The sequence below is a fragment of the Lycium ferocissimum genome, chromosome 4 (assembly GCF_029784015.1).
Source record: "Lycium ferocissimum isolate CSIRO_LF1 chromosome 4, AGI_CSIRO_Lferr_CH_V1, whole genome shotgun sequence".
Classification (NCBI taxonomy): domain Eukaryota; kingdom Viridiplantae; phylum Streptophyta; class Magnoliopsida; order Solanales; family Solanaceae; genus Lycium; species Lycium ferocissimum.
Genome location: NC_081345.1, coordinates 43,650,631 through 43,721,970, shown reverse-complemented (window position 1 = coordinate 43,721,970; position 71,340 = coordinate 43,650,631). Strand labels below are relative to the sequence as shown.

Sequence of the window (71,340 nt, the reverse complement as noted above, 5' to 3'; positions counted from 1 at the left end):
GACTTTCCCCTCCCAAACATTCACATACTTATTGATAACCTGCGTACGAAGCATGAGCCGCAAATATTCGTTGATTAACGCTTCTCTGCTATCACCAAATTCTGATGGATGAAGAAGACGCTGAGAAAATGACATTTGTCACACCTTGGGGGGTATACTATTATCGAGTGATGCCTTTTGGACTCAAGAATGCAGGTGCCACCTATATGAGAGCCGTGACTACTATTTTTCATGACATGATCCATAAGGAGATTGAAGTCTATGTGGATGATATCATCATCAAGTCACGAAAAAGTTCGGATCACCCGACGGATTTGAAAGTTCTTTGACGAGGTTGAGGCGATATAATTTGAAATTAAATCCTGCAAAGTGTGCATTTGGTGTTCCTGCTGGGAAGCTGTTAGGTTTTATTGTGAACAGGAGGGGCATCGAATTGGACCCCTCAAAGATAAAGGCTATTCAAGAGTTGCCCGCCCCTAAGAGTCGAAAGGACGTGATGAGTTTCCTCGGTCGTCTCAACTACATTAGCCGGTTCATAGCACAATCAACAGTAATATGTGAGCCGATAATCAAGCTATTGAGGAAAGATGCTGCTACTAAATGGACGGAAGATTGCCAATGAGCTTTTGATAAAATAAAGGAGTATTTGTCTAATCCGCCTGTTTTGGTGCCTCCGAAAATAGGAAGACCTTTGTTATTATATTTGTCTGTGTCAGAAAATGCATTTGGATGCGTGCTGGGACAACATGATGAAATAGGAAAGAAGGAGCAAGCAATATACTATCTGAGCAAGAAGTTCACACCATATGAGGCCCGTTATACTTTGTTGGAACGCACTCGCTTTGTTCTTTGACTTGGTTGCACAAAAGTTGAGACATTGCACATCTGCATATACTACTTATCTTATCTCAAGGATGGATCCACTCAAGTATATCTTTCAGAAGCCCATGCCTACTGGGAAGTTGGCCAAATGGCAAATCTTGCTAAGTGAGTTCGATATTGTATATGTTACCCAAAAGGCTATCAAAGGGCGAGGGCAATAGCGAGTATCATCTTCTTGAACATCCGTAGATGAAGAATACATGCCTCTTAAAACTTATTTCCACGATGAAGAGGTGTTGTTTGTCGGAGAAGATATCTCAGAAGAATACCCAGGGTGGAGAATGTTCTTTGATGGGGCGGCAAACTCCAAAGGAGTCGGCATTGGAGCGGTCTTAGTTTCGGAGACGGCTGCATTATCAATTTCGACAAAGCTCGGGTTTCGTGCACCAACAACGTACGAGAATATGAGGCTTGTATTCTTGGGCTCGAATGGGCATTGATATGAGCATACAAGAATTATTGGTTATAGGTGATTCGACTTATTGGTTCATCAAGTCTGGCGAATGGACCACTAAGAACGTGAAGATCTGCGCCGTACCTCGCATTGTGTGAAAGATTTGTGTAAGAAATTTATCAAGGTGGAATTCAAACATGTTTCGAGGGCTCAAAATGAGTTCGCGGATGCTTTGGCGACCTTGTCCTCTATGATTCAGCACCCGGACAAGAATTACATAGATCCTATCAAGGTGAATGTGCACGATCAGCAAGCCTATTGTTTCCATGTAGATGAAGAACCTGATGGAGAACCTTGGTACTATGACATTAAGAAGTATCTCAAGGCAGGAGACTATCCGCAGAAGCATAACCAAGGTTCGAAGAGGACACTTCAAGATTAGCAAACCACTTTTTCTTAAATGGAGAAATCCTTTATAGGAGGACTCCATTTGGATTGCTAAGGTGTGTTGATGCCAAAAAGGCGGTCAAGTTGATTGAAGAGTACATGGCGGCCGTACATGGGCCTCGCATGAATGGTTTTACTGCAGCTGAAAATTCTCGCTTTATATTTCGGATGACTATGGAAATAGACTGCATTCGCTTTGTGAAAAAATGTCACCAATGTCAGATTCATGGTGATTTGATTCACGACCCACCAAATGAATTAAATGTGACGAGTTCTCCTTGGTCATTTGCAGCTTGGGGCATGGATGTTATTGGTCCTATCGAGCCAGCCACGTCAAATGGACACAGGTTCATTTTGGTAGCCATCGACTATTTCACGAAATGGGTAGAAGCATCTTCGCACAAGTCAGTGACGAAGAAGGTGGTGGTAGACTTTGTGCACAATAACATAATTTATCGATTCGGAATTCCTGAGTCAATCATAACCGATAATGGAGCTAATCTTAATAGCGGTTTGATGCGGGAAATTTGCGAAACATTCAAGATTACTCACCGCAATTCCACCCCTTATCGACCTCAGATGAACGGAGCAGTTGAAGCAGCCAACAAAAACATCAAGAGGATATTGCGGAAGATGATTGATAATTACAGGCAATGGCACGAAAAGCTACCATTGGCCCTTCTTGGTTATCGCACCACTGTTAGGACTTCAACTGGGGCAACGCCTTATCTTTTGGTCTATGGAGCGGAGGCTGTGTTACCTGCAGAGGTAGAGATACCATCCTTGAGAATCATCCAAGAAGCTGAATTAAGTGATGCCAAATGGATACAAAATCGTTATGAACAATTGATGCTCATTGACGAAAAGAGAATGAACGCAGTTTGTCATGGACAGCTTTATCAGAATAGAATGGCCAAAGCTTTCAATAAGAAGGTAAGACTAAGGCAGTTAAAACCGGGGCAATTGGTATTGAAGCGCATATTTGTTGACACCCAATTTTGTCCCTCCTTTATTCTAATTTATTTCTTCAGGGCTTCTAAATTTATTGACGAGTTAAGTATTTTATTTTCACTACTATTTATACTACTATTAATATCATTATTAATCATAATTTATCATAATATATATATTATACCAGTTACTAAATTAGAAGCCTAAGAAAGAATTAAGACTGAAGGAGAAAAGGCCACAATTTTCGGACCAATAAAAACAGGCCCAATACAAACACATTATTCATCAATTCAACCCCTACATTTTCAGACCAGCCCAATTCGGACCAACATATTAAATTCAAACAGCCCAATATCCACAATACCCGATCCAGCCCAACTACCCGGCCCAACCTCTATAATTCCACCCCTAAGCTTAATGAAACAAACGAACCCTAATCTCTTTCTCTCTTTCCTCAACCCACTTCGATCGTCCTCTCTCTCTCTCTCTCTTCATCCCCTTCCATTTTCGAGCAAAAACGCGATCCTCTTTCATCATCGCAGTCTTGTCTTCCACTATTTCCATACAAAAAACGACCCTATATCTGATTTGCCTACGTTTGCTCTGTCGTTGACAGAGAAAGACCTTTCATTTTTTCGCTTCAAAACACAATAGCTTCACAAAGAACAGAAAAATCGATCCATTTCGGGCAAACATCTGAAGCAAATCACGTGAAAGGCTTTCAACGTTCGGATTGGCAGGTTTCTTTTGACTCAATTTGAATTTTCGATTTCAAAAAAATCCCGCTCGTTCGAGCCAAGCAAACCCTAGTCTTTTCCACCTATATATATGTGACATATATCTTCAGGAAAAAGGGGGGTTCAACATTGGGGGCAGGGACGGACTGGGGGGAACAGAAATTGAAAAAAAGGGGTTCCTTTCGATAGCCGTAGCATCACTCTAAAAATACCTTCAATATTGCTTTATTTTGATTTTACATTCGAGATTCGGGTTGTTTTAATCGGGTCGGGTTCATCGTGTTCAGACGTAGATTCGACGACGCCGACGCCTCACTTCACTGCACCCACAAAAGGTAATACCCGACCTTGTCCTTCCTTATTCTCTGTCGACATTAGTTAAGTGGTAGAAAAATCACGTTTTGGGTTCTGTGATCTGTTTGCGTAATGCACGTTGGGATTTTGGAGGAGTGTGTTTAAGTTGTTTCTTTTGGTTTAAATCCATTCGATTTCATACATGCTCAGTATCTGATCTTACTTGGTTGGTTTAGTTTAATACATGAATCAGTCCATTTAAGTCATAAGTCTCTATCAACATAGGAATTGAATGTCTCGGTTCACTGAATTAGTATATGAATGTATACCTGCTATGTATATAAGCGGTATATTATGGTATATCATGAAATATGTTCGTTGTATCGCTGTTGTTGACTGAACACAGTTTACACTCTCCCTGTTCGACTAAAGCATGAATCAAACTTAGTCTATCATATTGTAATAGGTAACCGATAGGAATCAGGATCTCGATATAGATCGTATTTTTCATGTTAGCTGGGTTGTGGTTATTCTCTTTCTCAGTTGGTGAAGTTTAAGTTATTTTGGATTGAAGAGTTATTTGGGGAAACCTACTAGTTTAACCTTTCTTGCTGCGAGCACCGTTTGTTTGTCATGAACCTGTCCAACCTGCGCCTGTCTGAGTATGCTATATCCATGCTGAGTGTCTCATAATCTGCAATTATGTGTAATTGTTTGTTTCTGCTCATACGCATTAGCTATAAATTAGGGATTTAAGTATAGGGATCTAAATATAGTATAAAATGGATAAAACCTGGTCCAAGGGATGATGTTTTGCCTTAATGAGCATGTTGCTAAACCTGCCAGTATGCCTTGCTTATAGGGTTTATTTGCTTAAATGATCCTATTGTACCTGTTTAACTGAGGCTGCGCATGCTATGGATATCTTGAATTTGTTTCGTATATCACCGTCTTTGTCCTAAGCCATTTGGGCGTTGTCTCTTTTTCTTACACATGTCGTCGTTGTTTTTGGGAATTTGACTTAGAGAAACACGGTTTTAGCTGCTGTTTAACAGTAGCAGCCCTCTCGTTTGGTCTAAAATCTGCTGAATCTTGTTTTTCATAGTGTCTTCAATCTGTCGTTTGGTCGGAAATCTGTTGAGTTCTGTCAAATGGCATTTAGTGGGGTTTTACTTATGTTCGCACGTATTGTCAATACATATATGTGGTAGTTGAAGACTCATATCAGTCCTAATTGCTTTAGTTTATCTTTTCGTGTTTGACAATCAGATTGCCCCTCTAATATCGTTTTCCCTGTTTTTTTTTATTTCCTTTATTCACATTGTAAACTTGATGAGCACTAACTTGGAATTATTTGTTTGGCAAGATATCTATTTTTTTTTCTTCTTCTATAGTTTGTTAAGAATTAAATCCTCTCGTCTACTCTTCCCCTTCTCCTCTTTGGATATGGTCTTGAAACCCGCGGTTTGAAGGTCTTGTTTTGTTCTTGCTTTGAATAGATTCAGTCCAAAATGAGTCTGCTTTGGGTTCTAAACTATGTTCCTAGAGATCAAAGACATATAGCTTGAGTTGTTAAAACTGACCACGACTTTGGTGTGTCCCTTTAGTAATCCTGTAATCCAAGTTGTTGATTCACTATCAGGTTTTACTATATAAAGGCCTCAGAATATGTTTCTTTAAAGGGATATAAAATTTAAACTCAATTCTGTCCCCTTTTGTTGGTCTCTGTTCTTCTTAAAAAGGAATGAAATTTCAATTTGTTGAGTTTGCTGTTTTTCTTTCCTCTAAACTTTTGTTAAGGCAGCGAGGTTGTATACTTCAAATATACGCAGTATATACACAACTCGCTAATTTGTCTTGGTTTTATGTTCTACATGTTTAACCTTATTCATTGATTAGATACTAATCTTTTCCTTTCATTTTCTTTGCATGACCCCCGCACACGAGTCCGAGGGACTCGTTCCTCTTTCGCATTTGGTGTTGGGCTAAAGCCCAACATAATATTCTCGAGTTCCCCAGCCCTCCGTCCGCAACAAGAAAACAAATTTGGGCCAAAGCCCAATAGCAAAATAGACTGCAGCAGCAGCCCAAGACAAAATGGGCCTAACCCATTCACTCTTTACTCTCTTCCTTATTTTTTATTGTGTATCTTATTTGCTTTGTATGACTAACATTTTATTGTGTCTTATTAGATTAGATGAACCTTAGCGAATTAGTGGATTTTAGTTAATAATGGGTAGTTAAGTTAAAGGGAAATTAATAATTAATACCACCATTTTCATTCTCTTCTATTTATGATTAAAACTATTTATAGTATTTACAATATTTGTTTTCATTAGAATAATTGATTTTTCAAAGTAGCATTACTACATAGGTTGAGCTAAGGAATCATAATTTGTTGTTATTATCTTAAAAATTAAAATGTCATCAATATGCAAATATGAATTCAAATGTACTTTAAACATTTTAGATTAATCTGTTCATCTATTTCTTTTAGCCAAACATAGCCAAATAAAGTTAATAAAAGAAAAGAAACTCATGCCCTTTTCATCATATTAAAATAAGTCTAGGATTTTCTATATCACAACATTCATATAATATAATTTTCAGTTCGCACTTGCTAAAACCTTCTCTTTTTAAAAAATTATTATTCATAAGTAAATTATTGTATTTTCTACAAGTATTATTCATATAGCATTATTTTCCTTCAGAATTTTAACAACCTTTATAAATTTTATTTTAAATAGTATTTAGAGACGTCTTTTATGCAAGTTACTATTTTTGTAAACCCTATTTTCGTTAAACAACATTTTATTACATTTTCTGTCAAAACTTTAGCAATATTTACAAGTTATTTTCTTAAATTTTAAATATTATATTCACGTTTTAACCTTAATTAATTAACCTAAGTTTGGCCGGATAACCGTAAGTTAACGGATCCTAAAGGATGCCTAACCCCTTCCCTTTAGGATAATATAGAACCCTTACCTAGAATCACTGGTTAAGCAGACTATTAACGGAGGTTAGTTTTACCTTAAGTTAATAATTAGGTGCCCTAATTCACCTTAAAATTAATTAGGTGGCGACTCCTTAAAATCAATCAATAGGAATCACCAATATGTTATACTCTAATTTTGACCCGGTTAAAATGGGGTATAACAATATTCCCATGCCAAGAGGAAGCTAAGGGAAAATTTGCACCCAACTGGCAAGGACCTTATATGGTTCATCGGGTATTAACTGGAGGAGCACTGATTTTAGCAGAAATGGAGGGCGAAGTGTGGCCGAAAGCTATCAATGCAGATGCCGTCAAGAGATACTACGTCTAGAAGCTTTTCATTTATTTTGCATGTAATGTTTTGTAATGTCTTTCCATGTAATGAAACTACATTTCCTCGGCGGGATATGTAGGAGACCCATATCGGGTTCGCTCTCTTTAAGATAGAAATTTAAAGAAAAATTGTCATTTGCTTGTATTTTGAACTACGCCTGACCTGATTCCCGTGGTGGGATACGTAGGCGGCCTACATAGGCCTCGGTCACATTATTAGAAAATTTCAATTTTGCTTTATATGTCTTGAACTACGCTTGGCCTGATTCCCTTGGCGGGATACGTAGGCAGCCTATATAAGGCTCGGTCTCGTCGTGTTAGAAGTTCCATATCCTCCTATGCCAGAAACTGGGACAATTTTTAAGGGCGTCATCGCAAAACGACATCGAGAGACATGGAAAATATATGGTCATCAGACAAAGGAAAGACTTTGGAGAAAGGACGTTCGTTTTGTTTCGCAGCGTGTCATGGTTCAAAGTTCGGCAGAAATTGTTTATCGCTATATACATATTTACTATAAATTTACGCGTATTTCCTTCCATAATAATATGATTTTCTTTATCAAATGTTTTTACTAGTCGGTCAAGACTTAGAAATAGGCGGGGGTTACAAGTCCATACAAAGTTGGAAGCACGAAGCATCAAGAGCTGGATCTTCAAAGTCAACACGAGTCAACCTCCCCCCAAAACTTACAAATTTTCTTTGAGCGCAGGTTCTTAAAATTACGGAAGTTGGAAATCCACAATGCTTACAGCCTTGCAAGGACTACGCGTCGAACGGTTTGAGTTTTCTTATAATATTTAGAAGGAATTACGCCCTTCAACTGCTAATAATTATCGAAGTTTACGATAAATTAATGTTTAAGTTTTACAAAGATTTTCAAATATATTAATGCATAAATATTTCTTAATGCTTTCATTTGCTCCGCATAAATGTTTTTAAATGCACTGCACATGCACACGCACTGCACCAATGCTTTCATTTGCTCCGCGTAAATACTTTCAAATGCCTCGTGACCAAGCATTGCAAATATTTTCATTTGCTCGCACAAATGCTTTTAAATGCGCGCATGCACACGGGTGCTTGCACCAATGCTTTCATTTGCTCCGCGTAAATGCTTTCAAATGCCCTGCACCCGCACTGCACAAATATTTTCATTTGCTCCGCACAAATGCTTTTAAATGCACTGCACATGCACACCGCTCCCGCACTGCACAAATATTTTCATTTGCTCCGCACAAATGCTTTTAAATGCACTGCACATGCACACCGCGCCCGCACTGCACAAATATTTTCATTTGCTCCGCATAAATGCTTTAAATGCACTGCACATGCACATTGCACCCGCACCACACAAGTACTTTCATCCGTTCCGCATAAATACTTTAAATACACCGCATAAATATTTTTAACTGCTTCGCGTAAATGCTTTCAAACGCACATACACCGCACAAATGCTTAAAGTTCACTGCATAAATGCTTTGCACCATGAGTCATACTGGTTTAAAAACCTCATTTTCATCAGTCATTGGGTTTTAAAGGGAAACCTCATTATGCAGGCTTAACAAGCCTCATTTTCATAAATCATTTAGCTTAAATAGCCTCATCTCCATATCTGGTTTAGGGCCACACTTTCATTAATCATCGCCAAAAGGCATCATTTTCATGGATCATTGGCCCAGAACCTCATTTGCATCAGCCTCAGCAAGGCTATCATTTTAATCCTTTGCTTTCCGTTTACGGATTTATTTTACATCGCTTTGTTTTCGATATTTATTTTACTTGACTATTTTTTTTATCTAGTTTAAAGTTTCGTAGAGCTTTAGCGCAACGTGGAACTATTTCTTCGACGTGAATCGGGGCAATATGTTGGGAAGGAAATCAGACTTCCCGACAAGGGTCGAAGATCTACCTCGAACACTCGTCTCCAATTAGTCCGCCTGCATTCCAGTGTATCCAATTTTCAGAATTTTCAAGTCTCTACCATAATACCCAGTGTCTCCATGATTCGACACTGGGACAATATTTTGCAAAGATTCGCACCAATCGGGATTCGTCTTTCATAGGTATCGTAGTTATCCCAGAACTACACATGGCCTGATTCTCGTGTAGCCCGAGATATGTAGGCGACTCGGAGACCGGAGTTCGGCCATAATTCCCCAAAATTTCTTTACCCTTAGTTCCCCGAAATCCTCTAGCCGGGATAAAATAGGCTACCGAGTCAACCTCTTTGCCCGAAAATTCTTTCATCATCACCGGGCAAAGAGGGACAAGTTGTTGACACCCCATTTTGTCCCGTCTTCCCCAAAATACTTATTCACATTTCACATTTTCAACAATCTAAGAAATAATTTTTTTTTTTTTTACTATAATTATTAGCTTCTATTAATACCGGCGTCTTATTATTTTGTTGCCGTCACTAGTTGTTATTATTTTGTTACCACAATTATTATCATTATTATTATTATTATTATTATTATTATTATTATTATTATTATTATTATTATTATTTTATTACCGGCATTATCATAATTTGCATTATAATCATTTCAGCATTTTTACAGCATTATGCACACGCATCGCATTTGTTTCCGCAAAATCAAATAATAGCATTTATTTACTGTTGACTTTTAAAATATTATTACACGGCTATTACGAGTTAATATAATTTTATTTTTTATCTGAGCACTAATAAATACATACTTTCGTATGTTGGCACACGGAGGTCATTTATGCAAATTTAGAAGCCCAAAATAGCACAAGAAGGAAATATATTTTAGCCCATCCATTTCCAATCAATTTATGAATATTTTCGGACCAGCCCATATCATTTTAATTCACCACTCAGCCCCATTTTAATACCCAGCCCAATTTTTAATACCCCAGCCCACGCCCATTACCCGGCCGACCCGGCCCACGCCACTATCTTTTCTAAACCTAATGAATTATACTCCTTAGCGCCGCACCTACCCCTTCCCTCTCTCTTCCTTCTCTCTCTCGCCTCACCCCTCTCTCTCTACTCTCCTCTTTCCCGTGTCTCTCTTCCTCCCCACTTCGGCAAAATCCCTTTCCCTTTAGCCATGGACAAAAATTGTCCCTTCCCCTCCTCGCCAATTTTTTCAACCGTGTAAAAAATCATCCGATTTTGTCTTTTTCCTTCTCCTCCTCGTCTCGCATTCGATATATTTAGTAAATCGCGATTTCTTTCGATTCTAAAAAGCTTTATGATTTTGGGAAAGAATTAATGATTCATCGGTTCGACGGTAAAAGAGGATAAGAGGTTCGTCATTATCCTCCGTTGTATCTTTTGGATCTTGAAATCGATTTAATGAAGTTTTGGCCGTTTTGAAACCCTTAAAAATCATCTCCTTAAATAATCCTCGAGTCGTTGATTCTCGAGTACGGATTTTTAATGGAGTTTTGTCCTTGAATCCTAAAATACAATTTGAAAAGGTCAAAAAATCCCTCCTAATTTTTCTCTTAACCGCAAAACCCTAGCAAAACCCTTGAAATTCCCCATAAATAATCGTTTTAATTATTCAAAAAGGGAGCTTTTTTTTTTTTTTTAAAGAAAAATATCGGCTCTTAATTCCCAAAAAAGAATTAAACACTAAATCCTTTTTTTTGTTCTTTTGAATGGCCTAAAATACCAACTTCCCGAAAATAGCGTCTTTCGAAGCATATCGAAACCCGCCCCACTTCGAAAAGACCTTGAATCGGTAAATCTTCCTTTATATAGTTTCTATTTTAGTCTTAATTGTTAAAGCATCATGCCTTTTGATTTTCTCGATATAATCACAAAATACTACACCATAATTAATGAGCATTAGTTGATTTTAGTGTTTGAGTCTGGACATACGCCGATTTAAACATGATTAATAAGCATTAGTTATTGTATATAATGGAGATGAATGTTAGTAGTTCGGCATGAGGAGGTATTTTAGCTCTCCTTTTTTTTTTTAGAGTTATTTGGTATTTGTTTGAGTTTAATATGCTGTTCATATAATGCCTAGCTTATTCCCGGTTAGTTGTTATATTAAGATTTGAATTGGTTGTTGGTCCACCTATTAGATTAACTACTTTAAAATGTCATGTCATGTGTTAATTTAGTTAGTCTATGTGTTTAAGCTTGTCCCATGTCAAGTTTTGTATTTGTTTAAATAAGGTTTAAGTTTAGCTGTGTCTTAATGCGGAAAATATGCATAAATGTATTAGCCTTAGTTCAATATTGATTTTAGTTAAAGATGCCCTTCTTTGACCGAGTTAGTTAATTTGGCAACAGAAAGTAGTAAAGAGTCTCTAAGGTTAACTTTATTCATGTTTTATAAAAAAAAAAAGATTTCGTTCTTGATCCATCCGCTAAGCATGTTGACATGGTTGAGTCCCTCTTGTGTACTAAGCATGTCATGTGTTAATTTAGTTAGTTTATGTGTTTAAGTCATCACTCATGTTTATAATAAGTCATCACTCATGTTTAGTTAATAAATAATCAGTCTTCATTTCAGTAACTGGCTAATCATGTTTGGCTTTAATTAATCATGTCTGTTCGATGCGAATGTTTGGTCTGCTATATATATGCCGTCTTTAATCTAAACCGAAGTTGGTTAGTTAAGCTTAAGCTAGCTTAGGGGGTTCTATATAAATCAAGTACATCTCTATGTTCATTTAAACTGACTTGTAGGCTTAAATGATTGGTAATGCATGTTCAAATGGTTTACAGCTTACTTATTGAGCACTCTTCATTCGAATAAAATCACATGTATAGCTAAGAGTTTCATTTAACAAAATTGAGTATGTTTCATGAGCATAGCATATGCATATAGCTTATGTCCATTATACTGCATCAAAATCATATATTCCTGTATGAACTACTAGTTTGATCATTCTTATCATATCATGATATCATTAAAATTCTGTTTGGCCTATTAGAGGTGTCATGTGATTGTTGAATGGCTGCATAAAGTCAAGTGATCGTTCGGTTTAAAATAATTGATAAATACTTGTTTAAACAAGTTTAAGGGGGACTGTATATGCAAGCCCCGCGTCCTGTCTATATGAAACATATCTCAAATGAACTCTATGTGTCTTAAGGTGCATTATTGACTGATTGATGCTGGAATACTAGTTGCATGTCAAGAATGTTAAGTAATCTTGTCTAGTTTATACCCATCAATTCATTTGTATTTGTTTGGAACCTGTTAATATATTAAATGAAGGCAGTCCACTGTGTTAATTAAAAGTTATCAAGTTGCTATGCTTAGTAAATATTTTATGAAATATTAGTCTGTTGTCTGCCTGTCCCTAAATTGTCTCGTGAAGAATTTAATAGCGTAGGGTCAGATTTGTAGAAGCTATTTGTGTTTTCTGTTTGCTAGATCTGTGTAATTCTCATATTGCAAGCGTGTCCTGTTTGATTAAGTATATATTTATATATATCAATAGTATGCTTTTACCGAAGCACGTTTGCGGGAGGTTAGATTGGTCATTATGGATTAAGCTTGAACCCTCCCCGGTGTTAGCCATGCCTGGGATTCATGAAATCCCTTGGAACTTGTGCAACATCGGGAAGATGGGGGCGAAAGCTTTCCAATATTAACCTTCTATATATCCCTATGAATGTGTATACATGAGGTATACTTGAATATATAATATATATACATAATCTATTGAATTGTCTTAAGCTTACATTTTATATGTTTGACTTCCATTGATCGTATACTAATTCTTTTCCTTTTATTTTTTTGCATGACCATCGCATACGAGTCCGAGGGACTCGTTTTTCTTCCGCATTCGGAGTTGGGCTAAAAACCCAACATAACCTGCTCAAATCGTCTCTGATCCAGATCCTAGTCCACAGCAAAATAAAATTTCTGGGCCAAGGCCCAATGGCAGAAATAATCCACAGCAGCCCAAAAATGGGCTAAGCCCATTTATTTACATCTCTTGTGCCCCTCTTTTATTTCATTGCATTTAATTTGTGTTGTTTTGACTAACACTTTATTTCATTTTGTCCTCTTAGCTTAGATGAATCATAGGAAATTTAGTGGGGCTTAGTCTTAATAATGGGTAGTAAACCAATGATTAATATCATAGATTTCATTCTCGTTTTACATTAAAATTATTTATAATACTCATAATATTTCACCTTTCGATTAGAATAATTGATTTACAAAATAGTATAGTGATATATTTAAGCTAAAAGGGTCATGATTTATATTTATTATCCTAAAATTTCGAAATATCATTAATAGGTAAATAATAACTTAAATATATTTTCTAAAACGTTGTTTCCAAGATTCATCCCACTATACTTATTTTTTCAACCAAGCACAATTAGCAAAAGATAATAAGAGATAAAGAAACTCGTTAGCTATTTGGTACTTCATTTATACTTCTAAAATGCAAAATCAATTAATATTTCATCGTTTAGTTTGCTTCAAATATTTATCAAAATATTGCACAAACCCGCATCTTCTCCTACTTATATGCAAATTATCATATTTTGCCAACTTTATTATTATAGTTTCATTAGCAGCGTTTATAAGTTTATTTTTAAAATAACACTTTAAAATTTCCTCTATACAAATTATTACTCTTATTTTTAAATGGCACTATTATATTTTCACTTAGACCCTTCTTTTACAAGTCTTGTTTTAAATAGCATCCTTATTTTGAAGCCTTAGCGTATTTCTACAGCGTTATTATATTTTCCTTTAAAATCTTGGTAATATTATAAGTTCGTTTCTTAAAATTTAAACACCTTATTTAGCTTTAATTAATTAACGTAAGTTTGACCGGTAAACCGTAGTTAACGGATCCTAGAGGATGCCTAACCCCTTCCCTTTAGGATAACTAGAACCCTTACCTAGAATTAAAATTAAGCAGACCATTAACAGAGGTTTAGGTGGACTTTACCTTAGTTAATAAAATAGGTGCCCTAATTCACCTTAAAATCAATTAGGTGGCGACTCCTTAAACTAAGCAAAATAGGAATCACCAATATGTTGTACCTAGTTTAACCGGACCTAAATGGGGTATAACAGCTTGGCGACTCCGCTGGGGACATTAGGTTCTAAACCACAACAGACTTAGGTTAATTAATAATTTGTTGGATGTTTTGTTTGTTTTTCTTTATTTCGCTTTATATGCTTTTAAATGTTTTCATTAGTGTTTGTGCTTTATTTGTCTTTGCTATGTAATATGTATATTTGTTACTTCTATTAAATTGGCATTCATTTCCATACTTCCTCCCTCTGGAAAATTCACACAATTCACACACTTAAAGCGGTTTCGCGGTTCGCGGCGTGCACTACTAAATTACCCCTTTAGTTGGATCGATCTTGTGGATTTAGTCGATCGGCGGTGCGAGTCTACGACCACGGACTTTCCACTCCCAAGTTGTCCGCTTGGGGGAACCTTGCGTCATAGGAAACCCGCTCTAGTCGGCCTAAGATAGAGCTAAACCAAAACCCTCGTTAAGAGCATGCACGAGCCTAGGAGGCTTAATACCCAAGGTGTATTAAGTCCATTAGTTAAACTTGCCCAAATGTCCGAGTGGGTTCGCGACCCCGAGTGACGATTATCATGTTATATGCATTGGTTTGAAGGATGAACATGCGTGTTATGTGGACCATGTGCTATTTAGGTAGAACTAATCGCTTGTGAATGCAGGTAGCCATGAGCCAACACAACATTTACCCGAGATTTAGCATGGTTTTGGGTGTTCCTCCTCAACTGAAAGCATGGTGGAATGATTTAGGAGATTACGGACAGCGTGTCGTACGAGGAGCGTTGGGGCATTTACCGTCTTTAATGGACATCCAGCCGTGTAGGGATATCGTGAGGGCGGCCGTTGTGTTTTGGGATGAGAGAAGCCGTGTTGGATTCGGCAACATTGAGATGACTCCGTTGTTAGAAGAAATAGGAGGTTATATAGAAAATGTGGCTTTATTACATAAGAAGAAAAAATGACAAAATTGTGGCATGATTATTCCAAAGGAACCTCTACCAAAAGAATTTGTCGACAGCCTCGGGTTTAGAAAGGGTAAAGGTGTAGAATGTTTACAAAGATCCACGATACCATTTGAGTATTTGTATCATAGATTTGGATATCAACAAAGTTTCACCGATTATCAAGATGAATTTTTCTCATATGACTCTTGGAAACAAAAACGATGCTTCGCTTTTGCAATATGCTTTTTGGGAACAATGGTATTCCCTAAGGGAACAACGAGAGATATTCACACCCGTCTCATCACTGTGCCCGGAGCTTTATTTGGTGGCATTGACGGGAAATACTACACCGTGGTCCCTATGGTTGTGGCAGATATCTATCGAGCGTTAGGACGTTGCAAGCATGGGTACAAACATTTCGAAGGATGCAAACAAAAATTGGATGGGTTGATCCGTCTTAATCTATTTAAGATTGATTCAATCCGTCAATTTGTCACCTCCAATTCCACTAAACTCAATTATAGGCGAACCCCATACCATAACAAAAAGCAAAAGGTGGACCTGAAACCCTCTAGTTCTTTGTTTCAAATGAGTTAATCTCAATCTGGTAATGTTCAGGAGCCAACTCAATCATTCGAGTGCAAACCACGTTACAATGAGATGATTTCCATGGACCTAAGCTAGTTCATCCTAAGAACAATCTTAGAATTTGTTTTTTTCTCTCCTCGTTTCAAATGAAAGTTAATATTCACTGATACAATAGTTGTAGTAGATTAACCTTGCTGGAACTTGTATAAATTCTTAATTTCATAGTCAATGTTATTTTTATTTTTATTTTTTATGTACATATTTCCTATTTTAGTTAACTAAAAAAAAAAATTATTTGCATTCCATCAAGTAATTCCATTTTGAGATCATAAAGTTAACATCACAATTAAAAAGCATGTCACTACACTTACCTTATAATCGAGGAGTATTAAAACAAAATTTAAAACGAACTAGGTAAATCAACTCCACAACTTCAGAGGATCGTGTATTAAACTATTGCATTGACTTTTTTATTGCATATTAAATTGCATTTGAGGAATTAAATTAAAATCCAACAACTAAACAAAATAAACAATGTCAAAGGAAACGTTATCTGCAAGCTCAATTTTTGCAGAAAAACAGCTATAGATTACTTTTGTAGTTTCTTTTCAGCTATATGATCTCAAGCAACAAGGCTTCATCGAGAGGCAAGAGGTAAACCTTTCACAATAATGAAGTGGTTAATTGTACATGTAAACTCGAGTCTTTCACTCTTTTTAGGGTGTGTTTGGTATGAAGAAAAATGTTTTCTTGAAAAATAAGTGCGTGGGGGTGTGGTAGGGCGTGTTGGAGGTGGGGAGGAGACAATTAACGTGAAATGTCACTTGTGGAACTTGCTTTCCCTACTTCCACTAGGGAATTCATTTTCCTCATTTTTAAGGAACTTATTTTCCTGGAGAAAATATTTTTCCAAAAACGTTGACCGAGCAAACATGGAAAAATTCGAAAACATTTTTCCTTCATACCACACACACCCTAAATGCTCGGTCAAAATTGGAAAACATTTTTCCTCCATACCAAACACACCCTAAATGTGTTCAACTTATTCCTGCTCTGTTCTCCGATTTTTAAATGGCACAGTTTCAGCTTCTCTATATATGGAAAATGTTACGTTTATTTGCAATTGTTCTTATCCACCTTATTTTTAGCATGACATAAAGGATATGACTTCTATTATGCAGGTGAAGCAAATGGTGGTTGCTACCCTTGCTGAGACTGGTATGAACCTTTCAGATGAGATTATTGAGAGCATAATCGACAAGGTATTGCACCAACCTACAACTAAATACTATTTTTGGTCTTTCTTTTATTTGAAGGAGCGGTTTTCCTATTTATAACTACTTAATTAATAAGTGACACATGAGCCTACTACTTTCCCTTGATTAATTGGCTTGCTGTCCATGTCATTAAAGTTTTGGCCCATCTGGATTCTATCTTCTTCAAGGGCGGTGTCTCGGTTGCTTAGAACTATAGGGAAAGGTAGCAACATCTGATCCCCGGTGGTCACCGTAACATGACACAATTCATTGATTTAAAGTGTGAATATATCCGGGAACTAAGGGACCCAAGTGTGGCCTATATCAATTAAGTGGGTTGAGAACCATAAGGTTTTAGGTTCAAATCTCGAAGAGACAAAAACACTAGGTGATTTCTTCCCATATGTCCTAGCTTTAGTGGACGGAGCTACTCAGTACCGTGTGAGAGGTCCTCCCGTGGAATGATCGTGCAAGTTGGCCTCTACACCATGGTTATGAATATATACATATAAGAATGGAGCCATTTATATTTTGCTGCTTCCATGTACTAGATACCACCTAGTATTTTGCTGTCGAGAGAGGTTCTATGGAGATGTTTGGAGGCTAGAGGTGTACTTGTGGCGTACATTAGGGCGATCAAGGACATGTGTGATGGGGCAAGACCGATGGGAGGAGACTCGGAGCACTTCCCGAGGGACCGGGGATCGGCTCTTAGCCCATTTTTATTTTCCTTGGTGATGGATGGATTGACGCGGCAAATCCAAGGTGAGGTGCCATGGTGTATGTTATTCGCGGATGACATAGTCCTTGACCGGACTCGCGGCGGAGTTAACGCTAAGCTAGAGATTTGGAGACGGACTGCGAGTCTAAAGGGTTCAAGTTGAGTAGGACCAAGACGCAGTACTTGCGGTGCGGTTCGGCGATATAGTGCGTGAGGCTAACGTGGAAGTGAAGCTTGGCACCCGGGAGGTGGATAGATAGTTTCGAGTCTTGGGTCTATTATACAAGTAAATGGGGAGATTGATGATGACGTCACACACCGTTGCGGGGTGGATGAAATAAAGGCTTGCCTCACGGAGTGTTGTGCGACAAGAAGGTGCCACCAAAACTCAAAGGCAAGTTTTACAAAGTGGTGGTTAGGCGCGACTATGTTGTATGGGGCGGAGTGTTGGGGCATTCGGAAGATGAAAGTGGCGGAAATGAGAATGTTGCGATGGATATGTGGGAGCACTAAGAGCGATAGGATTAGGAATGAAGTTATCCGAGACAAGGTAGGAGTAGCCTCGGTAGAGGACAAGATGCGGGAAACGAGGCTGAGATGGTTTGGGCATGTGATACGGAGAGATGCAAATGCCCCGATGGAGGTCGAGAGGCTATTTATAGAGGTTATTGAAGAGAGGTGATTAGACTTCCATGGCGCATCTCCACTTTTCATTTGATGATCTTAGATAGGAGTATGGAGGACTCGGATCATAGTAGAAGGCTAGTAGGTAGTCTTTTATATGTCTATCCTTTCTTGCGAGTAGTTGCATTGATCTTTAGTTTCTTGTCCCTTGATTTGAAACTTAAGTATGCTTTTTAGTGATCCCGAATGGTTTATCATGGCTTATTCACTTTCGTTGTTTTCATTTTCATAATTGCTTTGAATTGTTTACTCTCATCTAACCTATCCAAGGCAAAAATTCATGCTTTTTCTTGTTGAATAGAAATAAGGTCTTCGATAATTTTGTCGACCTTGTTCTACCATTCAAGGTAGGGGGTATAAAATGAGCCAAGGGTCTTCCGGAGACAGCGCACTAAGGTAGGGGTAAGGTTGGGCGTATCCTCCCGGACCCCACATTGTAGGATTCACTGGGTATGTTGTTGTTGTTGCATGTACTAGATATCACCTGTGTTTGATGCCTCGATAGTGTCTGTAAGAAAGCAGTTGAGAACCCATTTGACTTCTGAGTTTGGGGTCTCTTCTTTCAAGCCATTTATATTTTGCTGCTTCCATGTACTAGATACCACCTGTGTTTGATGCCTCGATTGTGTCTGTAAGAAAGCAGTTGAGAACCCATTTAACATCTGAGTTTGGGGTCTCTTCTTTCAAGTCTCCCATGCATTGTGCGACAAAATGGTATGGTACAGTCAAAACTCTCTATAACAACATCATTTGTTCCTTGATATTTTTGGTTGCTACAGCGAAATGTTGTTATAGAGAACATATAACATAACATAACATGAAAGATTGGTTCCGCAGAAAACATGGTTGTTATAGTGAAATGTTGTTATAGAGGTTGGCTGTTATAGAGTGGTCTGACTGTATCTATGGAAATATAGGGGATTTGCTAGTTTATCGGCCACTATTGTGTCTGTTTCTGATCATTCAATATCTATTCTTTCTCATGGAGGAGCTGGATGGTAGCATTGCAGGATTTGCCTTTTTACTGCTTAACAAATGTAATGTTTTTTCGAGCAGACTTTTGAAGAAGCTGATACTAAACATGACGGGAAGATTGATAAGGAAGAGTGGAGAAATTTGGTCCGGCACCATCCTTCACTTCTGAAGAATATGACCCTTCAGTATCTTAAGTAAGTGGCACTTGGAATAATGACATCACTTCATTTAGCATCATGTTTGGCATATTGTGATTGTATCCGTGGCATACTTTTAGTATGGATTGACCTAAATGTCGTTGTCACATAAACAGGGACATAACGACTACATTCCCAAGTTTTGTCTTTCACTCGAGAGTTCCGGATACCTGATATGGATTGCCAAAGCTGAATTGCCTACAGAAGTAGTCTTATACTTGAGAGTTGCAGTTCGACTAAGAAACTAAGTATTATTTTAGCTCAACTTTTTTTAAGTTCAACATTTTCATGATTTGTTATTCTTTTCGAGGGCAGTGGGGTTGTGTATTGTTGTTACCACTGCACAAATGCTAAGTTCCCTTGTTGATGTTGTGCATCATTGTAATTTAATTTGCTTATTGTAGCTCATTATTTGGAAGTCTTTTGGCATGAGATGAGTTTAAATGGAGAAATATGGTTAGTGAGGATGATTCATATTTAACCGACCCCGACTTTGGGACTGAGGTTTAGTTGTTGTAATGGCTCATTATTGATTTGCTCGATTATAAGCCTTCGTGTACGTCTACTATTAAGCTCAGCTAGACGAACATTTAGCAACTCTGTTCTGCCAGAAAAACTCCACTTTGAAATATTGCAATAGGTTTTCTTCTTAAAGTTGGTCATTATGGTAGACTGAAAAGTGAGTGATTCTCAAATTCTTATAATATGCAGCTGGATTTTTCCTTCAAAAGCTGGGGTAGGCAGCCCTAATGTTAATGATTTTCAGCAACTCAAAAAGAAAAGAACTACAGAAAGGCCTTAGGTAAGTTCTTCCTGTCTACCTCAGAGTTACCCATCTATACGTACTCGTGGGAGAGCATGTATTCGGCAGGGGTGGATCTAGGAGGGGGTGATGTGAAGGTGTTCACCCAAATCCCTCGGCAAAAAATTACATTGTATATATAAGATAATTTTTTGAATTTTCATATACATATATAGATTTTGAATCCATGAACATAAGATTAGAGGTTGATTCACTGGTTAAGGGGTTTTAAATTCATTCTAAGGTTTCAAGTTCAAATCAAGTCACTACATTTTTATTTTCGCCACTTGGCTCGCGGAAGTTGATACATACACCACCAATCATATAAAAAATAAGAATAAAAAGGCATACTACCAATTATGAAAATTTCCTATCAACCCAACGCGGAATGGTTCAAACAAATGTCAATGATAGCAAAGACCTCGACAATGAAAAATTAACAGCATAAAATTCAAATATTTTGCTTCAGGGAACGAGGCCGTGCATTATAGTAGTCACTTAGATAAGATTTACTAAACCAAATGCGCATTTTAAAGCTTCTAAGTGCCAGCAAAAGTTTTTTTGGGAGGGATTATCAACTGAAACTTGTGATTTAAAATTATTGTCTGTATAGCAAAATGAATTTTCAAGTGGTAAACATCCAAATCAGTTGGGTGTCAAGGATGATAAACTTAAACGGAAGGAAAAACTCTTCAGAGACAAAAAGATAAGTAATGCATTCATAATCATTCTTTGAGAGACAGAAAGATATGGAATGCAGTTACAATCAATCTTTAAAGTCCATGGGCACAACAAATAGTTGCTTCAACGGAGAAGTTCCACAAATGAAAAATCAATATTTGAAATACCAAGGATTTTCAGATTACTGATTTAGTATAGATTTTGTTTGATCCAAATAGACACAAATCAACCAAACGATTCAGAGTCGGCCAATTGTAGTTAAACTGATCGAATTCCTTCTATAGACTTTTCACAGTCCAAAACACAAGCAGCAAAAAGAAAAAAGAAAAAATTAATAAAGCAACACTTAAGTACTGGTTTTCTCGAGTTCATAAGCAAACTTTCTCATAATGACAAATGGGCCAAGTTTTAGACATAAGCATAGAAGTTCATTCACAAAAAACAAACAAAAGCAGAAGGAAGAACTTCAATAGCCACCAAACCAAGATCCATTGCATTGGGACTACTCTTGTCAAAAAAAGGACCACATAAAGCGTCATATTTTCTAGGTGGGGTAAAGAAATGGAACTTCTATAGGGACAGAATATTAAACGAACTGCTACATACTAAAAGACTTAATCGACTTCCTCCATCTTGCTGCCCTCAGCATCAGCTTCAGGATCCTCAAGTGCTGGCATGTCAACATCAGCATCGGCACCATCCTCGTCAATGCTGAGCCCAAGTTTCAGCATTCTGTGAATTCTATTGCCGAAGGTGTTAGGATCATCAAGGCTGAAACCTGAGGTGAGAAGAGCAGTCTCAAACAGCAACATAACCAAATCCTTGACAGACTTGTCATTCTTGTCCGCATCGGCCCTCTTCCTGAGCTCATCCATGATGGCATTCTCTGGGTTTATCTCCATGGTCTTCTTGCTAGACATGTATCCAGCCATGCTAGAATCCCTGAGAGCTTGTGCTTTCATGATTCTCTCCATGTTGGCAGTCCAGCCATACTCTCCAGTAACCAAACAGCAGGGAGAGTCCACAACACGGTCGGATACAACGACCTTCTCAACCTTGTCACCGAGCACATCCTTGATCACCTTGCACAGGCCTTCAAACTTCTCCTTCAACTCTTCCTTCTTTTTCTTCTCATCCTCACTTTCATCGAGTTTGAGACCTTCCTTGGTAGCAGAAACAAGCTTTTTACCTTCAAATTCCTTCAGCTGACCGATGCAGTACTCATCAATAGCATCAACCATGTAAAGAACCTCATATCCCTTCTTCTTCAGCTTCTCGAGGAAGGGTGAGTTCTCAACAGCCTTCTTGCTCTCACCAGTGATGTAGAAAATATCATTCTGGCCTTCCTTCATCCTGGTCACATAGTCCTTCAAGCTGGTCATTTCATCGCCACTCTTTGTGGAATGGTACCTCAGCAACTCAGCAAGCTTAGTCCTGTTCTGTGAATCTTCATGGATACCAAGCTTGAGATTCTTTGAGAAGGCCTCGTAAAACTTGTCATAGTCTTCCTTGTTCTCAGCAATTTCAAAGAACAACTCAATGCACTTTTTCACCAAGTTCTTGCGAATAACCTTCAGGATCTTGTTCTGCTGCAACATCTCTCTAGAGATGTTTAGAGGAAGGTCCTCAGAATCCACAATACCCTTCACGAAACTCAAAAATTCAGGAATCAACTCTTCACAGTTATCCATGATGAACACACGACGAACGTACAACTTGATATTGTTGGGTTTTTTTTTTGTGTCAAAAAGGTCGAAAGGAGCCCTTTTTGGAACAAAAAGGACGGCTTTAAACTCCAACTGACCCTCAACAGAAAAGTGTTTGACAGCCAAATGTTCCTCCCAGTCATTTGTCAGACTCTTGTAGAAAGCAGCATACTCTTCCTTTGTGATCTCCTCGGGCTTCCTCATCCAAATAGGTTTCTGCTTGTTCACCAGCGACCACTCATTAGAAACTTCCTTGATTTTCTTCTTTTTCTTCTCTTCCTTCTCTTTTTCCTCATCAACCTCCTCTACCTTCCCTTCCTCGTCTTTCTTCTCCTCTTCATCCTCATCATCAGAGATCTCCTTTTCAGTGGTCTTCTCAACCCAAAGAGAGATTGGGTAACTGATGAACTCTGAATGCTTCTTAATCAGGTCCTTGAGCCTGCGCTCTTCAAGATATTCAAGCTGATCCTCCTTGAGATACAAGGTCATTTTTGTACCCCTACCAAGGCTCTCACCAGAAGTGTCCCTGGTGACGGTGAAGGAACCACCAGCTTGAGACTCCCAAACATATTGTTCATCATCGTTGTGCTTTGTAGTCACAATAACCTTCTCAGCCACCAAGTAAGCCGAATAGAAACCAACACCAAATTGCCCGATCATGCTAACATCTGCACCGGCTGCTAGAGCTTCCATAAATTCCTTGGTCCCCGACCTTGCAATTGTACCAAGGTTGTTCACAAGATCTGTAATAATACAAATGAGATGAGTATTATTGCAATGCAACGCAATTTAAGAACCAACTAATTCTACAAATAATCTAACTTACCAGCCTTTGTCATCCCAATACCACTGTCGATGATAGTCAGGGTATTGTTGGTCTTGTCAGGAATGATGTGGATAAAGAGCTCAGGTTGAGCTTCTAGCTTGCTCTTGTCAGTCAAGCTCTCAAAGCGAATCTTGTCCAAAGCCTTTAATATATAACAACAGCATAATCAGGCATCTCATACATTTGAAACATTATAGGTGAATGATTAGCCCATTCATACAATAACATATTACAGACAACAAAAGTCTTCAACAAATATAATGTACTTGTTTTGCAAGACACTCCAAGGCTCTCATTCAGCCAGGAACAAGCAAATGCCAACTACTAGGGTTCTAAAACTTCCCATGTAAACAAGAAAATCTAGTAGGTGTTTGGACGTGAATTGGTTGATACTTGAAAAAAATAGTATTTGAAATTAAGTTGAAAAAGGATATTTGAAAGTTGAAGTTGTGTTGGGATACGAAAACACGGTGGAAGTTTTGAGCAAAAACTGATAACACTCCTTCAATTACATATTTCAAGTTTGGGGTTGAAATATAAGACAACAGCTAAACAAACACTTATTTGAGATGATCTCCAAATTTTAAAAAAATATGTATGGACAAACAGATCCAGCACGATTCTAAACAAAGAGTAACATCATGATAATATCTAAGTCTACAATCCTAGCCGTGAACATGAAAAATAACGGCTTCACAAATAATAGAACAAGCAATGTATGGATTTGTCAATCAATTCATGTTAGGAACAACTAAGTGAAATTAAATCATCTAACATCATGCTTCTATCATATGAGCAGAATCAACTATAGAGAGTATCCGCTATAAAAAAAAATTAAAAAAAAAAAAAAAAAAACTAAATCACAAACAATCATGCTTCCAACATATGCGCAGAATCTACTACAGAGAGTGATTGTCCTGTATCATAAAACTAACATTAAATCACAAATAATCATGCTTCTAACATATATGAGTAAAATCAACCATAGAACAATCATGTATGAGCAGGTTCAACTATACACAGTGCCGCGATCAAACAATTAACATCAAATCTCAAACAATCATGAAATAAAAACATAAGAGTAGAATCAACAATACACAGTTTTCGAGCACAATTCCCGAGGTAAGTAAAAACGACGTAGCTATGAACGAACATAGGCAAATCAAATACAGATAAACTTAGCTAATGAGTTATCGCAGAAATATCGCCTTGTTGCTCTAGAACGCATTGATGATCAAACAACTAACATTTAATCGCAAACAATCATGCAATATATGAGCAGAATCAAGTATATCAATCAAATAACTAACATCAAATCACACATCTAACAAATCAATTATATACAGCTAACAATTAACATTGAATCACAAATAATCATGCCTCTAAACATATGATCAGAATCAACTATAGCGATCAAACAACTAACATCAAATCGTAAACAACAAATCAATATATAATATATATATATATATATATAGATTTCGCGCACGATTCCCGAGAGCGATCAAACAACTAACATCAAATCAATTATATGCAGCTTTTCGCGCACAATTCCCGATGTAAATCAAAACGACGTAACTATGAATGTATAAAGCAAATGAAAATCCAGATTGACTTACATCGGAAGAATTGCTAATGAGTTCCCTTAGAAAGATCTCCTTGTTGCTGTAGAAAGTATTGATAATAAGACTCAAAAGCTGGTTAATCTCTGCTTGAAAAGCAAACGTCTCTGTATCCGCCATTGCTCCGATCTACAATGCTTCAACCTTTGGAAAATTATTATGCTTGTGTTGAGAGAAGAAAGCAAAGTATATCATGGAGAGATTTGTGAAGGAGTAAAGGGTATTTATATTGGGTTTTGTTTTCGGGTTTCCGGAATGTTCTATTTTGATTACTTCAGGCTAATATTACAATTTACAACCCGCGCTATCTATTTACGTGAAACTTTTATTATTAGGGGGTCCATGAAGGATTTTTTTTATCATGGCTTTTTATATTTTATAAATTATTTAAATTATAAATTATTATGATTTATGGTATGTTTTGTGTAGTTTTTAAATATATAAATTTTATTTTTTAAAACTTAAAAGATCAATATTAAAATTTATGATCAAAATTATAAAATTTGACCTTCTATTTCAAAAAAATTTACGTAGATTCAAACGGAGGGACTAGAGATTATTAGTTTGTTAATATTGGGGTTTGTTTCGGGTTTCTGGAATGTTCTATTTTGATTACTTCAAACTAATATTTACAACCCGCGCCATGTCCGGGTAATAAATAAGGATTATTAGTGTGTTAATAGTGGGGTTTGTTTGGGGTTTCTGGAATGTTCTATTTTTTTTAATTATTAATTCAAATTTTAAGAGGAGTAGAATTTAAGTACGGGGGCCGGTGTTTGCGTCATCATTGCTGATGCTGCTATTTTCGTTTATTTGTGGTTCCGGTCTTCCCGGAAGCTGCAAAGTCAATTAAAGCATGATTTTATTATTGGAAAAGTAAAAAAAGATTTTTGAAGTAAATAATGACTTTTGATATATCTAATTAAATAAAAGTATTTTTAAATATGTCTTTTTTTTTTCTTTTTTTTTTGGGTCATGAAAGATGAACATACTATTAACTAAATAGTAGTACAGGGAGAGTTGGCCAATGGCATGTAGTGATTCTATTGGTATGAGTGTATTGGGCAAAATACGGAGGACACAGCTGGACCAATACGGTTAGGACACGTGGCATGGAGGACAAGTCATAAGATGAGTCAGCATGATTACCACCGGTGGTATAGCCACGGTATCGAAAAAAAAGCTAGGCCTGGTGGGAGATTAGAACAGCTCCGGACGAGAGTGTAACGGTCTTCCATTACGGGTCAGTTCAGGCGTTACGAATGCGGTGTAATCATGCTTTATGGCCCTCTTCATTACCCATTATTGTTATGTATTTAAAGCTCATTATGGGTAAGGCCGTAATACATGGAATGTGCCCATAGCTCTTAGTATATATAGGGTTTGTCATTCCCATTGTAAAGACACAAGATACGAGCTAATATACTCAGTTCACACAATTATTCTTTGCTTACGCTTTAATCTTATTGTCATCTTTTACTAAGCTCTGGTGCCACGGGCATATCGGAATTAGTAACGGCAGCCTAGGCTATTCCTTACCACTCACTTTGTTTACGCATATTTACATTAGCTTAATACGAACATCCTAATTTGATTCACGTATCCTTGACCACGTCTACAAATTCAACTGAACCGTTTTTTACGGGTAAACAATGAGTTTGCTCATTTTGTCGGTTATAAACCAGAATAACGGAGAATAGTTGTGATAGGCTGACAGTCAACTTAAAACATCATTAATGATGAATCCTCAATAATGCAAATAATTTAGATATATTGATTGTTGTTCCGATATATATAATTGAATAATAGATGATGATATTAAATAGATAGTCAAAAGCGGATGGTTGAAATAGATAAGTGTTAACGAAGTGTTATATGTAGAACAATTGTAAAACCATCAATGTTAGATGAGAGTGAATGCTGGGCAGCAAAGAAACCAACATTTTCACAAAATAACGGTTACAGAGATACGAATAATAAGGCGGATGTGCTATCATACATGATTATACAATATCAATGGCGGAACTATGATTCTTACGAAGGGGTGTCAACATACGAAAAAGTAAACATACGAAGAAAGCAAGCGAATTCGACACATAGTATGTATACATTAAAGATATCCTATGTCGACCTCCATGTGCATCGGTTTATAAGGGTGAAATATAGTATGTAAAGTTGTTAAAGGCGACGAGCTAGACATAATCCCATTGAAGAAACTTATTTGAAAGATTTGCAATCTATTGGGTCAATTCAGACTTACTAAAAGATAAGGCATAATTTAAGTAAAAGATTTATATATGCGGTATCGATTAGTTTAAAAATTGTTTTAGTCATATTAATATTCATAAGAAGGATTCATTTTATGTCTCGAGTTCTTGTATATGAAATTCGAATGAGAATTCTGATGCAATTCAAATTGACAAGCAGTAGTAATAACATACAAAATCAATGATGCTCGAACTATTGATATTTTTATAGGGCATTTTACAGGATTCCTATTGAAGATCACATGAATTCTTTTTCGGGATGCAGGTCAAGTGAGGGAAGCCTGTTTATTTATTTAAAAGTATGTTTTCTGCTATCTATTGATTGAACCGGGGGATGGGCTCTTGTGACAGACAGAGGTAGAGGTCTACGGATACTCGTCTAGCTCCTCATTGTAAGTGATAGGGAATGGATCGTATCGGTACGAGCACCGTGAAAAGGTCACACATTCCCTCAAATGTCTTTTTTAAGAAAAACGATACAATTTTCGAAAAGTTCACTGTATCACTCATAAAACAGCAAATCCGCACATTTTAAGTCTCGATGAGGATTTTTGCTGCAAGAAATTTGTGGTTTGAACGAGGCTAATCAACTTTCTAGTTTATTTCATTTCCTATGTTTTCTAGGAGTCTTTTCAACCCATCAAAAAATTTTATGCAATAGAAAATATAATAGACTTCTATTACTTTTTATTTTATTTTGTATACTATCAGCTTAGATGAATTCATATATATATATATATATATATATATATATATATTAAGTGATTGAGTTAAAAATACAAAAAATGCTTATGAAATTAAGAAATATGACAAGAGCGATTAACTAACTTTTCCTTTTTATTTAGAAATAATAGAAATTAACTAACACAATTGTACTTCGACTTGAATGGTGCCCTGTATTTAGAGGTAGATCTAAAATTATCCTTTAAATACTTACTTGATCAATCTTGGTCCTTTAAGTTAATTAAAAGTTACCAGTTTTTTGTTTTTGTTTTATCTTCATCGAATATTTTAAAAATTATAATGGTTAGATTTTGCGAACTATGAAAAAAATAAGATCTAACAAGAATTCACTTTTGAGACACAATTTTTGATAGTTCAAGTTATTCTTAATCTCTTTATGGTTTTTGGTACTATTATTTTTATGGTGCAATTTCTGAGGTTTTTTTTTTCTTTCTATTTCTGAAGTGTGATTGCAATTTTGATGTTGCCGTTCCTAGAATTTGACGAGACTTGCCTAGTGTTTCTGGCTAAATATATTTTTATTTTCACTATTTTCATTAAATATAACAAATAGATTTTATTGAAAAATAATCACTCTTAACAAACTTAAGGAACCAAAACTACTCGAAAGTATGTTTAGGGACTATTTTAAACATATCCAAACATGAGTTACCACTTTTGTCATTATCTCTTCTTCCTTGTGCGTTTCCCACCTTGTTCTTTCTGTTCCCTCTTATTTCTATTTTTAGCAAAAAAGTCCCAACTACTTAACTGCTAAATTGGTAACCTTCATCGACCATGGCATTGGCAGCTCCTCAATTTCAAGCCAGTTTCCGATTCAAACGTTTCTTCTCTCACCAAAGCTCATGGTAATAAGCATTTTCTTCATAGCTCGTTTAGTTACTGGGTTAACTATTAAGTATTTATATATACATATTTAATGAATTATCCAATACTGAAATAGAGTCTAAGCAAAAAGCTATTGGGTTCGTCCGAAATCGTACCTAATAATGTAGCTCCGTACGATATGTACATACTTAAAATCCTGAATCCGTCTCTGGCTCGTTATGGTTCTATGCTCGTTGAAAGGTGTTACTTATTGCTTTAACAGCTTGTTAATTATGCTGTGTCCGCAGAAGCGGAGCTACTGCCCAACAAACCGAACACCCTTATCAATCATTACGTATTATATATATATATATATATATATATATATATATATATATATATATATATATATATATATATGTTATATATTACTATATATTACTTTAAAATTCGAACACCCTTGACAAAATTTCTGGTTCCGCCACTGGCTCTATGTCATAGTGAATTTTTTTATGATGAAATGATTTGCCTATTTATCAATGGTTAGAGCAAGGGGCGTACCCAGCTTAGAAGTTATGGGTTCACGTGAACCCAATAGCTTTTGCCCAAAACCCTGCATATGTATTAAGAAATCTACTCTCTCTCTCTCTCTCTCTCTCTATATATATATATATATATATAAATATAAATATTTAATTGTGAACCTAGTTATTATTATTGTATTAAGTTGAAACCTTGCAGCAACCCATAAACTTCAAACCCCGAATCCATTTCTTCACTCACTTAGAGCCTAGATTTTTTAAACTTGATGACGGGAAGGTTCATAGATGAATGAAACTTTTGATGTTAGCGATAAAAAGCAAAAGATGACAAAGAAAGAAAAGAAGATTAGAATTGTCATGTGCTTAATCAACAACAACAACTACGGCTCAGTCCCAAATGGTCATCTGCATAATCCTACTTGTAATTCGTAACTTGTTTATGCAAACAGTTTCAAAGACACTGAGCAATGTAAGCTTGGTGCGCCAAAAAGCTCAGATGAAAGGATGCCATCACTAAATTTCAAAAAGTTGCTAAGAAGGTCAGTCCTGCAGTTTGTTGGATTGAGTCCCATCTTCATAAGTATTCCTCCTGTCTTATCTGCACCAATGCAGGAAATGAGAGAACCTGATGTTATCCGGTAATGTTGTTTTCATTTCTTTTGGTTGCTTACCTCCACAATTTAATTGTCTAGATAAACGCTGTCATCTTTTTAATGCTGTTGTTAATTTGGATTTGAAGCATTCAGGACCCTAAAGCTTGATAGTGGAGTGAGGATACAAGGTACAAACCTTTTTAAGGTTATACAATAAATATGTCCTACCTGTTTTCTGAATCAAGATTTTTTTGATTAGCTATACTTAGAGCTATAACAACCGTCACCACAGCTGTGCTCATTGCTATTTGACTAATTAATTGATAGTATAGCTCAACTTCCAGCTTAGCTTGGCTTGTATGAGACAACATCATCAATTCCTCAAATCCTAATTTGTGGGAAACAGTCAAACTAGAATTCCACAAGTAAACCAAATCTTTCAAAGTTACAAGCTGATTCTAACAAAAATGACTTAACATAGATAGACAGAGTTACGCCAAGACATGCCCACAGACAGAATATCTAACCAGCTGGACTCAATCCCAAAAATTTTGAGATATATATGGGCTTGTGTTTGGTTAATAATTACAGGATTACATATGTGCTCAAGAATTCGTCAACATTATAAGAGTCCAGACAAGTTTTACGAGCTTGATTTGGTTAATAATCGAAGTAAACAGTCTGCTGTGTGTTCCTTTATTGAAGAAACAAGTCAAGGTTGATGTTGCACGAGTCCAGTTGAGTTCTCTATTCTAATTGAATGGAACCTGATCGCTTGCTTCCAAGTTTCACGTTGCTGCAGTTTCATATGTTTAATGTTTTGAGCATGCTTACAATATACATGATAAGGAGTTGTAGATTTTAACCCAGCAAAGTATTTAAGAGGAAAAGCAGCTTATAGTTAAAAATGACTGTTTCAAGCCTTCATGTCGTTCTTGTCTCATTTCTGAGTATTTACATGTGTTGTTGGGTCTTCTAAAGATGTTGTTGAAGGGGAAGGACCCGAGGCACGTGAAGGAGATATTGTTGAAATTAATTATGTCTGCCGACGATCAAATGGATATTTTGTCCACAGGTACTGTTCTAAATAAAGATCAACTTAATAATGTAAGAAAATTCTGCAGCTGCTTGTTGAAAAAATAAAGAAAAAGGGTAGAGCATCAGTTTGTATTCTGCTTCTCCTGATACTTCTTCGTCAGTAAATTCATGCCATACTTTCTTCTGTTCTGTGGAATATACATTGAACTTTTTCATTTTGCTTCAATGTAGTACAGTGGACCAATTCAGCGGAGAGAGTGCCCCTGTCATACTTCCTCTGGATGATAAACAGGTCATGGTTTATGCTAGCTTTGGGCTTAAAATAGAAATTCTAAAGGTCAGACAGCAGCCTTCTGACTTCCATTAAGTGGCACGGCTGGAAGGTCTCGTCAAATTATATTGCATATCAACCTCATTTGTGCCTTTAAAATGGGAGATATATAGTGCTTGTGGTCCAATAGTGCCATGTAGATCATCAAACAGGTTAATAGGTAGATTCTTGACAAGTTTGTTAATGAGATAAAAAATGTATTGTTGTTCCTATCCATCTTCTTACATTTCTCTCTCAAAACATGCTAGAGAAGTCTTGGTACATACTTGGTCACACACACACGCACAAAAAAAAAAAATAGAGAGAGAAGAGAAGCTTAGCAATAAGCTAAAGTAGTAAAAAGAAGAATAACCGCCATGAGAAGCCGGTCTTGCGGAGCAACAACGTGTACTGTTTCAGTCTTGTCAGATGCAAAATTTTACCTGATTCCTGTTTGCCTTACAAGTCTCCATGAATCTCTGCAGATAATAGAAGGTCTGAAAGAAGTTTTGATTGGAATGAAGCCTGGAGGTTGTTCCTACTTTCTTCAAAAATATTGACTTTTTCATTTTGGAAAATATGTTCAACCTCAATTATTGATAGGATATCTTGAGGAAAATCTACCCTTTACGGAGTATACAGTTCTAGTTGTTTGACCTGTAAGGCCTGTACTACAGGAAAAAGAAGAGCATTGATACCGCCTTCTGTTGGATACATAAATGAAAACTTGCAACCAGTACCTGAAGAGGTATGTGTTTCCCGGTTATTATACATTTAACCTACTTTTGGTAGCGCTTATCGTCCATTTCTCTCCCAACTAACTGATTCTATGAGTAATTCGTTGGATGTAATTTTGGCTGGTTACTTATAAAGTGGATTTGCAAGGGATTCATATTCCTCTTTGCTCTTTTAGTCGATGTTATTGGTTCACCAGCAGATATTTGTTTTCTTGCAGTTTGGACCAAGGCGTAGCCTTATGTCTCACATGAAGGAGCCTCTAATTTTTGAAGTGCAGCTGTTGAAAGTTTTATGAGTACCATATTCGTTATTAGTGCATAAGTTTCCTATGTAAGTACTTTTACCAATTAACTTCCATTACTATGATCTCTTGAACAATGTATTGAATTCCTGAAAAAAAAAAAACTTTCCTTGCTGAACTGTTTGAGGATTTGGCTACCAGAATTTTTGCCAAGATATGCCGAGCTGTATCTGGGCTTCTACCTCCGCCCTTGCTTTTGAGGACACTGGGGAAAGGCAGTTAATTGGTCCCCAGTGATGGTTGTTGAGTGGTTGGAAATAGAACTATAGGAACAATCTAGGGAGCCGTTTGGACATGATTTGAAATCATCAGATAAAAATCATGTTTGGACATGTAATTTGGATTTCTTAAGTTGTATTTTTTCTTATAGACATAAAAACCCCACAAGTTGTGAAAACCATCAAAACTCTTCTAATTCTTATACAATTTTACCGAATGAGCAAGTCATAATTCATAACAAAATTAATACGCCACTAGAAGGTCTTTCTAGAAAAGTACAACATCAATTGATAAAATTTTAGTTCAATAAAATAAAAAATTGAACATGAGTTGTAATGTAACTACTCTTTAATATACTCCTCCAACATGGTTGGTAGGAGTAACTTTGTTATAAATATACTATCAACTCGTAGATCTTTTAATTTTTTATATAAATGGCTGGTAAACATGATTGGTAAATATATCTACCAACTTACGGATCTTTTTTACAAAATATAAACTTATCGGTCAACTTTTACATTTAGAAAATTTGAAATCTCAAATCATGCCTTTTTGGATGATTTGGGATTTTATCTCATGAGATGAAATCGCATGTCCAAACGCCTACTAAAAATCTCAGGTTTGAACCCAACTATAACACTCAGCGTGAGTCCATTTGCTCGTGAGCATATTTATTCGGTATTTTCTATTATAGGCCGTCCAACAATTTAGTGAAGGTGTGTGCAAACTGATCACAATGTCAGTGCATCCAAAAAAAAAGATGGTCACCACGCACCAACTTCTACGTTTCAATCCCAAATAAGTAGGCATTTGACCATCAATTTTCAAACTAAACCAGCGTTTGGACATGCGTTTTCAGTCATGGTTTGAAACCATGGTTTCAACTTTTTTAAATATAAAATTTAACCCATAAGTTTATATTTTATAAAAAAAAGACCCATAAGTTGGTAGATATTTTTAACAATTATCTCCATCAATCATTTACCGATCTCATTAACTTTCACCAAATTTTATTTATATCTACCAACTTTTTAATTTATACTAGCAATATATGCCCGTGCGATGCACGAGCCGAACATGTCTATTCACTTTAATTAGTCAGTCTTTAAGGTTTATATTTTGAAATAACTTTTAAAAACATTTTAATTGTTATTATATATACAAAATGTATTTTATGTACCATCACTTTAGTTGTAATTAAAAGTTTTTGAGATGGAAAGAGTCGGACTTTTTTATCATTATCATGACAATGAAAGTTGTTCATTGATGTAAAAAAAAATTAGTAAGAATATGAGCGAAAATTAATATTTTGATTCTAAATTTTTTCTTTTAAATTCTTTAATATTTTATATGAATACCGACATGTTGATATCTATTTCAATTAAGTAACTATTCAGATCCAAACATAAAAACCATTTTGTTGTATATATTGAATTAAAATATTTTTATTAAATTAATTAAAAAATATATTATAATTTTTTATATTAATTGTTACAAAGAAATCAAAATTAGAAAGATATATGTTATATCATTAATCACCAAATTTTAATTAAAATGAAAATATAAAGTAATACATTTTATAAATGTAAAAAAATAATAATCGAGAGAGCAAAAGGAGAATAAATAAGTAAAGTATTGATAATAAAGGAAAACGGGATAAATGTCACTCTCCTTTACTTTTACTTGTCGATGTTAATATATCAAGGAAAAAAAAAATCTTCTTCTTATTTTACCCTTCACATTAATTATTCATTTTCAAATCATTTTCTGAGGCTATTGAGACTATATATCAATAAATATGGATATTATGATAAAATATATACTTGATTTATTAATTTTCAGAGAACGTAAAAAGTCAAAAGTGAACAAGTTATGTGTAGGAGCATTAAAATAACTTTTGGTGCAAATTTGCATTGCTATTGTTCATCCTCTCTTTACGTTTAAAGTATTGACAAAGAAGGAAAATGGGGATAATAGAAATAGAAAAGAAGATAAATATAGAATAGAAAAATAGACATATATTTTTAGTAATGTAGCCAAGTAATATGGACGAAGGTAGTACTTCATTTTTATTAATTCTTAAAGAACGTAAAAAGTCAAGTATAGGAATGTGGCCAAGTAATATGAGAAGGAAGGAGTACTTCATTTATTAATTCTTAAATGACGTGAAAAGTAAAAAATGAACAAGTAAAAGTGCACGGAGGAAACAAATATGTGTCAGAGAGTTAAAATAGAAGTGCACACGTGTATACATGAGAAGAGAATAAATATTCGAATGGCATATATCCACGTGAGATGGCCAAGTAATATGGGACAGAAGGAATACTTCATTTATTAATTCTTAAATAACGTGAAAAGTCAAAAATGAACAAGTAAAAGTGCATGGAGGAAATAAATATGCGTCGGAGAGTTAAAATAGAGGTGCACACATGTATACATGAGAAGAGAGTAAATATTCAGTACTATGGCATATATCCACGTAAGATTTATTAATTGTCAAAGAATGTGAAAAGTCAAAAATGAACAAATTAAAGTGCACGGAGGAAATAAATTTGTGTAAGAGAATTAAAATTGAATTACATATGTCTATACATGAGAAGAGAATAAATATTTAGCTAGAACATGAAAATCAAAAGTGAACAAGTAAAAGTGTACGGAGAAAATAAATGTGTCGGAGAATTAAATTTAAAGTGCATACGTCTATACATGAGAAAGGATTTAAATATTAAGTACTATGACACATGTCTACGTTAATATGGATGAAGGGGGTACTTCATTTTTATTAATTCTTAAAGAACGTGAAAAGTCAAGTATAGTAATGTGGCCAAGTAATATGGGATAGAAGGAGTACTTCATTTATTAATTCTTAAATAACGTGAAAAGTCAAAATGAACAAGTAAAAGTGCACGGAGGAAATAAATATGTATCGGAGAATTAAAATAGAAGTGTACACGTGTATATATGAGAAGAGAATAAATATTCAGTACTATGACATACATCCACGTGGGATTTATTAATTCTCAAAGAATGTGAAAAGTCAAAAGTGAACAAATTAACGTGCATGGAGGAAATAAATTTGTGTAGGAGAATTAAAATTGAACTGCATATGTTTATACATGAGAAGAGAATAAATATTCAACTAGAACACGAAAAGTCAAAAGTGAACAAGTAAAAGTGCACGGAGGAAATAAATGTGTCGGAGAATTAAATTTAAAGTGCATACGTCTATACATGAGAAGGGAATAAATATTAAGTATTACGACACATGTCTACATGGGATATAAAAATAGTTGGATAAAGTGTACAAATTATATAGCTCATAGTACAAGAATTTAATGCGGGTACAATTCGTGAAGCAGTGGGTACAAGGAGGGACTGATGTGTTCGTCCCTCCATGACACTTATTATTTTTCAGTACTATGTCATATATCCACATGAGATTTATTAATTCTCAAAGAATGTGAAAAGTCAAAAGTGAACAAGTAAAAGTGCACGGAGGAAATAAATATGTGTCGGAGAATTAAAATTGAACTGCATATATCTATACATGAGAAGAGAATAAATATTTAGCAAGAACGTGAAAAGTCAAAAGTGAACAACTAAAAGTGCACGGAGAAAATAAATGTATCGGAGAATTAAATTTAAAGTGCATACGTCTATACATGAGAAGGGAATAAATATTAAGTACTATGAAGGGAATAAATATTAAGTACTATGACACATGTCTACATGGAATATAAAAATAGCTAGATAAAGTGTACAAATTATATAGCTCATAGTACAAGAATTTAATGCAGGTATTCGTGAAACAGTGGGTACAAGGAGGGACTGCTATGGTCGTCCCTTCATGGCACTTATTTTATATAGAAAGAACACGAAAAGTCAAAAGTGAACAAATAAAAGTGCACGGAGAAAATAAATGTGTCGAAAAATTAAATTTAAAGTGCATACGTCTATACATGAAAGAATAAATATTAAGTACTATGACACATGTTTACATGGGATATAAAAATAGTTGGATAAAGTGTACAAATTATATAGCTCATGGTACAAGAATTTAATGCAGGTACAATTCGTGAAATAATGGGTACAAGGAGGGACTGCTGTGTTTGTCTCTCCATGACACTTGTCAAAAGTGAACAAGTAAAAGTGTACGGAGAAAATAATTATGTGTCGGAGAATTAAAATAGAAGTGCACACGTGTATACATGAGAAGAAAATAAATATTTAGTACTATAGCATATATTCACGTGGGATTTATTAATTCTCAAAGAATGTGAAAAGTCGAAAGTGAATAAATTAAAGTGCACGGAGGAAATAAATTTTTGTAGGAAAATTAAAATTAATACATATGTCTATTTATGAAAAGAGAATAAATATTCAGCTAGAACCCGAAAAGTCAAAAGTGAATAAGTAAAAGTGTACGGAGGAAATAAATATGTCGGAGAATTAAATTTGAAGTGCATACGTCTATACATGAGAAGGGAATAAATATTAAGTACTATGACACATGTCTACGTGGGATATAAAAATAGCTGGATAAAGTGTATAAGTTATATAGCTTATGGTACAAGAATTTAATGCGGGTACAATTCGTGCAGCTTTTGGTACAAGCGGGGGGAGCCGTGTTCGTCCCCCCACGGCGCTTAGTACATATAGAAATATGTCTACCAATTTTATTTATTGAACTAAAATTTAATCAATTGATGTTATATTTTTAGAAAGGTCTTCTACTATTAATTTTGAGGTTGTTATGAATTAGCGTATCGATTTTGTTATAGCTATTTTGTTTTGATAAGATTATATAAGATTGAGAATGTTTTGATCGTTTTTACAACTTGTGGGGTTTTTATGTAATAGAAAATACTTTATAAAATATCTAAATTAATTGAGAATGTTTTGATCGTTTTTGAGCAAGACTAAGTTGAAAGTCATCTATATGAATTTTCATTGACCCTTTAATATAAATTCATATCAAGCCAAAATAGATGGTCACTACATGTTGTGCAGGCAACCAGTGGCTCCGCAAATTGAGCCGATAGGCTGGAAAAAAAAAATTGTATTGAATTTTTTAAAAACGATAAGTATTTTGGATCGATTATTTAAGTAACCATGACAAAATAAAAACAGATCAGAGGGTGTAATAAGAAGGCCTACAGCTTTACAAAAATAGCAAGTAGGTCCCACTTGTCTGACAAACTCCAACTAAAAGTGTTTTGGATTCTTTGCCATTTTTAAATTTCTGTTATTTATAAAGAGTAAAGGGAGTTTGAGGGTTTAATACTCTTCGTGTTTATAATAAGTGGTGTTTTTATCTTTTTATTTTATTTCAGAATAACTGGTGTTTTACAAAATAAAAAAGGCATTGATTTTTTGCTTTCAATGTTATCTTTATTTAAATAAATGAAGTTTTACATAATCATGAATCATTAGGAACTACTCCCTCCGTCTTAATTTAAGTGTCTTAGTTTGACCAGGCAAGAAGTTTAAGAAATAAAGAATGGACTTTTAAATCATGTGGTCCTAAATTAAAAATGTATACAATGTACTAAAATGTCCTTTAAATTTTGTGGTTATAAACTTGTCATGTAATATATTTGACTTGTCAATTTGCTAAATATAGAAAAGGTACTTCTTTTCTATATTGGGACAGACCAAAAAGGAAAGTAAGACACTTAAATTGAGACGGAGAAGATACTTCTTTTTCAAGGCATTTGACTAAAGGTAAAATAGAAACACTTCTTACTTTTCGACAAAAATTTTTTAAGGGTGTGCCGAAACAAACAAAATCACTTATTATGAAAGAGGAGGAGTATGTATAAGAACGTACGGAAGTATGTAATATTCCAAGTAAAATAAGTGAGTGTACAGTTTTAGACAAACGATGCATAGGATAGCCCCAAAAAAAAAGGGCCACAGTTTACACCACACAACAATCAATAAAATCCACTTTTTTTTTTTTTTTTTTTTTTCTGATTTTCCACAAACTCCAAAAGTGTTTTCGGAATGGCGTCTTTTAGGGGATTTTTAAAAATTTTTTTATTTATCTATTACCATTAGGCGAGGTGAATTTGTTCTTCTTTTTTTTGCATTATATTTTTTCTCAAAATATGCAATGTTAACTGAAAAAATCATGTTGGTTACATTATAAACGATTGTGATCATTCAAATACATTTTTCTTTAGCTGGAGTAGAAAAGGGATGACGTGATAGTTATTACTTATTAGGATGAGGACGAACAAAAAGAAACACTTATTTCGAAAGTAATAACTTTTTGGTAGAAAGCGTCTTTATCTTTTTTTAATAAGTGTACTTGACGTAAATTTAAATTAATTGAGTCAATAAATTGCTAATATTTTCTTTTACATAATCTTTCTGGAAAAACGATCTTTCTACCCCATAAAGATAGATGTAAAAGTCTCAGATATTCTAACTCTTCTATATCTTGAGATTTACGGTGGGTATGTTGTTGTTTGTGGTGAATAATTGCCGACATTAATTGTTTAAGATAAGGTGAAAATCAAATCAAGCATAAAATAATAAAAAAAGACTTTGATAAAAAGGGAAAGAAATGGGGTAGACTATTAGATTCACCAACTTCATTGGCCCAAAGTCGACATCAACAAGAAAGTGGACCCTACATCCGATTCGGTGATGACGTGTAATGACTCACCTCTTGTCATGACTAATTATACCATATGTCCATATTGCAAATGACAATTTGAGTAAATAAGAGATGTATTAACTATTAAGGGCAATCTAAAATTTTCCCATATGATTTTTAAGTTTTAATTAATTCTACAAAAGATATTTTTCACTTATTCATTAAATATATTCTTATTTTTTATGCACTAGTTATGATGAATTAGATCCTAAATATATTTAAAAATTAATTTTATTTTTAGTAAAAATTTAACCAGTCACGTCATTAAATAGATATCGGAAGTTATATTTCCGGCTAAAATGACTATTGAAGCTAACTAGTCAAAGTTGAGTGATTTTTTTTTTTATACATATTCTTCATCCTTATTTAAAATCATTTGACTAAAAAATGAATTCTCGATATAGTATAAGAACAATAATTGTCGATAGTAATTGTTTAAGATAAGGTAAAAATCAAATCAGCATAAAATAATAAAAAAAGATTTTAATAAAGTCGAATCACACATTGTAATCCCCTCTCCTACCCCCTATATAATAAAAAAAAAAAATTTAAAATTTTTTCTACTCCTACTTCAAAATTCCAAATAAAGTAAAACATATTGATTTCCATGACCAAACACCTACTAAATATAAATTAGTTGGACCAACAACTTCGAGACACAAGATAATCAAAACAAAAGAAGTTTCCTTTTTTTGTTAAACTTTTGTCTGTGCAACCACACGGTATATCTAGTATATCGTCACCAGTCACTGTAATTTTCATAAAAATATCAACACAATAAATAATATAGCAAAAAACACTCCTTCTCTGAAACTTTCCATTATAAATTCACAAAATTGTTTAAAGATTCGTATAAATTGATAATCCAAAATTGTAAAAGATCTTTTTTTTTTTGGCTCATAAAAGGTATATTTCAGAATCTTGTTCATACTTTTCAGGAGTGAGTAAATTTTTTAAGGGTGTGCCGAAACAAACAAAATCACTTATTATGAAACAGGAGGAGTATGTATAAGAACGTACGAAAGTATGTAATATTCCAAGTAAAATAAGTGAGTGTACAGTTTTAGATAAACGATGCATAGGATAGCCCCCAAAAAAAAAGGTTCACAGTTTACACCACACAACAATCAATAAAATCCACATTTTTTTTTCTGATTTTCCACCAGTGTTTGGTATCCGCAGGAGTCCGGCTATATTCGGATTGGTGCTGCATAGGGCTCATTCGGGGGAAACGATTTCTACCAAGAATTTTTTTTTTCCATACACAAAAAAATCTATTACCATTAAGTGAGGTGAATTTGTTCTTTTTTTTTTTTGCATTATATTTTTTCTCAAAATATGCAATGTTAACTGAAAAAATCACGTTGGTTACGTTATAAACGATTGTGATCATTCAAATACATTTTTCTTTAGCTGGAGTAGAAAAGGGATGACGTGATAGCTATTACTTATTAGGATCCGGACGAACAAAAAGAAACACTTATTTCGAAACGAATAACTTTTTCATAGAAAGCGTCTTTATCTTTTTTTAATAAATGTACTTGACGTAAATTCAAATTAATTGAATCAATAAATTGCTAATATTTTCTTTCCTTTCGAGCCGAGGGTCTTTCGGAAAACAGTCTTTCTACCCCATAAAGATAGATGTAAGGTCTGCGTATATTCTAACCTCTCTATATCCCCACTTATGAGATTACAGTGGGTATGTTGTTGTTTGTGGTGAATAATTGCCGACATTAATTGTTTAAGATAAGGTGAAAATCAAATCAAGCATAAAATAATAAAAAAAGACTTTGATAAAAAGGGAAAGAAATGGGGTAGACTAGTAGATTCACCAACTTCATTGGCCCAAAGTCGACATCAACAAGAAAGTGGACCCTACATCCGATTCGGTGATGACGTGTAATGACTCACCTCTTGTCATGACTAATTATACCATATGTCCATATGTGTGCAAATGACAATTTGAGTAAATAAGAGATGTATTAACTATTAAGGGCAATCTAAAATTTTCCCATATGATTTTTAAGTTTTAATTAATTCTACAAAAGATATTTTTCACTTATTCATTAAATATATTCTTATTTTTTATGCACTAGTTATGATGAATTAGATCCTAAATATATTTACAAAAAAATTAATTTTATTTTTAGTAAAAATTTATACCAAATCACGTCATTAAATAGATATCGGAAGTTATATTTCCTAAAAATGACTAAAATGACTATTGAAGCTAATTTTTTTTTTATACATATTCTTCATCCTTATTTAAAATCTCGGGTTCGAATTCTGAAAAATGAATTCTCGATATAGTATAAGAACAATAATTGTCGATAGTAATTGTTTAAGATAAGGTAAAAATCAAATCAGCATAAAATAATAAAAAAAGATTTTAATAAAGTCGAATCACACATTGTAATCCCCTCCCCTACCTCCTATGTAATAAAAAAAAATTTAAAAAAATCTTCTACTCCTACTTCAAAATTCCACATAAAGTAAAAAATATTGATTTCCAAATATTGATTTCCATGACCAAACACCTACTAAATATAAATTAGTTGGACCAACCATTTCTAGACACAAGATAATCAAAACAAAAGAAGTTTCCTTTTTTTTGTTAAACTTTTGTCTGGTGCAACCACACGGTATATCTAGTGTATATCGTCACCAGTCACTGTAATTTTCACAAAAATATCAACACAATAAATAATGTAGCAAAAAACACTCCTTCTCTGAAACTTTCTATTATAAATTCACAAAATTGTTTAAAGATTCGTATAAATTGATAATCCAAAATTGTAAAGATCATAAAAGGTATATTCCAGAATCTTGTTCATATATTTATATATAAAACTTTGCATTCACATTAGCAGTTTGTTTAATTTATTATGTTCAAATTTTTTATCTCATTTCTTGTTGCATATATGGATCTTGATTTAGTTTATTAGCTTTATCTGTTGGATTATATGTTAAAGATTTTGATTTGGGGTTTCTTTTTTCTTTTTTTGTGATAAATTAATAGTTTTTATTAGCAGGTAGAATCTTTATTGTTATTTATTAATTGTTCTGGTCCCCTACCTTTTCTATCCTTAGGGCCCTCACATGGGGTTGATTTAGTTGCAGCAAAGAAGCAATCTTTTTAACTATTTTTAGCTGCTGAGATAATTGAATTAATTTTTCAGCATTGTGGGTAATCATTTGTACTCAATTTGATGATGTTTGAACTAGGAATAGGATACAACGGAGTCGTGGGCACGGAGTTTAAGAAAGGAAAGAAACTTTTGAATCTTGTGGTCTTAAACTAAAGATATGTATAATGTACCAAAATGTGATTTAATCTTGTGATCTTAAACATGCCATGTGAGATACTGGAGTTAAAGAGTTGTCAAATCAGGAAAGAGGCATTCTTTTTGAAACAGACTAAAAAGGAAAGTAAGATAAACAAATTGAAAGGGAGGGAATAGTTACAAGGATTTAGATAGATTCTTTTATCAATTTACTAGGAATTTGTGAAACCTTGATTTGGTTGCAGCAAAGGAGCGATCTTTTCGTACTTTTTAGCTGCTGAGATGAACTGAATTAATTTTCAGCATTCAGGGTGATCATTTGGGACTGAGGTGTACTAGTTGTAGTTTGTCTAGGTGATCAATTGTACTCAATTGAGGATGTCTGAACTAGGATACGGCGGAGTCATGAATACTTAGTACTCCATCTGTCCCAATTTATGTGAAGGTGTTTGATTGGGCAATATAGAAAGGTGGCATTCTTTATGGGATTGACTAAAAATGTATGTGTGTCACATAAATTGGACAGAGGGAGCAGTTAGGATTTGGAGGGATTCTTTTATCAATTTGCTAGGACATGTACAAATTAAGGTGCTGCTAAATTGTTTTATTGGACGATAAAGAGCTAACGTGATGATTCTGATTAATATGGCACGTTGAGAGGCTGTTGAGAACTGAAGTATTGCATTCAAGATTCAGATTGGTTACATATCAGTTTGCTGGAAATTCCAGACTTGAGTTGTTATCCTGTTTGGATCAGATTGTGTTGTGATTAATGAATCAAACGTGATGATTAGCATTCTGAAAGATTAAAACTTTGTATTTGCGAAATTTGTGAGAAAAGAAAAAGAGAGGCCGAGAGGCGCCTCCTTTATTAGTTGAGTATCATTGGGACTTTAAGAACCAAACTAGAGTCATGAAGCATCAATTACGAAATTGCTTCTCAATGGTCTGTTTTGAGTTATTTTGAATCCGATGTTAAGTTATACTTTGGGAAAGATCCAATGTAGTTTTATACATATACTTGACATTGCCAGGAGTCAAAATCGAAGCAAGTCTTTCTGCAAAAAATAAAAAATAAAAAAGAGGAGGGTGCAAAGGTGACAGTTTTCTGAATATAATCGGTATGTTCAAGTTGATGTTAATAGATGAGCTAAACTGCTTTTGGGTATGGCTAGATTGTGTTTGCTTTATCTGGACATATACTTTTGACTTATGACTTTTCTGCAGTGATCGACTCCTAAATTTGGTCAATTTTCACAAACCAAATGTTCTTGGATACAACAACAACAACGTACCCAGTGTAATCCCACAAGTGGGGTCTGGGGAGGGTAAGATGTACGCAGAATTACCTCTACCTTTATGGGATAGAGAGGCTGTTTCCGATAGACCCTCGGCTCAGAAGAAAAAGAGTAGTCTAATGGAGCAAGCTAGACCACCAAGCCAAGTTGACATTTTTGCTTGTGAATGCTCATTTTCTTAAGGAATCATGAACTGTTTTTTAAGACCGGTAAGTATGTATTTTATTCATCCAAAGTGCATGAATAAATACAAGCAAAAACTCAGTAGCCCTTTATAAATTTGGGAACCAAGAAATATAAAGAAGGTGTCAGTATCACAGACACTTAGCATCCTACACCAAAGTGCCAAAAAGTATAAACATATGTATCTAAGTTAAGTAACCATGAATGATGAACCTTACTGTTTTGACCTTTCAAAGGGAAAAAAGTAAAGGAGTTATCTTGGACAAGATCTCATAGAAGGCCAACATGTCTGTTATTTTGCTTAGCAGCTAGTCAATTTTTGCGGAACTTGGCATCATAAAACGAGTCAGCGATTTCTTATCCTTGTCTTCAATTTTGGTTTAAAAGAATGCGGCTTATCAGTTATGCAGAGATATGCTTAATTACATCTCCTAGTGTAGATTGACACAAACGTGAGCCAATCCACAGTGGTGATCAATGCATATGGCAACTTTTTCTCTTTCTCTAAATCATATAAGCATATATTCTATGTGTATCACACAAGCAACAAGTGTTAGTGATATACAATCTTGCCCAGCTATGTTATTGCGTTTTGAACTTGAAAGGGAAGTGAAAATTCTATATTTACCATCTGGATGACTATTTTATGTTGTACACTTTTATTCCATCACCTGATTGTTACGTAAAATGCAGAGCCTACAATTAGTCAATGGGTTCAAAAGCAGTTGAAGATTTGATTCAGGCTTCATCAGGAGCTCATTATTCTGGATTCCATTTAGAAGAGCCACGTGCTTCAGAGATTGAGCAACCAACAACTTCTATAGATGAAAGTATTAAGCAACCCTTTGTTATAGGTATGTCGAGGCAGTAATATATCTCTTGCTGTTGTTTGAGCTCTTTCTCAACTAATGGTAGCTTCGAAGCTATCATGCTTTGATTAATCATAGAAGGAGATAAACATAGATGAATACTTAGGAGATAAACATGGATGAATACTTTCCTTTATTTACAATAATCACTCAATTGTTCCGCACTCCCCTATGCAGCTACTCAATCTTTTTATCACAATTAAATGCAGAACGATTAATTTCTGTCATCATTCAAATTATTTTGTATGGATGTTAATGGCACTAGCATCTTTAAAACTTAGTAAATCTATACATGCATATGCATGATGACATTTCATAAGAAAGCAGTGTTATCAAAAGCGAAAAGCGCAAAAAAGCTCTAAGGTCAGCCTGGGGCTTTAAGCGCAAAGCGCAAATAAAGCGTGGGCTTTAATGAAAAAAGGCGCAATGGTGCAAAAGTACAAATATGTATATGTTTAGTCAAAGCCTACTAATAATAAGCATGAATAACAAATATATGGACAAATAAATTGTAAGAAATTACGATAAAGTGAAATATCAATTATCTAGAGTCACGTTTTCAAGAGGGGCTCATTGGCAAGGAAAAGCATGTCTTAGAGCCTTGATGATGACACTGAAGCCAGTGTTATTAAAAGCGAAAAGCGCAAAAAAGCTCTAAGGTCAGCTGGGGCTTTAAGCGCAAATAAAGCGTGGGCTTTAATGAAAAAAGGTGCAATGGTGAAAAAATACAAATATATATATGTTTAGTCCAAGACTACTAACAATAAGCATGAACAACAAATATATGGACAAAAAAATTGAAAAAACATTATGATAGAGTGAAATGTCAATTATCTAGTGTCACCTCTTCAAGAGAGGCTCATTGTCAAGGAAAAGTATGTCTTAGAGCCTTGTTGATGACACTGAAGCGCAAATAAAGCGAGGCGAAGCGCAAATAAAGCGAGGCGAAGCGCTCAACATGTTTTGAGCCTCGCTTCAGGGCTTAAGCGTGCTTTAAGCGCACCTTTGACAACACTGTAAGAAAGTTATGATGTTGAATTTGGCAATGGACAAGACATCATTTTGCTTGCAACTTGCATAAAAATTATTTAACTAGCTCTTTGACACAGAAGTCCAGACCAAATTTTATTTGACTAAAGCCTGGATTCATTTTTATGCTTGATCCTGTTTTTATCTGACGCGACAGAAAGAATGTATAATCCGTCTTAAAGGAGTTGCTCAAGCATTTACTGGAAACATATGCGGCGAGCTTTTCATCTCTGAAGTTTTTGTATGATGTTTGGTCCTACAATTAGTACAAATTACGGAAGGAGGACTTTACAGGTTCTCTATGGCGCGTGCACATGTTATTGTTGGTCAATAGAGCATTTTTATGCTTTGGTCCGAGGAAATCTCTTGGGATTATGGCCAAGATGGGAATGAATCATCGGGATTTTAATCATTGAGCTGATTGAATTTTCATTCTATTCTAGGCTAAAAATGTTAATTGTGTTTGCGACTATCATGATTGTTATCTGTTTGAATTATTCCAGCTCTCTTAGTGTTCTCTTATCCGTGTTCATATGAACTGTTTTCCCTGCAGGAGTTGCTGGAGGTGCTGCATCAGGCAAGAAGACAGTTTGTGATTTGATTATTGATCAACTTCGTGATCAGCGTGTTGTCCTAGTTAACCAGGTGGGTTTTCTTCAGAGTAGAAAATGAAGCTTTTGTTTTTATTTATGATATATGAGTCTAAATATAACACCTTTCATCACTCTTAATTTGACTGACAGCATAAGCTTTTCCTATGCGGTTCTTTTTCTAAAAAATATTCTACCAAAAAATCCGTCTGGACCCAACCTTGAGGACCAACTACAGCCCTCGAAACTCGGGGATGATGGGCCCAGCCCTCTACCTTTCTCCAGTTAAATACTAGGCTGAGTTCGCTTGGCGTAGGGCTTGGACCCGTGCCCTTAGCCACAAAATCCCTCAACCTTGTGAGCTAAGCCCTTGAGGCAGATATAGTTGATAAACATTCACTCTTTGCTTATTACAGCCACTTCATCTTTCTTCTTGATGAGGTATACGCTAGCCATGGTCCTATTCCATATTTTCCTTTCTTTTTTTTTTTGGTGGGGGGGGGGTGGTGGTGGTGGTGATGGGATGGGGTATGTTTAACTGTCTAGTTTTATAAAAAATGTAAATTAATCAAGCTAAATTATATAATCTAATTATTCATAAGCTCGCTATCCAATTCTTTTTGCTAATGCTTTGGTGTTTATGGCTATTCATGTACTAGTTCTATCACTTCCCTGTCTTTTATGACAATAGAGTACATTTTGAGGAAATTTAACTTGCATTGTAATTACATTCGATCTGAAATTTCCTAGTTGTCTTCTAAGTTTTGCGGACAAAAAGAGTTTCAAGATATCAGTTTTTGATGACTCATGGATCTTAGCTTTTACCTGCGAAGTTCAATAAGAATAGTTCTTCTATCGAGCACTGATAAGGCTTCATCTGAGATGTTTCATTGCTGAATTTGTGATCAGAAAAACCATAGAGTTTAGAATATTGTCTGTGTTCCACTACATTTCAGTGTTCTTTTTCAGATGGGAATAAAGATGTTTTTTTTCAGATGGGGCTACATTTCAGTTTCTTTTGCATTATATTTGTGTTGAGTTTGGAAAAAATTGATGTATAGCCTACCAAAACTCAAAGACTTTTTTGTCTGGCTTGTGTTTCGATTGGCAGGATTCATTTTATCACAATTTGACACCAGAAGAACTCACAAAAGTTCATGAGTACAACTTTGACCATCCTGGTTAGTCTAGTTTTTTTTTTTTTTTTTCCGGAAAATGGTAATTGGTATTCTTCGGCAGTATGGAGATGCTGGGGACCTTTAAAAGAAAAACAAAGAGAGAAATACTTACAAAGATCCTAATAATTCTGCCAACTGTTCTATTTCCTCTATATCTTTTTCTTTACACCAAAAATAAAAAGATACAATAAAATTCCACTTAACCTTCTGAATGGAATTGGACCTATCTTCAAAATTTCTACTATTCCTTTCTTTCCACACTGTCCACCACATGCAGTGTGGGATTATCCTCCCCATGCCTTCTGACTCTTACTTCCCCCTCTTCTAATCCAACAACTTAGCAGATCTGCATTATGTTCAGGCATGGTCCATTTTGTTTCTGTGAGACTAAGAAAGATGGCCCAAATCTGTGTTGTGAAGCTGCAATGCAAAAATAAATGGTTGTTCGTCTCTTCTGTTTTCCCACATAATGAACACCAAGATACTACAGTCATTCTTTTTTTCTTCAAAACTTCATGTGTCAAGCAAGCCCTCCTAGCAACCAACCATGTAAAGCATTTTACTTTGGTTGGTGCTAAGTTTCTCCAAACCTTTCTCTAAGTTTCTCCAAACCTTTCTCCACAAGCTTTTGCGTCTGTTGTTTTGCTGGTTGCTTTCCATTTTGTAAGCCCTGCTAACAGTGAAAGCCCCATCTTCACTATGTTTCCATTTCAATGAGTCAGGTGCACTGTTGGTGCCAGGAAACATCCCTATTTCTTCTAGCAATTTGGCCACTCTCTCCACTTCCCAATCATTTAGTAGCCTCCTAAAAGATAAATCCCAATCCTGTGGGGTCCAACAATCACTGACATTAGCCTCTGGATTGTTGCAAAGAATGAACATATCTGGAAAGGAATCTCTCAGAGGGGTTTGATTATTCCAAGCACCTCCCCAGAATTTTGTTCTCCTACCATCTCCCACTTTTATACATAAATTGCCTTCAAGCTTTGGCCATAAGTTTCTGATAGTTCTCCAGACCCCAACCCCATAAGTACCAATGCTGACATTACTACACCAAGGATTGTATGTACCATATTTGCATTTGATAACATCCTTCCATAGAGCTCGCCCCTCTTCATTATATCTCTAAAGCCATTTCATCAATAAACTATTATTCTGCTTTCTCAAATCTCTGATGCCCAAGCCTCCACTGTCTCTGCTTTTCAAAGTAATCTCCCATTTAACCAAATTATAACCTTTAATCTCTTTGCAACCATGCCAAAGAAAATCCCTCCTTAATTTGTCCAGTTTCTTCAAAACTTCAGAAGTTATTGGAAATAGTGACATTACATAAGTAGGAAGGGAATCTAACACTGAATTTATAAAGATATGTCTACCCCCTAAAGACAAGTACTGAGCCTTCCATCTTGCCAATCTCCTTTCTGTCTTCTCCACAATGCTATCCCATATCTCTGTATCCTTGTGTTTATTACCTAATGGCATGCCCAAACAGACTGTAGGCATATTATCCACTTTACATCCCAGAATATCTGCCAAACTCTGAATATTAGCCACCTCCTTAATTGGGAACAAATTGCTTTTCCGCCAATTCACTTTCAAACCTGAAGAAGCTTCAAAGAACAGTAAGATTAATTTGATGAATCTTATTTGTTCCTCTTGAGGTTCACAAAAAATATGCTTATGCAAATGACAAATTTCTTTGACTTGATCAGTGTTTCCCCCCATCTGAAAGCCTTTAATCCATCTGTTTTGGATTGCTATCCTCATCAAGCTATCAAAACCTTCCATTGCCAAGATAAACAGGAAGGGGGAGAGGGGGTCACCCTGTCTAAGTCCCCTTTCTGAGGGAAAGAAGCCCACTGGTTCACCATTCACTAAAATAGAAAACCTAACAGTGCTGATGCAAAATTTAATCCACCCGAGCCATCTTTCTCCAAAACCCATTTGTTTTAAAGTATTCAGTAAGAACTTCCAGTTCACATGATCATATGCCTTTTCAATGTCCATCTTGCACATTATACCTGGTTCAGCACCTTTCAGTCTTGAATCCACACATTCACTTGCAATGAGTTATAAATGCCATTTGATGCTTGTTGACCAGCTTATCCACCAACTTTTTCAACCTTTCAGCAAGTATTTTTGCTATCACCTTATATATGCCTGTGATTAGACTTAGTGGTCTGAAGTCTTTCAACTCAGAAGCACCTGCTTTCTTGGGGATGAGAGCCACAAAAGTTGCATTGAAGCTTTTCTCAGTTCTTTGGTTAGCATAGAACTCCTGGACAACACACTTTATATCTTCTTTCAATAATTCCCAGAAAGAGAGGTAGAAAGACATAGGAAATCCATCAGGCCTGGGTGCCTTCTCCATAGCACAAAGTTTAATGCATTCCAGAATCTCCTCCTGCTCAATTTGTTTTTGTAACTCTTCCTGCTCCTCTTCATTAATACAAGTAACCCCTTCTAGTTGTAGTTCTGGCCTCCACAATTCTGTCTCCTTGTATAAGTTTTGGTAGAAACTTTGAATTGCTCCCTTGATAGCATTAGGTTCAGTGATATTGCACCCTTCCACATTCAGCATGTCTATGGAGTTAAACCTCTTATGTGATGTTGCTATCCTGTGGAAATATTTAGTATTTTTATCCCCCTGCTTCAGCCACTGTATTCTGGATCTTTGTCTCCACCCTATCTCTTCATTTCTGGCCACTTCCTCATAGTTCATAGCAAGATTAGTCTTTTGCAATAGTTCATCATCTGTCAATCTTCTTTGTTCCTGGATGGTTTCCCATTTGGCCAGTTGATCAAGAATCTCTTCCTTTTGTTGTTTCCAGTTGCTCCTATTGTTCTTGCTCCATTCCTTCAATTTCCCTTTTAAAAGTTTCAACTGGTTAGTCTAGTTTTTCGTTATCTGAGTTGGATAAACAGGTAAAATTGTTTATTTCTTAGTTTGTTAGAGAAATAAAGAAACCATTTTCTATGCCAAAGCATCGGCAAACATCCATTTTATCATTCTGGCAGTTGCCTCTATACAATTTGTAATTGGTCGCATGAACTGCAAAGATCTGTGACTTGAAACACATGCTATTGTGGTTCAGCCATTGAGGCCTTAAAGTCTTTAATCTTACTAGAGGTTCCTCAAAAACTATCAGTAATAGCTTCCACAGAAGTGTCAATTCAGTGAAACCACTTAATAAGGATTTGACCAATTAGTACTAGTTTTCACATAAGTGTTAACTCCTTGAAATCACTTAATGAAGATTTGTAATTGGTTTCAGAAATGGTAAAATCAGTATGTTCTAGAATAATGTCCTGGCTAAGTTTTGTGCTTCTTTCTAATTATTGTGTTTTATTCAGATGCATTTGACACCGAGCAATTGTTGCGTGTGATGGAGAAATTGAAGCATGGACAAGCTGTAGATATTCCAAAATATGATTTTAAGAGTTATAAAAATGACGTATTCCCCCTCAGAAGGGTAATTTCTTTGTAGCATGGTTTCTCCTCTCTTTTTATTTCATTTACATAGATATCATCCTAGTTTCTTTTAAGAATACGTGAATTTATGTCATCCATCGGTTTCGGTCAAACTGTGAACTCTTTTCCTGCCTTGTCTGTTTGAACAATTTTGTATCCACGATCCCAAACCTGCCTTTATTTAAAACAAGGAAGAAAAGGAGAAAGATAACACTCCAATGACATGGAACACATACACTCTTCCTGGTAGATGGTTTAAATAGAAGAGGGGAAACGCTATTGCCTGCTGCTAATTATCTAATAAGTGTCATTAACCACTTTGACTCAAAATATGGTAGGTCAATCCTTCGGATGTTATAATTTTGGAAGGCATTCTCATTTTTCATGATCCTCGTCTCCGAGATCTGATGAGTATGAAGATTTTTGTAGATACAGGTTCTTTTCTCTCCTTTCTTTGATATATATTTATCTTTCTTGTATTAAATTACTGCTTGTCTCCCTGGTGACCTGAGTTCTTCCTTTCATTGACTTCTATACACGATATCCAAAAATGGGGCGCCATATTCTTTATCTCATCCACATGCATCTTGTTCTTTTCACTTGTTTCACCTAAAAGTGATAAAAACAAATTGATTTTTTTTATTCCAGTCCTTATTTGTCTAGACCACATTTGATTTCTCAAGAAGAAAATATATATTGAAGCGAGATTATTGGAGTTATTTTACTTATTTTTTCACAGCATTTCTTTTTACAATTTTTGTCAGCTCTTCGTATTGTTCGGTTGGCCGATTTAGTCTTGATCACGAGGATATAGCTTCTGCTTGTTGTTCCAATCCATGTCTACGGACGTCGATGGTGAATCTTCTACTTTTGTGGTTTCACAATTTAAAATTTTCAGTGCAGATGCTGATGTACGTCTTGCAAGGAGAATAAGACGTGATACTGTTGAAAAGAATAGAGATATTGCTACAGTACTAGATCAGGTTAGGACCTTTATAGTTTTTTGAAAGAACTTGTGAGCTAACTTTGCCGTTTCATATTGTACTTTTTGCTGTTATTGGCAGAAATTTTGTCAGGGTATCAGATTTTTCTTTTGTGTGACCCAACATCCAAGAAAATGCAAATTTTTGCTATTATAAAGATCAACAGATGGATGAATAATTTTCTTTGTCCTGCTTCTTTTTGTAATTTGTTTGCTTTTCAAGAATAACATAATGTAATGTTCGTGCAGTACTCCAAGTTTGTCAAACCGGCTTTTGATGACTTCATTCTTCCAACAAAGAAGTATGCTGACATTATCATTCCCCGGGGTGGAGACAATCATGTTGCAATCGATTTGATTGTTCAACATATCAGGACGAAACTTGGTCAACATGATCTTTGTAAAATATACCCTAACTTATATGTTATTCAATCTACTTTCCAGGTTCCATTTCCATCTTGCTGATTATCTGTGCCTCTTCATCTCGAAGTCATTTTTCCTGTTCTTCAAGATCAAGCATTTATTTTCTTCTAAAGATTGTTATTTGTTTCATTTAGATACGTGGCATGCATACAATTATCCGTGATGCGCAGACGGAGAAACATGATTTTGTGTTTTACGCTGATCGATTGATTCGGTTGGTAAGTCTTTCTTTCGTACATGGTAATCAAGTTAAGTTTTTGACACGAAAAAGCCAAATCTTTGGTTTCCCTTATCTATGAGAGTTCTTCCTCACCTGTACCAGGTTGTTGAACATGGACTAGGCCATCTGCCATTTACGGAAAAACAGGTGATCACTCCAACTGGTAAGCGCTATCCCCGTGATGCAATACTCATGCCTTGTACTTGGAAATCTTTTGATTTCTTCTATTGCTGTAGCCTATTTGATAGTGTCTGCCTATACTAGGTGTAGAAATCGGGCTAAATGCTTTTTTTCTTACAGAAGATTATTGTCTCAATTCATTTACTGAATCAGTTTTATTTGCCTTTTCAAGTCTTTAATGGCAGCAGTGGTGGAGCAATGAAATTTGATTTTAGATGTCATTTTTGTCAGTGTATTTCAATCAATCTATTTGTGGTTTCCATAGTTTGTAAGCTGACATGTTTTCCTTGGTCCTTAACAAGTAAAATTGATTTCCTCTGAAAGACTACTGATCGTAGCAGCTTAGCAAACACGTTTCTTTGATGCTCTGTTAGTAGTGTCAACACCATGGTAATTTGTTAAGTTCCAATAGTCTATTCTGATAAATTTTCAGCATTTGGACTAATGCCTATGAATTTTACACTAATTTTAACTTTAATCCATATTACTTGTGGTGGCTTGGGTTTCATGAATTTACATTGGTAAAAACTAATCTCTTTTTAGTTTGGATGTATTGCCTGTTGTTTTTTATGTCAGCTAAATGATTGGATTTTGTGGTGAAACAAGACCTTCATGGACTATAGCCAATATTGTCATTTTGATTCATGATTTTTCTACTCATGTTTATTCTTAGACTTGGCTCTTCTTCATATCCCAAGTTAGCTGTTTACGAGCATGAAAAATTATACTTAAATAAACGCACCTCTGTTTGGATGCAGGATCTGTATACAGCGGTGTAGATTTTTGCAAGAGGTTATGTGGTGTCTCTGTAATTAGAAGGTAATTATTGTTTGTCTCCCTTGATTTTTCTTCAATATATGAGGTAAATATGTGGTGGCTGCGGAGCATAGGAAGGACTTTCTATTTTTCCAACAGTCTACATTTCCTTAGGCCGATGCATGTGATTTCTGTGCCATATTTAGATGCATTCTATGTTTACATGTAATTCCTGCAATTCTTCTTTTACATGAATTTCATGTTTTTTAGGTAGATTTGGGTTGAAGTCTTGGTCAATCGTTAATGGAAAGCTTAGAAGAGCGAATTGTAGTGATCGCTAAATATCAGTTAAAGATATGGCCCTAACCAGTGGCGGAGCCAGGATTTTCAGTAAGGGTGTTCAAAAATATGAAGAAGTAAACACACTAAGAAGTCATGGGGCTTCAACATCTACTTTATATACACAAAAAATAAATTTAGCCTTGAATATACAGTGTAATTTTCCGCCGAAGGGACGAACCCCCTTGGTTACACTTGGCTCCGCCCCTGGCCCTAACCTTTTCCTTGGCCTAATTTAAGAGTGGTAACTTGAGCAATTAAAATGGTAAAGAGCTGTTCGCATGAAGCCTCATCGTAATACGAAATGAGAGATTCTATCTTCTTAGAAGCTTGATAGTTTGACATTGAATGTGGAAAGCTTTATTTTCGAAATTCTCAAGATAAATACATGTTGCACTGAGGGGATCAAGATTTATAGTGCTTTTAGAGTATATGCCAGCTAAAAAGATTTGTATCAATGGGGGTTCCTTTTTCTTCTAGTGTGGGAAATTAGATATGCAAAATATTTAAAAGTTTTGCAATCTAGTCGATATTTAAATTTGACGTGTTAATCTCGAAAACTAAAATAAAATCATGTATTGTTAATCAGTCAAATTATAATTTCAAGTAATTGGTGGCAGTTGTAAATCATTCCCACTCAGCTGGTTTAATGTAGTTGAATGTATATGTGGTTTACCTAATCATATCTTCCTTTTATGTGTTGAAACATTTTACTTTAATACCTTATAAGTGACCGTGCTTGCTTCTTTTCTGCCTTCGAAAGTAGATTTCGTGATTGCTACGTTCTCTGTACTTAGCCATAAGAATTTCTAATTTTGCGCAGTGGAGAGAGCATGGAGAATGCCTTGCGTGCATGTTGTAAAGGTATCAAGATAGGCAAGATTCTTATCCACAGAGAGGGCGACAATGGTCAGCAGGTTATCGATCTGCTTTGTCCTCCCGAATCATTACATTGAGATTTCTGTCCATTTAAAAAAAAAAAAATTGCTAATGCTCATTTTCATTAATTGCATGAGCGGTGCAGCTGATCTATGAAAAACTACCAGAAGATATTGCACAAAGGCATGTCCTTTTGTTGGATCCTATCCTTGGCACGGGTTAGTCTATTTTTCAAGAACGCCCTCGACATCACCTAACCATGACTTCATGCACACAAAATGTGGATGCACTACATCATCGAGAACATTAAATATCTCTTGACAAACGATTGCATAACCAAGCTTATTATGTGACAATCTGCAGGGAATTCAGCAGTTCAAGCTATTTCTTTACTGTTAAAGAAGGGAGTCCCAGAGTCCAACATTTTATTCCTCAATCTTATTTCGGTAAGTGTACTGGTTCATCCATATAAGATTCACTTTGATGGTTACCGTATAAATATGTGGATATCGTGACATAATTCTGGAGTCACAACTTGTGTTGTTTTTTAAACTAGGCACCCCAAGGAGTACATGTTGTCTGTACGCATTTTCCAAGAATAAAGATTGTGACATCTGAGATAGAAAGTGGTTTGAACGAAGAATTTCGTGTTATCCCTGGAATGGGGGAGTTTGGTGACAGGTATTTCGGTACAGATGATGTCTAAACATAGACTGGTTACCCTTCTCTAGCTCTCAGTCGTGTGAGAGATGTACCTTCTAATATCAACCCAATCAATATTCTGAGGACCATCAAGAAGAAAAGGAGCAAAGATTAACCAACAATGCGTTGAGCTTTGGATATTTTAGAATTGTATTTGACTATAGTTGCTTCAGTAATGCAATTTTCAAACTATTTTTACATTTGAGTCGGACTAGTTTTTTTCTTATGAGTCACAAGAGCAAGAGCGACGATCAAATCGGTTCCATTAGCAGGGAATGGGCTAAGACTTACGAGTCGAAGACCAAGCTAGAGTCACAATAGAAGAAAAAGGAACAAATAAAAGAATGAATAAATATTACAATGTGTATGTAATTATAGCTAGTTCTTTACTTATGAATGATAAGATGCACCATGTCAATGACATAATACAACTATAATTTTTGTATCTTCAGCCTTAAAACCTCTCTCTTTTGGTTTTCCATCCTCTACGAGAATTTAGAAGTTGATCTTAGGGTAAAACTGAGTTGCATAACTTTGAACTTCAATATTGGTTTAGATTACACCACTTCCACACTTACTCACAATTCAGATACATAAATTGAGACCAGCTCTTTAACAGTAGAAAGCTATGAAAAATCTATTCATCAGAAATGAAAAGGAGAAAGAAAAAGAGAAACAAGGAAGATCATTGGGGCAAAAAAAAAAAAAGGTGTGTCTAATGGCGAGGTGTGCAATTTTGTGATAAAAATTATAGTCTTGGAAGTACAAAAATGAAAAACATGACTGAATGCTGAGATTACAGTGACTGAATCGCAGGTAAACTTGAAAATAAAGCTAATTTTCTTTCATGCATTAAGCTTAATATAACAACCAACCAACCACAACCAAATAATTCATCTTGAATTCCACTCCCTGCCGAATCCATCAGCAGGAAAGCAAGGTTAAGTTTGTGTGACCAACAATATAATTTCAAAGACAAATTTGAATGCAGTAAGCAGTCATTGCTTAATCCAAAAAAATGTTGTGAGTACACAAATCGTAATCCTATGACAGGAAAGGGATGATCATCCCCCAAATAGATATCCGGCTGCTTGTTCTTCGTTACCATCAAAAAACTTCAGAGCTTGTATTACTGCCTCCCTTCCAAACCCCAACTCAATAAGCTTTGCAACTTTGGCTTCAAATTCTGGTCCCTGCAGATAAAATATCGATTCCAGATTTGAAATAACAGACTGTAGAAGATTTGTCTACTCGATATTCATATTTATTCACAAAAGAATAACAAAATTTACGCAGGCAGCCAAGGAACAAATTAATCTATAATTTTACCTGTGTCACGTTCCCACGGGCACTTCCTGTGGATCAAGACAAGGTTCAACTATAAGTAAATGAAATTCAGAAGAGAGAAAATAAAGATAGCTGTAGGAACAACCAAAAGTATACTTAAAAAAAAAAAAAAAAGTCATCTTGATGATTCTTCCTAGATTAAGCAAATTATTGCAAGGAATCTGAATCCTCCTTGGGTGAGGCGGAACAGTTACACATCACCGACAAAGTTGAAATGGATCTAGCTGGTATTTCACAACTAGTATTTGGAGGTTGAAGCTAACCAGAAGGACCTCCTTTTGTAGGGTCAGTCTTCTCTGCTGCTCCAGATGTTGCCTGTACAGCATAAAAAAGAACCAAGTTTAGTCACTGCTACTTGTTCAAAAAAAAAAAAAAAAAAAAAAGAAACTCAAGGAAGCAGCACTGCTCGTAGAAGGTCAAAAGTTTCTGATCTGAGTATTTAGAGGAAAACAATAAAAAAAAAAAAAAAAAAAAGAAACTCAAGGAAGCAGCACTGCTCGTAGAAGGTCAAAAGTTTCTGATCTGAGTATTTAGAGGAAAACAATGCTAAAACAGATCATGATAGGCTGCACGATCTTAAAGATTCAGAAATTGCAGGATAGAAAACAAGAAAATATCATCAAGAATGTCATAATTGTAAAAAGAAAGAGGCCAATCCCAACCATTTCATCAATGATTTCATAATCAACTTTATCTTTTATGGTGGAGAGTGCATATCACCACAAGTGCACTCAAATTTGTATGACATTAGCACTTGACCTATTTTGAAGCTGAAATAGGTCCAACTTTTTGATTATTTGCTCACACTAAACTACACGCAGCAAAAAGTAAAGCCCCACTCTTATCCCCAGTACCTACTTCCAGAGAAATGAAAAAGGGAAATCATAATTTTGAGTCCGGAAAAGATCACTATACTTAAACCAAAATGCTTTTACCTGGGCTCCTGAGCTCGAAGCCTCCTTGGCGTGCCTCTCCTCATCAAGAAAATGACCGGGAATGTCCTTCTCTGAAATTTTGAATTACACAAAACTTAGTTAAAGCTGAAAGGTAGTACTATCCAGTACCAAGGTAACCAATAGCATCACCAACCATGTAGAAATGGTACAGCAACTTCCCCTCCACCAACTCTCAGAACATTATCCTTCAGATCAATCATGCACTGCAAAAGCTCATTACCATCAGCTTGTAAAGATGTATTGAAAAGAAAAGATAAAAACGGAAAAGAAAAAGATGTTACAAGCAGCGCAAGAAAGTCAACCTGGTGTTTGCGAAGCATATCAAGTCCAAAGAGAAATTCCATATTGGGAGAATCCAGCACCACAAAAGAACAAGGGTAAAATATTTTCCCAATCTGCCATAGTTAAGAGTAACAAATTGAAGTGAAACATGTTAGAAGGGCATCTCCTTGGAACTTATCATTCTGAAGGCAGCATATCCTTATGTGCCTGGTTATACAACTTAATCCTTATGTATTATGAGTAGAACAAGTAACTATCACCAACTGATTACTGGACAAGTCATCAGAAAAATTGATTTAAAGCAAATAGCCAATAAGCTAAAACTACTTACTAGTTACAACTGACAGATTATTAACTATTTGAATATTAGTTATAGCTATAAGTTGTGCATAAATTTGGCGTGTAGCCTATTGAAGTTTTAGACTGCTAAGCATACACAGGATAATTAGCATTAGTAATCCAGATCAAAAATTGAACACTACTAAGAGATAGTACAGTAATCCAGATCATAATACACTATTGAATATGAAAAGCATTTGACAGCAGCAGAAATTTAATCACGCAGCAATCTATTTAATTTCCGAGCACGGGCAGTGCATGAAAAAATAGAAAGAACTCATTGGTAGAACAGTGCAACTACAATTTATGGTAAGGAACAGCTGCATCTAATGTATACTGTCAATGCACTTAATTACAGACACAAGACTGCAAAGTAGCCCATAAGCTCCAAGGAAGCAACAAACCTTGATTGGAGCAACATGAATACGACCTAGTATCTCTGTTTGACCAACTCCACGAGCAATGCCCTTGTAGCGTGTATCTAATAACCTCAACAATCTGCAAGAGAAGGGGTCAGCAGTATTAGTTCACAAACCAGGGCTAGTTTATTCCTGGAAAAGAATAAGCAGCAACAAACACCTGATACATTTGATTCTACATTATTCTACAGTAAACAACAACAATAACAACATACTCAGTGAAATCCTACAAAGTGGGGTCTGGGGAGGGTAGAGTGTACACTGACCTTACCCCTACCTTGGGAGGTAGAGAGGCTGTTTCTGGTAGACCCTCGGCACAAGGACATTATTCTACAGTAAATAAAACCAAAATCCTGTATGTCAAACTGACTAATGTATCGCCCTATAAACTTTTACTGCTTTTGATAACCAAGAAATCCCCAAGGGCAAGTGGCATACAGTTTGAAACTCGGCCGATAATGAGGCTATCCTAAACTTTTACTTATTAGTTATTCACTCAACCCCGTCATCAAGCTAATGAATGCCTCCTGGCTTATTTAGAGATATTAAAGATAGTTCTGAAATCTTATGAATTAGAAAACGGATATGATAAGATAACACTATAATATAGGTGTGGTTCACACTTAAAAGAGAGCAGATATGATCGTTAAGAACTAAAAGATTCCCGGAATAGCCTTGAGGCACCATAACATGTCGATGAAAAGCATGCAATCTTAGTGCCAAACAGTCTACAGCAGGAGTTGAAGATTTTGCATGTTGTGCTTCTATACTTCACATTGAATTCTTAATCTATCTATTGTTATTCTTCAGTCGTTCTAGAATATAACTTGTTCAACAATATACCTCAATAAAAAAATTAATTAAAAAAACAGAGGAACTCTTCTTGTCTCTGACATATGTTTAATAAGGTAAAAATATATCTCTAACTGAAACTACTCATCAATATATGTGCTTGCTATTTAATAATCAACTATGCTAACAAAATATTACAACGATCAAACATGCTACTCCCTCCGTCCCAATTTATGTGACACCATTTGACCAGGCACAAAGCTTAAGAAAGAAAAGATAACTTTTGAAATTTGTGGTCTAAAACAAACCTTGGATATTTGTGTATTTATAAATCATTTCATTGAAGGTAAAAGGGGATTTTTAAAGTTAAGTAGTCTAATTATAGAAAGGTGACTTTCTTATAAGCACAGACTAAAAAGGAAAATGTGCCGCATAAATTGGGACGGAGGGAGTACTATCAACAACACAGCACAGCCTCATAAGTCATACCCACAACGTTCTGCACAGGTTTTAGATATAATTGTTGACTGAGCTCCACTATCCACAAAAGCCTAAACCAAAGAGAAAGAAAATATCCCACTCAGCCAAATGTAACAAGATGTACCAAGAAGATGGAACACATCCAAATCAAAAGCAAAATCCCTACCTTTAGAGGATGGCCATTTACTTCCATGTCAACATATAACATAACCTGAAATAAGCCAAAAAGTTAACCCAGCTACATCAAAACCACAGAGAATCTTTGAAAGACATAAGGTAGTACTCCCTCCGTCCCAAAAAGATTGTCCTGTTTTGACTTCGCACAAAGTTTAAGAAATAAAGGAAGACTTTTGAAATGTGTGGTCCAAAACAAGCCTTAGATATTTGTGTGGCTGTAAATCATCTCATAAAGTTAAATTATTTCTAAATATAGAAAGGGGACAATCTTTTTGGGACAGACTAAAAAGGAAAGGAGGACAATCTTTTTGGGACAGAGGGAGTATTACATACCACAGTTCCAAAAGCTTCAGGATTGTGTTCCAATGCAGCTTCCCAGTTTTCTTCAATTCCTTTCTGGAAAATAATTAAAACATGGAAAAGCTCTAACACAACTAGACCCAATTTCCATTGTATATTGGAAAATTTTCTCTTTTTGGTAAAGACATCACACAATAAAAGAGAAAACTATTATACAGTAGACAGAATTATTTGGCAAGATTTTATGATTATGCCATTTTACTGCAACAGAATCTGCAAAGAGAGTAAGGATGATCCAGGACAAATTCCACATACTCTAGCAATTAATCAATCAATTAGGTCCAATCCCAAATTAGTTGGAATCAGCTACGTGAATCTTGTCTATATGAACCTTCTACATATATCAATCAATCAAATCAACTACAAGTTCCGCAGACTTTGTCAATAAAAACAAGCAAAGGCTACTGATGATTTGTAGAATGGTCGAATGAAGCATATATCAATATTCAGCATACTGGAGCTGTTATAAAGACCCTCGTACGAAGGCAGGGGCGATTTTAGGTGCAAAAAATGGGGACGTGAACACATGGACTCTCCGTAAAACTAGGTATATTATGTATATATTTTCTAAAATTAGTTTAATACTATCTGCTGGAAGCCATGCTACAAAAAAGCTAAGTCGTGCACTTGGTTGAAGGTTGAGTTATTTACCTAGAGGTCTAAGATCAAACCCCACTTAATACATTTTTTCCCTCTATTTTTTTTTTTTTTTTTTTTTTTTTTTTTTAGTGGTGAACCCATATTTCAGAAATCATAGATTTGCCTCCATAGGAAGGGATACAATACTTATTTAACGTCATTAGTTGGTAATTAGTGTGCCTCAGTGTAAAAGCTATTTAACATAGTCAAATCAATATTTGATCAAATTATAATGTCCTAGTGAAGAATTTAACCTCTTTCAGACATTTGCCATCACGTTCATATATTCCAGTGGTAAATCGTGCTGAAATAGAAGCTAATTCATTTTCCCAGAAAATACAAGGAGCGAGAACAAGCACGGCTATTTATGGTCCATTCAAGCTAAAATAACCATATTGAAATTAAAGAACGCAAGCGAAGGACCTACTGTGCTAGTAACTTGATAGAGCCTCAGGAAAATTGACCAGTACACTTCAGTTTCAAAAACATTGTCCAGTTTCTATCAATGTTATTGTCGACAAAGAATATAATGGAAGAAAAAGATATTTTTATATATAAACATTAAGGACAATATAGATTGATGTGCCACTAACCTGGCGAATTGCCTCTTCAATTTTCCTTTGTGCCTCGACATCGAATGGATCAGCATACAGCAGTGCCTATGATTCAACATAATATATATTAGTCAGTGAATATCAATCAATCAACTACGCCTCATTCCTAAATTAGTTGGGCCGGCTATATGAATCTTCTTTATCGAACCCGCTTAATATGTGCCTAGGTGGGCATGTCCCACCAAAGGAAACGAAAAAATTTACCACTCAGATATTTATAGAAAGTTAAAATTAGAAAACTTTAGATTAAATGGTTAAAAAATCTTGAGCAACTCTGCCTATTTCATACATGCTAGGGGCAAAGCTTCAGATGGCAAAAACATTTTGTAAAAGCTGGCCATATAGCTTCACATAACACCTTCAAAAGCCTCTGGCAATTCCGTAAAGTCACATTCTTAGTAGAAATTGCATGAACCATGACCTTGCCCATAAAAAGAAAACACAAGATCCTCAATGGAGCAAACAGAATAAATGATTAAAAATTGCGGCATAAGGGAATTTCAAAATTCTACTTGTCTTTACAACAGATCACTAGCTTTTAGTTCCTAGGCATCTTTTAGCGAGAAGTTTATAAAGCAACCAATAATGGGACACTCAAGATCGTGGACGACAAGTACATTAAAATATATACAAGAAATGATAGCAACTTAGCAATAGAAGCTCCTGACCATCTCCTCGTCTTGACGACGCCGTAGCTCTGATTTATGCTGATGACGCAAACGTAGAAGCTCTTGCAGCCTATTTAGGTCATTCCCAAGGACAGCTTGTGCTAACTCAGGATCGTTCTGCAAGTTCAAACATCATATACAGGCTCATGGGACCTCTGTGTTATGAATTGATCACAAACCAACCACAAAGGTGGAGAAGATGAGAACAAAATTAATAACAATCATGTTCACATCAGATTGAACCAAAAAAAAATCACACAGTATAAGAGGAATCCATCAGAAGCATATGAAACTTTGCTCTCAGAAGCTAATTAATCCTTCATTGCGCATGTAAGATCACGAGGTAAGTCATAATTAGCAATCATTTTAAGATCAGATCGATCCAACAAAATTACAAAGTATGGGAGGAATCCACCAAATAATTATGAAACTTCTTTTCAAAGTATAACTAATCCTTCATCGTACCAATAAGATCGTGATGAAGTGATATGTAGGGGCAGTTTTTGTTTTACTAATTCACCAAATTGGAAATGTACTGATGATAACTAGTTCAAAATCTCTGAGCAACTACATGTGTTGAAAATAGCAATCTTGCACAAATCCAAAATGCTTTTGGAACTTCAATTCTTTCTTATATTGTTTAAGCCAACTTCTATTTGTTTCCCGTGCCTCTGCTGAGAGACAGAGTTCGAAAAGGTCAAAAACCAAAAAGGAAAGGAAATGGCTAACTTGCTCCACCTGAAAAAGCTGGGCCATCAAATTTGAATCATTTCGCAAGTGTTGTTGGAAAGCGGAAGGATTTACTGCAGATCCATCCTGTTTGAAGCTCAAGTCATTTGCAGGTGCACTGAAATGCATTTATTTAATTGTTAGCAAAAAACGAAGGACAAGATGTATTTGCAGGATGCGGCTGAGCAAAGGGGAAGGGTAACAACATGGACCAATAAACAGCCAATAGAATAATGAAACATAACCCAAGTGACATGAGCAGAAAACACACCTAGACAAGGTTCCTGCACTAGACACCATCATCACCAAATCTCCATCACCAACTCCCAGTGCACTCAGTTTATCAGAATTCCTCATTTCTCTCCCATTGTACAGAAGCTGTTGTTGCTGCAGAGGCACTTGTGTCTGCTCGTCCAACATATATACACAACACCCATATTAAAAGTAAGTGCTAACTGTGTGTCCATCACAATTGATATCACAGCTAAAAGTTTATATGTTTTGAGGGGAGCCTTGGCACAACTATAAAAGTTGCTACCATGTGACTATGAGGTCACAGTTTCAAGCAGCGGAAACAACCTCTTGCAGCAATGCAAGGTAAGCTAGCATACGTAAGACCCAATATGGCCCGGCCCTTCCCCGGACCATGCCCATAGCGGGAGCTTAGCCTTTTCTAATAAGATAATATGTTCCAATATTCAAAATAGTTTGACACCATTCCATTTACTATATTATTATAGCATACAACTTTCCCAAGTTTTGAAATTCAAGTTCATCCGCTACTCAAAGTTGAACTTCGACACAATGTTTTCTGTATTGAAATGCAAGGTAATGTTTCATACATAAGACCCAATATGGTCCGGTCCTTCCCCGGACGATGCCCATAGCAGGGGAGCTTCGCCTTCTCTAATAAGATTATATGTTCCCATATTCCAGATTGTTTGACACCATTCCATTTATTATATCATAGCATACAGCTTTCCCGAGTTTGGAGAATTCAAATTCATTTGCTGCTCAAATTTTGAACTTCAAAATAATGTTTTCTCTATCGAACTTTCAACTTTTTAGTTTCTTTTTTTTACCTAGACGAGGAGCCTTGGAGCAACGTTAAAGTTGTCCACATGTGACCTACAGGTCATGGGTCCAAGCCGTGGAAGTAGCCACTAATGCTTGCATTAAATAGGTTGTCTACATCACACCCCTCGGGGTGCGGCCTTTCCCTGGACTTGCAAATGCAGTATGCTGTGTGCACCAGACTATTTAGTTAAGTTTATGTCTATTACAACTAACATAAATATACCCATAATCGCACATATGAAATGAAACCATGAAGACTTTCCAACTAACCTCAACTTCCAGTAGAGCTTTCAGGTTCTCTACCTGTTGTGCACATTGTAACAAACAAAATGTTACGATCCAAAGGTATCATCAACAAATATAGGGTTTTAAACTCACTATAAACAAATACTCCCTCTATCCCAATTTATGTGGCACGGTTCAGATTTCGAGAGTCCAAGCTTTTAATTTTGACTGTGTATTCAGACAATGAACTTTTACGTTTTTTGAGATAAAATTCACATATTTGAAAACTACGAAAAAATTACTCCCTCCGTTCACTTTTACTTGTCATATTTCGCTTCTCGAGAGTCGATTTGGCTAATCTTCAAAGTTAAATTAAATTAGATCAATTCAATATTTAAAATTAAAATTAAGATTTTAAAAAACTATACGAAAAATACTATAAATTATAATTTTTATAACCGTGGTGTCCAGCAAGCTTGCGCGCACCTCTAACTAATTCAACGGATATGTCCCACCTCCCACATTTTTCTTTTCTCATATTAATATAATGAAAAAATAAGATCTTAAAATGTTGGTCAAACTCTATGTAGTTTGACTCGAGAAGCGAAATAAGAAAAAGTGAACAGAGGGCGTACTATGAGTCACAATAATTGACCGATATACTAAAAATCATGGTCAAAGAAAAACTCCGTTTGTATCTCGAAATCCGAAATGTGTCACATGAATTGGGGCAGAGTGAGTAGTTGAAACGAATAAATAAGGAGAATAATAATTATTACAGAGTAACTAAAAATGAAGACTTTTTGAAACTTGTTGTTTGTGCTGCTAGAAATTATTTCATTAAACGTAAAAAATTAAATTTAAAGTTGAATTATTATTAAATATAAAAACTTATCATTCTTCTTTGACCAACCGACTAAAAAGAAAAGAGTATAATATAAATTGTGACAGAGGAAGTATGAATCACAATAATTAACTAACATAGAAAGAAAAACTCATTTGAATCTCGAAATTCGGACACATAAATTGAGACAGAGTGAGCAGTTAAAACAAATAAACAAATAAATAAATAAATAAAAGAAGGAGAATAATAATTATTACAGTGTAACTAGAAATGAAGACTTTTTGAAACTTGTTTTTTGTGCTGCTAGAAATTATTTCATTAAACATAAAAAATTAAATTTAAAGTTGAATTATTATTAAATATAAAAAATTATCATTCTTCTTTGACCGACTGAAAAGAAAAAAGTATCACATAAATTGTTAAATCACAATAATTAACTAACATAGAAAGAAAAACTCATTTGAATCTCGAAATTCGGACAACATAAATAAATTAAGACAGAGTGAATCACAATAAAACAAATATAAACAAATAAATAAATAAATAAAAGAAGGAGAATAATAATAATTACAGATTCATCAGGATCGACATCGAGAGTGACGATTTGTTCATCAGTTGTCATTACAGTGATCTTCATCGATTCGTTTTATTTGAAAATGAGTTTTCCGGCAATGAGACGTTTCTTATAGACGAAGAAATTGGGAATATTCTAGAAGCTTAAATGATAGTAATAACTAAGTTGACGATGCAATGAGACGATAAGAAAATTGTTGGAATTTACATTTACAATGGAATAGTAGAGGCTAACTTTTGTACTAATTTTAAGCGCTTTTAAGCATTTCTACGATGTTTGAGTCAAGATAAAAAGATGTTTTAACCATTATTGTTAAGTAAAATAAAAATAATAAAAATACGTCAACAATAAGCTTATGCTTATTATAAGTCTATTCAAACATGCTCATCGACTTGTCCTTACTTTAATGAACTCAACAACAACAACAACATATCCGTCGGAATTGCACAATGTGAGAATTGGGGAGAGTAGAGTGTACGCAGATTTTACTCTCACCTTGAAAGATAAGGAGGCTGTTTCGAAAGACCCTCGACTCAAGAGACATATGTAGCTTCTTCAAATTTAACTTTGAGTATCTTTACTTTCTTAAATTAAATTTGTTAAAGTGGAGCACTTTTGGTCCAACTAACAGAATAAACTTAAAAATTAATTGTGACTATCCAAATATACTATTAAAGCACGACAAAAAATGACCCACTTTCAGATCGATCGGAAAACTGACCAACTCATTCAGTCTAATTTCAAATTTAATTTTTTTTTTTAAATAAAGTCGATCGATCTTTTTTGCGGCAACAACCAACAACAACAACATACCGAGTGTAATCCCACATAGTTGGGTTTGGGGAAGGGTCTATTTTGACAGGTAGTGAGGTTGTTTTTAGTAGATTCGGCATGAAGACAAGTAATTCAAAGCAGTATAAAAGGTCATGGCAAAACTCTATAAAAAGCATGATTAAATGTCTCATAATAGAAGTGCAAAAAATAAGGTATTGTAGCACAAATTGAAGGACAAGAAAAGACGAGTAATACTATGACTAATAGTATGAAAGGATAAGTAAGACAACGCTCGACTACCTACTAATCACACTCGACTACCTACTAATCTTCTACCATAATTCGTGTCTCCATACCCTTCTATCTAAGTCATGTCCTCGGTAAGCTGGATTTGCGCCGTATCTTGTCTAATCATCTCACTCCAATACTTTTTCGGCCTACCTCTACATCTCCTGAACCCCTCCATAGCTAACCTCTCACACTTATGCACTAAGGCATCCATACATCTCATTTACATGTCTGAACCATAAAAAAAATCAACCTAGCTCGGTAGTTTAAATATTTCACACAAATATTTTAATATAATTGATTGGACCTTTTAAACGATTAAAAAAAAAAATTGGAGAAATCGATCAAGCTCGGTTGGTTTTTTGATAAGAACTTCAATCAAACTTTTAAATAATCGGCCATTGATTTGATCCTATAAGAGGGACCAAGTACGTGCTCCGTTTCAATTTGTTTGTGTTACTTTCTTTTTAATTTGTTTTAAAAAATGTCATTTTTTTTTATATTTAGCAACTCTTTACACCGAAAAATTCTACATGACATATTTAAGACCACAAGATTCAAAAAACGTATTAGTACCTTAAGCACATTTTTAGTTTAAGACCACAAGCCTTAACAATTTTCTTTATTTTTAAACTGTGCTGAATCAAACTAAGACAAATAAATTGAAATGAAGGGAATAATTGTTAAATACGACTTATATTAATGGACTTGTAAATGATAATCCATCCAATCTATAATAATTGATGTTTTAGGCTTGGGTACATGAATTAAGAATTTACTTACTACTATAAATTGAAATTAGGATTGTGACCCGAGCAACTTTGACAAAAAGAATTAACTACCTTCTCAATTTTGTGAAACATTATGAGTCTTCGTACGCGGGATAAGGTCGAATGTCTCAAGAATTGAGATTAAATTTATACCGCGTTTGGTTGACAATATAAAGTGTCACGACTCAAATCGGAGGGCCGCGACTGACACCCAAGACCCTACTCGGCTGAGTGCCATACTACTATTCCATCCAAGAGTCATAACTTTTTGTGAACCTTTAATCTACGAAATGACGCTTTAAAAAAAAAAAAAAAAAAAAACTTTTCAATAAAACTCTTTCGTCAAATCAGGGACTTCTCCCTTATCGTTAATTCAAAGAAAACCTTTAGTAACAATAAAATCTTTAAAAATAAAACATAAAAACACATCGACCTATATGGTCGCTTTACACAACTGTCGACATCTCGACACACTATCCACAGAAAGCGTACGCAAAAGTCTCTAACATACACGAGATACCATAACATAAGTACTCGACTCGGCAACACTCCGAATCGAGATGGAGCTCGCCAATCCGGCGAATAGCACGGGAACATCCTATAGCCAATGTCTTCTACTCATCTGTATACACCTGCGTGGCATGAAACGCGACCCGAAGAAAGGGGGTCAGTACGAATAGTGTACTGAGTATGCAAGGCATGAAATCAACATGTACATAAAATCTTGGAAGACATTTGAGACATGTCAACAAACGGGCAAGATAAATGAATCAGTACGGCTGTCAACTATGCCTTATATATATATATATATATACACATCACAACAAAGGCCACAGAGTCACCCCCTGTCAACTGTGCCTTATATATATACACATCACAACAAAGGCCACAGCGTCACTCCTTGTCAACTGTGCCTTATATATATACATCACAACAAAGGCCACACGCCCCCCGTCCTGCGTATATATATATATATATATATATATATATATATACACACGTCACAAACAAAGGCCACAGCGTACCCCCAACCGTGCCTTATATATATATATATATATCACAACAAAGGCACAAATACCCCCCCCGTCAACCGTGCCTTATATATATATACATCACAACAAAGGCCACAGCGTCACCCCTGTCAACTGTGCCTTATATATATATACACACACCAAGAATGAGAAAGAGTGCAATGCATAAGCAAAAATGAAATAACAGAACTCGGTAATGTCACAAAATAGCTATATACATATATTATACTCATAGCATGCATGGGAGCTCAAATAAAAGCTACTACTTTAGCGGAGTGATGTAAGGTCTGTAACCTCCGATTATATTATGGAATAATCATCATCGCTCTATCTCACCTTAAAGGAACAATTATTATAAGGTGAGACCAACAACAATGAATAAAATCGAGAAAATCATGAAATAAGCTCAATAATCTCATAAAAGCATTGATCTCATAACTTGAGACTTTTAACCATAAAATCATCATCATCATAATCATCATAGAAAGTATTCTCATCTTTGACATCATCATTATCATCATAAAAACATGTTCATCGCTGTTATCATAAGAGCTCACAGAATCATAAATCTCTGGTTTGGAAAATACAAGCATTTTGAAAAACATTTATGGATTATCGGGAAAGAAATCATGCCTTGGAGTCATAAACTTCTATCTTTTGAAAACAAAGAAGTTATGGAAGCATTTATGAAATCGTGCCATAAGGATCATGCCTTTGAAAGAAAAGGACGAGCCTTAACATACCTAATTGATCTCCTACGAATTAACGCTTATTCTCCCGAACTTGCAAATCTACACTCAAGAGAAATTATACCACCGTTAGACTTATTGTCATATGCCTATCTCAAGTCCTTAAACCAAACTCCTTTAGAATCTGCCAAAATTCGGGCAGCATCTCCTCTATTTATATGCCTAGCCCGAAATCACAATCTAGCAACCAACAACAGCAACAACAATACCAACATCAACAACAATATTATCAATACCAATATATTCTATAAAACATCCCACACGATGTTTTTCAACATACAACAACAATATACACTTCTTTTCTTCCTAATCAAGGAGCATAATCTCATCAACACACCAACAACATTAGATACCATCTCTATACATGTAAATAAGCCCAGCCACAACATGCTCAAAACAGTCCATATACACAACAACTACAACACGACACTTTATGACCTTTCCTCCATAACTATTTTCACTTTTAAGACTTGTTAAACCTTCAAATCAACTCAACATAAGAGATAGGATGAATAACATACCTTATAATTGAAAAAATTCAGCCACACCAACTTTCTTCAAGACCAAACTTACCACAACATCAAGTAGAAGCAAGAACAATCACCTTTCATGGACTAGTTTGGTGTAATCTTGTTAAATTCTTGATTTAATAGGCTATAAATATTTGGGGGTTGTGTTGAAAAGTTTCAATGACTATTGAGAATGTAAGAATGCTGAAAAAATGGAGTTAATGGGGTATTTATACCCCTCATAAGTCGGTTCCACCGACCTTCTCAAGTGGGACCTGCAGAAGTCATTTGGCAGCTTGGAGTCTTTATCATAAAATGGCCATAATTTTTGATACCGATATCCTATGAGGGCCCACGACCTATGGTTGGAAATCTCTTTCAATTATCTACAACTTTAATTTTTGGTGTGTTTCCAAATTCCAAACTTATAATAGCGTTTTGGCCTCTCCAATTTAGATAATCCGAAAACGTATCTTTAAATCATCCTTTTGGAGGGCTTATGCCCACATTTGGCTTAAGGATCCTTCTTAAGATTTGTTCAACTTCCCATGTACTACTCATATCACTTATCATATGTCCTTTATAAAATCCTGACATGTGGGCCCCACCTTAACTTACGGTTACGAGGGCTATTCATCAAGTAACTTGTTAACTGATTTACTCCATACGGTCTCCAAATGTCATATATATATATATATATATATATATATATATATATATTCTTATACTCAGATCATATAATTTTCATCCCTGATCCTTGTATAACTTTGCTCTCCCTTGAGCTCATACTAAGCCATCTATAATCTTGGTAACACGAAATTTTTCGGGGTGTAACATAAAGTTACAGGATATCAAACACGGTATAAATTTAATTCCAGACTTAATTTTGAATATACCCCCTTATTTCATCAAATTTGAAATTTATTTATTCCACCTCTCGTGTGGAATAAATTAGTCCAAAATATCAGAATTATAATTCCGGAATAATTTAATTCCTCAACCAAACGACTCCAAATTATTTTAGATTAACTTTTTTAAGG

At 35.3% G+C, this 71,340-nt stretch overlaps 5 protein-coding genes across 10 annotated transcripts; 3 read left to right on the top strand and 2 right to left on the bottom strand.

Annotated features, from left to right (window-relative positions):
* Window positions 1-16,109: 16,109 nt before the first annotated feature.
* On the top strand, window positions 16,110-19,891 carry LOC132053155 (calcineurin B-like protein 3). Its single transcript, XM_059445035.1, has 4 exons — window positions 16,110-16,231; window positions 16,759-16,839; window positions 19,295-19,407; window positions 19,527-19,891. Exons 2-4 carry the CDS (start codon window positions 16,768-16,770, stop codon window positions 19,582-19,584), a joined length of 243 nt encoding a protein of 80 aa, XP_059301018.1. The 5' UTR covers window positions 16,110-16,231; window positions 16,759-16,767; the 3' UTR covers window positions 19,585-19,891.
* Window positions 19,892-21,341: 1,450 nt separating this feature from the next.
* On the bottom strand, window positions 21,342-25,235 carry LOC132053152 (heat shock cognate protein 80-like). Its single transcript, XM_059445032.1, has 3 exons — window positions 25,045-25,235; window positions 23,426-23,567; window positions 21,342-23,342 (listed from the first exon to the last, which is right to left on the bottom strand). Exons 1-3 carry the CDS (start codon window positions 25,165-25,167, stop codon window positions 21,508-21,510), a joined length of 2,100 nt encoding a protein of 699 aa, XP_059301015.1. The 5' UTR covers window positions 25,168-25,235; the 3' UTR covers window positions 21,342-21,507.
* A 3,524-nt stretch (window positions 25,236-28,759) lies between these two features.
* Window positions 28,760-32,414, top strand: LOC132053159 (peptidyl-prolyl cis-trans isomerase FKBP16-1, chloroplastic). Of its 2 annotated transcripts, none has more exons than XM_059445046.1 (8): window positions 28,760-28,906; window positions 29,857-30,045; window positions 30,154-30,188; window positions 30,982-31,075; window positions 31,270-31,330; window positions 31,834-31,879; window positions 32,026-32,096; window positions 32,304-32,414. In XM_059445046.1, exons 1-8 carry the CDS (start codon window positions 28,836-28,838, stop codon window positions 32,379-32,381), a joined length of 645 nt encoding a protein of 214 aa, XP_059301029.1. In that variant the 5' UTR covers window positions 28,760-28,835; the 3' UTR covers window positions 32,382-32,414. The 2 variants fall into 2 exon arrangements, with proteins under 2 accessions (XP_059301029.1, XP_059301028.1); XM_059445045.1 differs by having other exon boundaries at window positions 31,270-31,375.
* Window positions 32,305-56,102, top strand: LOC132053157 (uridine kinase-like protein 3). 3 transcript variants are annotated; one of them, XM_059445041.1, is made up of 15 exons: window positions 32,305-32,416; window positions 44,732-44,892; window positions 46,490-46,581; window positions 47,638-47,707; window positions 51,059-51,177; window positions 51,515-51,611; window positions 52,080-52,159; window positions 52,408-52,602; window positions 52,716-52,799; window positions 52,904-52,964; window positions 53,740-53,800; window positions 54,900-54,993; window positions 55,101-55,173; window positions 55,319-55,401; window positions 55,512-56,102. In XM_059445041.1, exons 2-15 carry the CDS (start codon window positions 44,748-44,750, stop codon window positions 55,659-55,661), a joined length of 1,404 nt encoding a protein of 467 aa, XP_059301024.1. In that variant the 5' UTR covers window positions 32,305-32,416; window positions 44,732-44,747; the 3' UTR covers window positions 55,662-56,102. The 3 variants fall into 3 exon arrangements, with proteins under 3 accessions (XP_059301024.1, XP_059301023.1, XP_059301022.1); XM_059445040.1 differs by lacking the exon at window positions 32,305-32,416 and adding an exon at window positions 40,022-40,176 and having other exon boundaries at window positions 44,734-44,892; XM_059445039.1 differs by lacking the exon at window positions 32,305-32,416 and adding an exon at window positions 42,176-44,064.
* A 372-nt stretch (window positions 56,103-56,474) lies between these two features.
* LOC132053158 (protein DNA-DAMAGE INDUCIBLE 1) lies at window positions 56,475-66,268 on the bottom strand. 3 transcript variants are annotated; one of them, XM_059445042.1, is made up of 16 exons: window positions 66,177-66,268; window positions 64,807-64,839; window positions 63,731-63,864; window positions 63,469-63,577; window positions 62,731-62,847; window positions 62,042-62,107; window positions 60,783-60,845; window positions 60,439-60,483; window positions 60,282-60,343; window positions 58,986-59,079; window positions 58,263-58,355; window positions 58,094-58,163; window positions 57,940-58,010; window positions 57,268-57,319; window positions 56,987-57,012; window positions 56,475-56,850 (listed from the first exon to the last, which is right to left on the bottom strand). In XM_059445042.1, exons 1-16 carry the CDS (start codon window positions 66,240-66,242, stop codon window positions 56,722-56,724), a joined length of 1,230 nt encoding a protein of 409 aa, XP_059301025.1. In that variant the 5' UTR covers window positions 66,243-66,268; the 3' UTR covers window positions 56,475-56,721. The 3 variants fall into 3 exon arrangements, with proteins under 3 accessions (XP_059301025.1, XP_059301026.1, XP_059301027.1); XM_059445043.1 differs by having other exon boundaries at window positions 56,987-57,013; window positions 57,272-57,319; XM_059445044.1 differs by having other exon boundaries at window positions 57,277-57,319.
* Between the last annotated feature and the right edge of the window lie 5,072 nt (window positions 66,269-71,340).

What these genes read in the sequence shown, in the direction of transcription:
- LOC132053155 (XM_059445035.1), top strand. Translation starts at nt 16,768, where the DNA reads ATGGTGGTTGCTACCCTTGCTGAGACTGGTATGAACCTTTCAGATGAG. An exon ending in TTGAGAGCATAATCGACAAG is followed by an intron (nt 16,840 to 19,294) that starts GTATTGCACCAA and finishes TTTTTCGAGCAG; the next exon opens with ACTTTTGAAGAAGCTGATAC. An exon ending in ATGACCCTTCAGTATCTTAA is followed by an intron (nt 19,408 to 19,526) that starts GTAAGTGGCACT and finishes TCACATAAACAG; the next exon opens with GGACATAACGACTACATTCC.
- LOC132053158 (XM_059445042.1), bottom strand. Translation starts at nt 66,242, where the DNA reads ATGAAGATCACTGTAATGACAACTGATGAACAAATCGTCACTCTCGAT. An exon ending in AAGCTCTACTGGAAGTTGAG is followed by an intron (nt 63,865 to 64,806) that starts GTTAGTTGGAAA and finishes TTGGACGAGCAG; the next exon opens with ACACAAGTGCCTCTGCAGCA. An exon ending in AGTGCAGGAACCTTGTCTAG is followed by an intron (nt 63,578 to 63,730) that starts GTGTGTTTTCTG and finishes AATGCATTTCAG; the next exon opens with TGCACCTGCAAATGACTTGA.
- LOC132053152 (XM_059445032.1), bottom strand. Translation starts at nt 25,167, where the DNA reads ATGGCGGATACAGAGACGTTTGCTTTTCAAGCAGAGATTAACCAGCTT. An exon ending in TCATTAGCAATTCTTCCGAT is followed by an intron (nt 23,568 to 25,044) that starts GTAAGTCAATCT and finishes TATATATTAAAG; the next exon opens with GCTTTGGACAAGATTCGCTT. An exon ending in TATTGGGATGACAAAGGCTG is followed by an intron (nt 23,343 to 23,425) that starts GTAAGTTAGATT and finishes GTATTATTACAG; the next exon opens with ATCTTGTGAACAACCTTGGT.
- LOC132053159 (XM_059445045.1), top strand. Translation starts at nt 28,836, where the DNA reads ATGGCATTGGCAGCTCCTCAATTTCAAGCCAGTTTCCGATTCAAACGT. An exon ending in GATTGGAATGAAGCCTGGAG is followed by an intron (nt 31,880 to 32,025) that starts GTTGTTCCTACT and finishes CCTGTACTACAG; the next exon opens with GAAAAAGAAGAGCATTGATA. An exon ending in TGCAACCAGTACCTGAAGAG is followed by an intron (nt 32,097 to 32,303) that starts GTATGTGTTTCC and finishes GTTTTCTTGCAG; the next exon opens with TTTGGACCAAGGCGTAGCCT.
- LOC132053157 (XM_059445041.1), top strand. Translation starts at nt 44,748, where the DNA reads ATGGGTTCAAAAGCAGTTGAAGATTTGATTCAGGCTTCATCAGGAGCT. An exon ending in GTGTTGTCCTAGTTAACCAG is followed by an intron (nt 46,582 to 47,637) that starts GTGGGTTTTCTT and finishes TTCGATTGGCAG; the next exon opens with GATTCATTTTATCACAATTT. An exon ending in CTGATCGATTGATTCGGTTG is followed by an intron (nt 52,800 to 52,903) that starts GTAAGTCTTTCT and finishes CACCTGTACCAG; the next exon opens with GTTGTTGAACATGGACTAGG.